The sequence below is a fragment of the Panthera pardus genome, unplaced genomic scaffold, assembly GCF_024362965.1.
Source record: "Panthera pardus isolate Hobbes unplaced genomic scaffold, ASM2436296v1 HiC_scaffold_13, whole genome shotgun sequence".
In the NCBI taxonomy this organism is placed as follows: Eukaryota; Metazoa; Chordata; class Mammalia; order Carnivora; family Felidae; genus Panthera; species Panthera pardus.
In genome coordinates this window covers 45,321,306-45,393,394 of record NW_026526688.1, presented here as the reverse complement: position 1 = coordinate 45,393,394, position 72,089 = coordinate 45,321,306, and the positions used below count along the sequence as shown (strand labels likewise).

Here is a 72,089-nt window from a genome sequence, read left to right as displayed (position 1 = left end):
CAAAGAAGCAAGTGTGACTGTCAGGTTTACAAAAGATTGTTTATGTTCACTGGCGTGAAATGGGGAGCGAGCGTTCGGAGCAGAGAGAGAGAAAGGCTGGCCAGGCTGGGATGACAGAAACGCATTCATCCTCCACGCTACAGCAGACAAAGCGCGCTCCCTGCCTGACAGGGACCATAAATCATGGGCAGGAGATGCTGTACCTACAGCTTATACCATTCCAGATGACAAACACACAATAATCCACACAGCACAGCACTTTCTCGCTCCCCCTGCTTCCCCCACCGGTGGCTGCTCCCCTCTTCTTCGCCTTCATCTCTTGCCTCTCCCCTCCCAACCAACCCCCTCTCCCTTTCTGTTCCTAGCACCTGCTTGATCCCTTCTTTTCCTTCTCCTGATTTCTGTGTCTTGCCTTCCCCAGTTGGGCCGGCAACCTTGTTCTCCACTCCTTTCTCTTTGAGGGTTTCTTCTCCACCTCCCGCCTGCAGGCTCACTTCCTCTTTGGGAATTTCTTCTCGGTTCCTCTTCTCTCTTCCTGCCTCTGTCCCTTGCTAATTTATTTCTTGTCATTTTCTCTCTTTCCTGTCTTGTTTTTTTGTTTTGTTTTTGTTTGTTTGTTTGTTTGTTTGTTTTGCTTGCTCCCTCTCCTCCTGCATCCCTCCACCTCATTCTTTCTGGCTCACACACACAATCTGCTACAAAAAATTTTACCTCCACCCTATGGATCCCCTTGGCATAGAAACAAAGAGAGTAGAGAGGTTCTCCAGCAGTGTGGCCACATGGATCCCCTTACAGAGGACAGTAGAGGGAACAAAGAGATTCTGGCCTGTGACCAGATGATCCAAGCAAGGATTCTCTCTTGGCAGCCAGGGACACATGTCACCTGAGAGCCAGGACAGAAAACACAGCAAATCCCCTCAGCTGGGTAAGAGGCGGTGGGTCTGGAATTCCAAACACACTCAAACACACTTCCATCTTTATGAGTTTATTCTTCTTCCTCAAACCAAGGAAACTCTGTTCTTCTTAAAAAAAAAAAAAAAAAAAAAAAAAAAAAACAAGGAAACTCTTTCCTCTCTCAACTGCTGAAGCAATTCCAGAAAGACATGTTCAGCATTAGTTTGGGAAGACATGCACATATTTGTGTATATGAGACTTTAGGGAATTAAGGGAGGGGGTACATGAGAGTTCCCTCACTGAGTGACACCAGGGTTTTTAGAGTCTTGATATGAAAGACCAAATGTAAGAGACTTCTCTTACAGACTCTGTTCCATTTATGAAACAACTCTGAATCACAAGGAAGCCCAATGAGAAGCCCCCCCCCCCACATGCACACACGATGTCTCCACGCCCCGAGGAACACACTTCCTTTGCCTGAGTAATGGGCCCCTTGGGAGTGAAGGGGTCAAGAGAAGATGAATCAGTTTGCCGATTTTATGTCCTGCTCCTCCAAAGTATTTTCGCTCATGAATCCAGTATTACAAAGTGCTGAACCATTCGTACTCGGGGAATACTCAATCTACACTCAGATTTTCCAGGTCCTTGTGAACAATATATCTTCATTTTGGAAACGGTATCCAGAACAGGCCCCTGGAACCTCAGACTCCTGGGACCAAAAGTGGTTTGCCCTAAGGTACAGCCAGTGGTTTACAGGCATGGCATCCAGCTGGCCAGCCGAGTAATGGCTCCAGAAGTCGAGGGGCTCTAAAGAGAGAGCTGCCCACAGAACAACCGAGGGGCCCTCACTCTGTTCTCAACAGACCACCTTGTGAAAAGGTACTGCAGAAGGTCGTGGGGTTCAAAGGTAGTCCTTTCTCCAGAAAGCTCCTGTGTAGCCCACTGCCAAGCTCCAGCTGAAAAGAGAATGGCACATGGAGAAAACTGCAGTGCCCATGTTCTGGGATAATAAATGAAGCCTGGGAGAGAAAGCAGCCATTAGGCAAGAACGAGAGAAAGCCACCCCTCTCTTGCTTCCTCCCTCTGCTATCACTTGCTGGGAAGGGGAAAAGGACTATCTGCCTGGACAACCCTTAAATCGATGCATCCTAATTAAGAGAGGATTTAATTCATCAAAGTGACAGCAACTCTATTTATATCATCCCCTTCAACAGGGCTTAGGGCTGGCCTATGAGGTTATTCTCTCTCCCTCTCCTTCCTTTTGCCTTCTCTCTCTTGCTCTGTCTGCTTTCTCTCCCTCCATCTCAATCTCTCTCTCTCTCTTTCTCTCCTTCTGTCCCTTTCTAATAGAGATCCCTGGCAAGATTGAAGATGGAGGATCATTTCAAGCTGAGAACTGTTCAGCCATCTCGCCGAAGTCTTTTTAAGAGCTCCCACCCCCCCACCCCCGGCCCTCTAATTTGGCCTGGAAAACCACACAGGCCTGTTGCAGCGGCAGGGATGACAGCGGGCCTGCCGGACGCCTGGCAGAGGACAGGAGAGCGCCCCCCACAGACCCGCCTCACGAGGCGGCCAGGGGTCCGATGCTGCCCCCCGCGGCCCTCAGAGGGCCCCTCATTTTACAATGAGGAAACTAACGAGTGGGACAGAGGGAGTGACATGGCCGGATTACACAGCTAATCAGAGGCAGGGCCCAAACCAGACCTCCCAAGAATCAGGGGCCTCTGCAGCTCACCAGCCCACGGCCACCTCCACACGGCGCTGAGGAGACGGCCTGTCAGGCAGCCCCTTCCTTGGGGTCGAGGCCCTCTCCTCTCTCCTCATTTTTTACTAGGATGAGCTCTGTTAAGCTTCCTCATTAAAGACAGTTAACACGTGCCAGATACTGTATGGGAAGCGCTGGGCCACAAGTTTTATCGAAGTTAATCTTCTCAGCGTTATAAGGTGAGCACGGCTTCTTATTCCTATTTTAGGATGAAGAAACAGACTCAAAGAGATTAAGTGACTCGCCCAAACGGTAGATGACTAACCGCTAAGCCATTCTTTCAGCCACCGGCTGTAATGCCACTTTTAAATTGAAATTACTCCCGACGGGCATTAAATTAAGCTCTTTACATTTTGGTGGGGATGAATTTGACTGGAACCGTGTGTTCAGAGAGACCTGTCCCTAGCCCGGCGCTCTGAGGCTGCAGGGGAAGGAGAGACCCATCCTCCTCGGGTTGGCGCCACGCCCTGGCTCTCGGACCTGATTCCCGAGGACGGAAGAGCTTCCCCAGCACGGCCCAGCCGCCATATTGAGCAGCGGCAGCTGTCCACCAGCAGCCTCGACAGTCCGCAGAACGTTCCAGAAAAGAGCCACTTCCATGGCTTAGCTTGTATAGAACTCCACCAGGGTCTGCCTCAGTCTTGGGAGTCCCCTGTTTTGTAACTGTTATTAAATGGGTCCCCAGAATTCAAAAAAAAAAAAAAAAAAAGGAGGGGGGAGAAGAAAAGAAAAGTGGATCCTGCCCGCTTCCACCCCCGGCCCAGGGTGGCCATTGGTCATGCGCAAGGCATGGAAGCCTGAAGAACAGCCCCTCTGCCAGGGCGAAGTAAGGGGGGGGAGTCGCGAGGGGGTGGGGAGCCCAGCGGCCGCGCAGAGGCTCATGGGTGAGCGAGCGCCCCGCTCCTCTTAAGTTGGGTTGCGCTCGGTCGCCATCAGTCAGCGCCGGGATGAAAGGGCTATAAAACCAACACAGCGCCCGAGACCGTATGAAAATATATATCCTGATGTGTCAGGAATACCTGGCGCGCCTTTAACCTCAACTTCAGATGAACCAACACGCCTCGGAGCACATTTATATGCAAAGGCATATAATATGTCCCCTGTATCTAATTATCTGTCAACCTGAGGCAGTTTGTTTTCCAAATCGGCCTCTCGGCTGTGACTTTACGAGGTCATAAAGAAAACGATGCCACTCTGCACTGAAACGCAAGGAGAGCCTGGATCAACAAATTATACTCCTTAATGGTGTCTCTCGGCCTGGAGATTCAGGCCCGGCGGAAAGAAAGAAGCCCGGCCCTTGTTGCCTGCCCGCTGCCTTCTGCTAAAGAAAAGAGAAAGGGGCACACGGGGCATGGCTTATTCGAGAGACTTCCTACTCTTGCTCAGCTGTCCTCGGCTCTGCATTTCCTCCCGTGCGGCGGCTGTCTGTCTGGAAGTTGTTAGCCTGGCACCCTGCAGCGGGTGCTCCTGAGGTCTGCAGCCGCCCCTGGATTTGGCCGGTCTTGGGCCCCCGAGCATCTTGAGCTCCTGAGAGGCCCCCCGATCTTTGGCTCCACCGGAGAAAGCTTTGATCCGCTCTGCACGAGACAGCTCCTGCCTGCACCGGCCCCGAGATTCTGGTCCCATAGGAAAGTGGGCTGGAAGATGTGTATTCCGCCATGCATCCGCCAGCAGAAGGAGTGGGGACTCCTGGAAACTTCTAAGCAAGAGAAGAAAATTCCTCCTCCCAAAGCAGGGAAGGTAGGTGGCAGCAGCAGGAATGCTATTGTGCTGAATCGCTGGCTGAGACTCTCTCCTGCCAAGCTCAGCACTGTGTGTGCACAGGCGCGCGGTACACACACACGCAGACACACACACAGACACACACACGGAAAGGGCGGGGGGATGGGCCCAACACAGTCTTCAGCCCCGATTAGTCCTCCTCTGATCTTCAGCAGATTAATTAGGAAGTTTGTCAGGAACCAGCCGTGAACTCCAGCCGCTCCTCTCTGGGAGTGGTAACGGTGCCAGCGAAATCCAAGCTTCAGGAATTCCTGTACCCACGCTGCGCCTATGATTAATGATAGAAAGGAATAAAAAAAGAGGGGTCAACAGCTGAGTGCAAAGCAAGTTGCTAGACAGGGAGTAATTAAGATACTTGGGTAAATATGATTAATAAGCTCAAACTGGCAGGGTGTGCAGTAAACAAGGACTAACCAGATGGTCCCCTCTCTTCTGACAAGGCTGGGCACTTGGAAACAAGGGGGGCTGTGGGGGGAGGGGGAGAGACCAAAGCGAGAGGGGAGGGGAGGGCAACTTGAAAGGCATGACTGAAACTTTACTTTCCTTCACTGACCCCATCTGGAGGGAAAGGTTGGCTCCCTGGGGAGGGATTAGGACAGGGAGGTGGCTTTGAGACTCCATGGATCTTCTTATCACAGGCAGCAGACAAATTGCTGGGTGTGGAAGGATTGCTGTTCAGACATCAAGGCCACACTTCTAAAGGCTGCACTCCTGCCCTGCATGCAAGCAGGAGCACTCCCTCTTGTTCTCTCTCTTTCATTTAGCTGCTCCCTACAAGGTGCAGGCAAGACACCTAGAGTACAAGTTGGTGGCACTGGGCTCGTTGACTCGGGCCGCCATAACAAAGCACTGCATGCTGAGCAGCTTCAACAACGGCAACGTGTTGTCTCGAAGTTCTGGAAGCCAGAAGTTCAAGATCAACGTATCTGCGGCATTGGTTCCTCCTGAGGCTGTGAGGGGGGACTCTGTCCCATGCCTCTCCCCTAGCTTCCAGGGGTTTGCTGGAGATCTGTGGTGTTCCTTGAATTGTAGGTGCATCACGCCATCTCTGCCTTCGTGACATTCTCCCCATGTCTGTGGGTCTTTGTCCAAATTTCCCCTTTATATAAGGGCACCAGTACTCTGGGTTAGGGCCTACTCTAATGACTTTATCTTAACTGATTACATCTGCAGTGGCGCTGTTTCCAAATAAGGTCACATTCTGAGGTATTTCACCATGTGGATTTGAGGGGGACATAATTCAACCCCTGACAGTCACTTCTCAGGTTGAAAAGCAAAACAGGAAACGAATTCTTACTCAGAAGGGACCTGAACCAAGAAAAGGTATGCTTTCACTGCACTGTTCGTAGAAAGGGTTCGTGGCACAGACTCCCGTTTCTCATCCCACTGTCTGCTAAAAAATATGCCTCTTTCAAGTCCGAACCACTGCCTTGCAAAGAACATCTCTTTCTGTGTAACGTCAAGGAGACAGTCTAATGTTTCTAGAAATGAAGTTGAGAAAGAGCCATGGTTACATGTCCTCAACAATCCAGGAAATGTCTACAGGCCCTAAAAGAGAAGACTCAGAAGATTTGCCCTTAAATAGCAGATCGCTGCTGAGCCGTCTCATCTACAGGTGTGGGCAGCTAGGTATGTCCATGCTAAGGATAAGGCATTGTTTGAGAGATTAAAGGAACACAGGATTAATCCCTAGTCTAAAGGAGCTTAGAGTCTGGAATCCTCTGTTAGTCTCCTGTGACTGTTGTGACAAATTACCACAACGTCGGAGGCGTAAAACAACAGAAACTTACTCTCTCACAGTTCTGGAGGTCAAAAGTCCAAAGTCAGTATCACTGGGCTGAAATCAAGATGTCAGTAAGGCCAGGGCCATGCTCTCCAGAGGTGCTTGGGGAGAATCCATTCCCTGCCTCTCACAGCTTCTAGTAGTTTCTGGCATTCCTTGGCTTGTGACTACATCACTCTAATCTGCAAGGACATTATCTTCAAATCTCTTTCTGCTCTGCTTTATGCTTTCACATCTCCTTCTCCTGTGTCTGCAGTCTCCTTCGCCTCCCTTTTATAAGGATGTGTGTGATTTTGTTTAGAGCCACCTGGATAATCCAGGACAGTTTCCCCTTCTCAAGATCCTTAACTGAGTCCCATCTGCAAATACCCACCCACCCCCTCCATTTTTTTTTTTCCACATAAGATAACTATCACAGGTTCCAGGGCTTAGGAAGTGGATATCTCTTGAAGGCCATTTCTCAGCCTACCTCATTCCTCATGGATTTTTCTTACCCTAATCACCTTCTCAGTTGATCTATATAAAGCTAGGTGGCCTGGTCTCCGCCCCCATCTTGCAGATAAGGAAAGCTAGGCATCGATGGCAAAGTATACTCTTCTACAGAAAGTAAAAAAAAATCAGGCTTAGATGAGGACTCATGGAGTATTTAATCTGTCCTCTATATCTGTCCACTGTCTTCTGTGTATCACCAATCTATGAAAAATATATTTTTGAAGGGAATGTTAGAAATGATAAGGTTGTTGCCAACTTTTTATTTGGCCAAGTAAGGATAGTCAATAGAAATCCTACCATATATTTTCACTCATAAAGGAATATATCTTAATTCTAATAAACTAACTAAGCAAGACATATGTCAGAGCAAAGCACAGTTCTCAAGAAAAGACTCTGGGCCGTCTTATACCCTTGATGCCCCATGCCATTCTATTTTGCAGTGTTCCCAAGGTCATAACAATGCATTAAAGACCTGCTGTTAAAAAAAGAAAAATAAAAACGACCCTCTGGATCAAGGATCTACTTTCAGCGAGAATGACCCAGTTGGGCTTCTTCCAAGGGAAAAGCCCACAGGTGTTAACTTCCCAGGAACCAAGGGGACAGAAGCAAGAGGGGCTAATCAGTGGTGCTAAGAGGCCTTATTATCACCTTCCTGCCCCATCAGAAACATTCTCAAGACCTGGAGGCAAATGGAGCACCAACCAAACCAAGCTCAACCAGATGAAACTAGCCGATGGGGCACCCAGCCTGCTTGCCAACCTGGGACCATTCATTGTCTGTCAGTTGTGGAGCTCTGCCAATAGGTACAGAATGCTCCCTGCACTGTGGTTGGGGTTTTGTCCTCTGTAAAGAAGTACTTGACACAAAAGAGAGTGATACCCCACCTGGTGAGCACTTCCTGGTCCCTTTTCCTCTCTCACCCTGAAAAAAAGTGCAATAATTATAGACAAAACTGAATAAGGTCATCACATAATAATAATAATAATAATAATAATAATAATAATAATAATATTGTAGTAAAGACTTTCTTCTGAGAATCTTACTCAACCTTCCAATGTGTCATTCCCCAGCCCTCCAACTCTTCACTCAGGTGGGGTGAGAAATTCTGCCCCAAGTCCCAAACTTGGCCAGGGAGCGTATGTGAGTATACCTCAGCAGGCATCTAAGGTGATCCCAGGATAGCACAGCAGATATTTCTTCCTTTCCCTGGGACTTCAGCACTTTGCAGCATGGGATTTTATTCCCAATATCTCATTTACACTTGTCCCGATTTCTCATTTGCAACAACAGAGTCCGGGTAAAAGAAATGAGAACAGATGCTGTCTGTACCAAATTAAGACCAGTGCAACCACACAAAATGCAAAATGCAATCTCGCAGTCTGTCAAAGAGTGGCCAGCATAGGGCTGCTCTGTCACCTGGCTACATAACCCTCTGGGCAAACTTCTTGACACAAAGGGCCACAAGAGAGGCTGGGCCCACAGTGATGCTGAGATGGTCTGGCTGACCACTTCATCCTCTGGCTCAAAAACAGGATCTAAACTCCATCAGCTATGAAAACAGAAAAATTAAATAAAAAAACAAAACAAAACAGGAAAATGAGCAAAGAGAATCAATCAACTCTGCAAAAGTCTGAGCACTGCTTGTGGGCCCGACACTGCACTCAGTGTGGGGGATGCGGAGAGGGACAAGGCAGAGATCTTGTCCTCAAGGAGGTCACGGTGGACACAGGACACCATGGCAACACACAATACATTGTAATATGGGCTGTAACAAATGTGTAGACAGAGCCCAAACACAAATGAAGGGCTCTGTATTAGTTGGGATTCCCAGAAGCAGACCCTGAAGCAAACATTCAAGTACAAAGACGTTATTGGCCGTTGGGGTGGGGGCGGGGGGTGAACAGTGATAGGGAAGGGGGGGAATGAGAAAGGAAGGGGAAGGAACCGAGAAGGGATGAAGGGATGTGTTATCAACCAGTTGCTTCTGTGGGCAAGTGGAGCTTCGCTCCATGGGAGACCCCAGGGGCTGCTGTAGAGAAATGCCTCGGGAATGCCCTGCCCAAAGGGTGAGGGAGCCGGGGTGTTTGTCTACCGAGTCCCATCAGTTATTGGGGGTGGGCTGCTCTGGGGACATAACTCCCAACATTTCCAACCCACCCTGCACCTGGGCAGGGTGGGCAGACAAAGGAAGCCCCCAGAAAAAGAGTTGCGGGTGCTGGCAGTGGGAAGTCAGGCTGGTGTGTCAAAACGTGGTAAATGCCAAGGGGAAATGGGTGGGGTGCTGATGGCAGCTGCTATCGACCCGCGAGTTCTAACCCAAAGGAAAGCAGGAGGTCCGAAAAGTTACAAAGCAGAGCTAGTGTTTGAGCAGGGCCTTGGAAGATGAGGAGGAGATTGCCACGCAGAGATGGGCAGAGGGGGTCAGAGAGGGAGGGCCTTCATCCCACAGTGAGGGAAATGCATGAATAAAGAAACAGCGTGAAAGCAGGCTAGGATTCTAGCTGTTGTGTGGACAGGAGATCCAGACAAGCAGCTGGACAGGCCTGTGGGGAGGCAGACTCGGGCCAGGCTGTGAAGGGCCTGTATTCACGCCAACAAGCTTGGCATTTCCTGCAAACAGGGAGCCGTCAGTGGCTTTTACATAAGAAAGTTACACCAACTCAGATGAAGACTTAATGAACTTCCTGGCCCCATGCCAGGCAATCCATGCCAGGCCTCAACTTCAAGAGGGCAACGCTAGGGTCATATATGTTCTCTGCAAGACCCAGTTGGGGAAAAACTCAACGTCCACGCAACGTTTGAGCGCACGGAGCTAGCACGTGGGCTTAGTAGACTAATGAAACTAACTCCTCATAAAACAAACAGCTGAGAGAGGCAATTAAATGAATGAAAATAAAACGAACTTGCCAAAGCAATGGCATGGTTCTGCGCACATGGGACCTGACATTCCTGGGAAACAACAGGCTTCTGTTTCAAGGCAGCCTGGAGCTGCCTTGACAGACGTACCGGCCGAGCCAGGGCATACCTCCTCTGTTCGCAGACACCGCCGCCTGGGGACTGGGAGCTGGCAGCGGCATCCGTGCTCCCGGATTCTGACCCCACCCTACCTTTGCAGGAGGCAGTACTGCCAAAACAAGAGATTCTCTATCCCTGTTTTGGGAAAGTTTGTCCTCTAGGTTCACATATCATCATAACCACTTGAGTGAGGGAAAGAACAAAGAATCAAAAGACTTGCCCAACCTTGAAGCGTGCTCGTTCTCATTCATTACAGCCCAGCTTCGGGTACTGGTTATGAGTTGCTTAGGTTGAATTCAGTTTGCTTCACTATCAAGTCAGTTGCCTAGGGGCTTGGTTCAAGAGGACACCCTCACAACTGCTCCCACAAAGGTTGAGGAGATACTACTGATTTCAAAGTAGAAATAAGAGAAGGAAGCTGTTAGAGCCTGTTTCTGGTCCTGAGGGCTGGCTCCAGTCCCTACAAAGGCATTGTGGTTCGGCAGACTTCTAGAATGACCCGACGAGCTCTACCTCCTGGTATGTGGGCCTTTGTAAACTCTCTTGAGTATGGACTGGACCTAATGACTCACTTCCAGTGAATAGAGTACGGCAAAAGTGATGGCATGTCACCTCAGAGATTAACCTCACAAAGGCTGTGAGTTCCATCTTGTTCATTCTCTTTCTCTCTCACTTGGATGAGCTGCCCTGTGGGGAAACTCATATAAGAAGGAACTGAGGGCAACCCCAGCCAACAGCCACTGAGAAACTGAGTTCTGCCAACAACCATTGATGAGTTTGGAAGTAAATCCACCCCCACTTTGAGCTTCAAGATGACCACAGTCCCAGCCAACACCTTGATCGCAGCCTTCTGAGAGACCAAGAAGCAGAGGGTCAGCTAAGTGGTGCCTGGATTCCTGACCCACAGAAACTATTAGATAATAAATATGTTTTTTTTTAAGTTGCTACATTGGGGGGTAACTTGTTACACAGCAGTAGATAACTAACACAGGCATGTTAGTGGAGAAGATAGTGAAGGAATATACAGACACATTAAGAAAGCTTAAGGCCAAGAGAAAGTCAAAACTTTTGCTATTATATACCTTGGGCAGAGTTGGGCCTTCCCATAGACTGCCAGGCTTCTGTACAATGTTACAGCAAAGACATTGGAAAAGACTCCTAGCCCACAAAGTACTCCCACTCCCTGATTTTTGATGTATGCTGAAACTCCACAACTAGTCTTTTCTTTGCTTTAATGTTCTTTCTTTTAAAATATACTAAAATTCAGTCAGAAAAACAAAACCAAGTCATAAATCCTTACTTTATTAATTGTGCAATTTTAGTCAGTCATTTATGTATACCTAAAACTATATATAGGAACAAAAACATGAATTTTGAAAAGTTACTCTTCTCTGCCTATATTTCATTTTACGATAGGATAAATACCACCTGTCTTATACGGATCTTCTTTGACTGACAATTGAGTTATGTCCCCATAAACCCATAATAGGTTGAAAATATCAGAAGTGGGAAATACATTTAATACACCTAACCTACTGAACATCAGGGCTTAGCCTAGCCAACTTTAAATATACTCCATACACTGACATTAGCCGACAGTTGAGCAAAACCCCCTAACACAAAGCCTAGTTTACAATAAAGTGTTGAACATCTCCTGTAATTGATTGAACACTGTACCGAAAGCGAGAAACAGAATAGTTGTCAGTCCACCCTTGTGATCACATGGCTGACTGGGGGCTGCGCCTCCCTGCCTCACCCAGCATCACCAGAAAGAATCATCCTGCCTGATGGCTAGCCGGGGAAAAGACCAAAACTCAAAATTTGAAGTCTGGTTTCTAATAAATGTGATGGCTTTCACACCCTCCTCAAGCTGAAAAATCAAATCATAGTATGTCAGGGGCCACCTGTATATCTCATAGAATTGCTGAGATGATTAAATGAGGTCATGTGCATGAAAGTGGTTTTTGGTGGTTTTTTTTAGTTTGTTTATTTATGAGAGAGAGCAAGTGGGTGAGGGGCAAAGAGAAAAGGAGAGAGAGAGAATCCCAAGCACGCTCCATACTGTCAGCACGAAGCTCGAAACTCACAAACCATGAGATCATGACCTGAGCCAAAATCAAGAGTCAGATGCTTAACCGACTGAGCCACCCCAGGGGCCATCATGAGAGTGTTTCTCAAACCATAAAGGGCTCCGGTGTTCTCCTATATGTGACACACTCTAAATGGTCATTAAACTGAATGGTCCATTCAGTACAATGGGCTCTTATAAAGCCCTTTCCTGGAAGTAGCTTTTAGAGAGGCAGAGGAAGTGGAGGAGAACAAAGCCACTGGGGTTGGGAGGCATGGGGAAGAGGCAGAAAGCCTGTTCACAACTATTGAAGATTCAGTCCCAGAGGAGTGAGTGCGACTTTAACCACTGACTTCTGAAAGACTTCCTGAAAGCCTTGACTTGGTGAGTATACAGCAACCCAGGCCCCCAAGTGCTTTTTCTTTTTGCTATCATTTATTGCAAGCACTACCCTTCTCCCTTTAGCCGCACCAGCTGATTTCACCTTCCCCACAGCCTATGGGGTAGGAACTATTGTTATTCCCCTTTCACGGATGTTGAAACCAGGGCTTTGAGACCTTAAGCGACTTGCCAGGGTCACACAGAAAGTAGGTGATGGAGCAGGAATCCATGCCTGTCACCGGGAGGGCCAAACAGTGTTCTGTAAGATGTGCTTCCTTGCACTCTGTCCTGCATCTTCTAGGAGAGCGATTTCTCTCCCTTCTCCTTCTTTGTTTCCCTCTTCCTATAAAACATGCTGTGACACTTCACACAAAGAGCCACGTATACAAATCAATTGCAATCAGCTGTATTTCTCTCCTGATGTTAAAAGACTCGTAAAGGAAAACGCACTTGTTTCAAACACCCTTTTCTGACACTAAATCAACTCTCCACCGTTGGTGGAATTTCTGCACAAATTGAGCTAGGCCCTCCCGAGACCCAGGTTACCAGCATAAATCCCAGGTTTGTAGAGGCTGTCTAGATATATTAATAGAAAGAGGTTGATCTGGTGGCTGAGTTTTCCTGGGGGCAGGGGGCGGGGGTTGGTTGAAACTTCTTAACTTCTAGTGCAGGTCAGAAGGACATTTGGCAACTCACTTTCTGATGCAGAGATTGACATGGGCATTATGGCATGGGTGCGGTCAGAAGCAAGGGCTATTCTCACCCCCACCACACTTCATCCTGGTACCCCAGGTAGATCTCAATCAGAATTACTATCATCTGAGGAAACATCCAGGCTTCTTAATAATAAATTGTGTAGGAATAATTGTTCTTCTAGAATACTCACCAAATCTGTTGGGCCCCAAACAACTTTGCTTCTTTGATAGCTGTTAGGCATGCCACAGCCTACGAGAACTCCAGGTACTACAGGGAACCTCATCAGCTCCGGGGCTTCTGGCTAACTCTGTTACTAACTCTTACTCTGAACATACCACCTAATTTCTCTTTGCCTCCATTTCTCTGATTGGTACCGGCCCTCTGAATAAGTTTCCTCATTTTTATGGTGGGAATACTAATGCCTTCTCTATTTTATAGAACAGAAGTGGGCTTGAAGGGATCTCCAGAAACATCTACTCTTTCCTTTTCACTATGTGATGATTCTCATCGCCAGTACAACGTACAGGGTTCTTCACCACCAAGCAATTCTGTGACACCAGTTGAGTGTCCTACAATCCAACTCAATTCTGACACTATCTACCTAGACATGGTGTCAGATCCCATAGGAAAGGGTTTAGTCCTAGAAGACTGCCCATCTCCCCACTTCAGATGCCACTCACAAGTCCAGGTTGTCACCTGTGCTTTTGATCCAATGGCTATAGATTGGAGGTTCCAATGATAGCCTCCTTGCATTTGATTAATTTGTTAGAGTGGCTCACAGAACTCAGAGAAATATTTTAGTTACTAGATTACCAGTGTATTATAAAAGGATATAACTCAGGAACTGCCAGATGGAAGAGGGGCATAGGGCGAGGTATGAGGGAAGGGAGCAGATCTTCATGCCTTCTCTAGGTGTGCACTCTCCCAGCACCTCTACGTGTTCACCAACCTGGAAGTTCTCTGAACCCTGTCCTTTGGGTTCTTACGAAGGCTTCATTACATAGCCACAATCAGTTAAGTCATTGGTGATGGAACTGATGATGGAACTCAATCTCCAGCCCCTTACTCCTCCCAGAAATTCAAGGGTAGTACTGAAAGTTGCAGCCCTCTAATCACCAAGTTGACTATCCTGGCAACCAGACCCCATCCTTAGGTGCAGTCTAGATGTCCCCTCATCAGCATAACAAAAGACAAATTCTAAGGGCTTTAGGAGCTCTGTGCCAGAAACAGAATGAACATCAAATATGTATTTCTTTTTATAAATCACAGCATAGGGGCGCCTGGGTGGCTCAGTCGGATGAGCATCCAACTCTTCATTTTGGCTCAGGTCATGATTCAGGGTTGTGGGATCAAGCCCCACATTGGGCTCCATGCTGAACATGAAGCCTGCTTAAGATTTTCTCTACCTCTGTCCCTCTCCCCTCCTGTCACTCTCACTGTCTCTAAAATAAAAATGATAATAAAAACTAAATAAAACAAAAGACACTAGCAAATAAAAGATATAAAATATCTATAAATATCTATATCTATAATATAGATATTATAAAATATATTATATTATAAAATATAATAAAATATTTATGTTTATATATATTACAAAATATGATAAAATATTTACATATTTATATATTATAAAATATAATCAAATATTTACAAAGCTATATATTATAAAATATAATAAAATAAGATATTATAACATAAAATATAGATATTATAAAATATCTATAAATTCCCTTTTGACCTTTCTGCTCATCCCAACCACCCTTTGTATCAGCAAGCCAGAAGACAGAGGAGCAAGTGCCGTGATCAGATTTGCATTTAGAACACATGCTGCCAACTAATTTTATTTCCACACGAACATAAACAAGGTGGTGGTAGACATAATGCAATCAAAAGGAAGACACTTGATGTGGTTTACATTTTGTTGTATACAGCCGTTTTATGTTTTATTTTAAAAGGAAGATGGATAATGTCAGCAAAAGAAGACACTGTCGAGGAATTCAAAAATTGGCCTATAGTCAAGTTTATTTATTTTAGCCCCTCAACTTTGCAAAGAGAAGCAGCCACCACCCAAGAGGTTTACTGTCAAGCTGCGCCAGGCATTTATTTGGGTGTTAATCTAGAGGTAGGTGTGTATAAAGTCAGTAATAATTCAGTGTGGTGAGCACAGCATGCCTGGACATAGCCACCAAAGCACTTGGTTTGGTCTTCAGGAGCTTTGGGAAAGCTTTTCCCCCAAGGAGAATTCTAAGAGAAACTTTAAAGGGTAAGTGGGATTACCAGGCAGAGAACTTGGGAGCAGACCTTCAAAGAAGAATTGGTTGGAAGCAGAGGGAAAGGGCCTGGAGTATTGGGAGCTACATCAGGGACACTTGACTACATGTGTGGCTACATCGCGGACCCCTGACTCTGTCTCACCAAGGCCCCCGAGGGTTCTCACCAGGGCAGCCAGTGACACGGTCAGAGCTGCATTTACAATGTGAGCTCAGGCAGTGAGGTGGAGCCCAGCGAGGTGCTGGGCTGTTCTGGAGCCCTTAGCAGTGGCCTACGAGAGACCATGGAGGAGGAGGCCAGGGGCAGAGGTGGGGATTGGCCAGATGCCAGAGAATCTTCAAGATGGACCCTTTGCTAATCTCAAGCCAGACGTTACACCTTAATCACCAGTGTCCCTAAGAACTAAATATTGACTGAGCTTGCATCTCTGTTGCCCGAAAAATGCAAGATTGGTAAATTTCAGTGACACACGTGATTATTCAACATATATTATCTGCTGACTGCTCCCATGGAGAACGAGGAATTTACTTGAGGCAAACAGGAGTTAGAATCAACAATGAACATGTAAATAGATCCCTTTTTAATGCATTTACTGATCGCCCCTTGCTGCTTCTAACTTTATCTATTTCATCCAGATCAGCCCTTACCTCTGAAAGTTCTGCAACACACCACAGAAACGGCTCAGAAAGTTTTAAAACACACTCAGTCAACCAGTCATTGTGCCCACATAAAGCAAAACAAAAGACTGGATTGATGGGGATTAAATGATTTTCTTTTTAAATCTTTTTTGCTGTTTGTCATGGCTTTGGGTAGATAGATAATAAAATTATTACCTTCATCATCCAAGGAATTATAGCAAAGGGCTGATCCTGTCTTGAAAAATGCTCCAGTAATGGTGGTACAGGAGGACCGTGGGCTCCCCTAGGAAGCACCAAGGCATTCTGCACTAGGTGGGAGGGAGGCAGGCCAAGATTGAGAGCCAAATTGCAACCCATTGGCACAGCACATATTTTTCCAATATAAAAGCAAATGGAGAATCCGTAAATAAATTGACTATATAAAAGTGTCCCTTTCTATTACCGCCTCACCTTTCCAAGGGGAAAACAAAACAACAACAAAAAAAGGTTTCTTTTCACGGCCCTCACATAAAAATATCATTTCTTCTGGGTAATTTTATAGTACCAACAGCAGTCCGTATCTATTTAAAATACATCCGCGGCCCGGCACCCAGACCCCCTTGCACAAATGATCCAGTAACCAGCATCAGCCCCACTGCAGAAGCAGCTGCCACATAATTACAACTTCTCATCACACATGTGGGGAAACAAGTTGTGGCGTTTGGGAAAGGTCTGCAAAAATAGGTGTCAGCCCTTAACTAATAGTGATTGTCCTTCCATTCTACTGTAATTTACATTTAATTCACACATTTCATTTCCATTTAAAATATGATTACAGTGTTTTGAAGCACATCTCACCTGTCCCCTCGAATTACAGGGAAATGAAAATAACAGGGAGCAGCAGGCTCCAGGAAGGCTGCGGGAGCCCTTGGCTGCAGGGTCGCCAGCTCGCGAGGCTCTGCGGGGTCAGAGGGGGGAACGGAAGAGAAATGGGGGCTGTGGAGGGCACGGGGAGGGAAGCCAAATGGGGAGAAAGAGTAAGAGGTTGGGACAAGTGGGCGACAGGGCGCAGGAGGTGGAGAGGGAAGGGACCCGTGGTGGGGAGGAGGGTGGGCGGAGAGTCCATCTTCTGAGGGCTTGAACACAAGCACGCTCGCTTTGTAAATTCAGTATTTTCTGGCACAGCGCCCACCTTTCATTTCATTCATTTCAGGTTCATGACCTAATCCTAAATACATGCAGCAGGAAACAGGTGCCTGTTAACTCTGAGGTCTGGTTTTCTCTACTCTGGAGGCAACAGAAAAGGATAGGAGAGGGGAAGGCGAGGGCTTCTATGGGTGGCTCGGGGAGGCCAGACAGCCTACTGGATACTCGACACCCTTCAAAACCCACTGCCTCCCACCTCCATCCTGAAACCAGGGGCTTTGCAGCTGTTGGCAGCAGGTGAAAATATTTCCATGCGCTCCAGGTCAGAGGAGTAATTTATGTAACAAGATTCTTTAGGAATTCAGTGACCAAGTTCCTCCAGGTGTGGTCAAAAAAAAAGATGGGCTTGCCTTATAATTCATTCCAGCCAATGGCACCTAGATTCACAGCAAGAGTTTGTTGCCTGCTCAGAGGCAGAAGGAAGGAGCCCTTGTTTATTCATAACAATCCCTAGATGGTGCCCTAAAAATCTTGGGAAAGGCAATGCATACATCAATACTCAAAAAACATTTATAGAGCATCTACTGTACAATAAGACTGAGCAAGGCAGCAATAATTCTAAATCTTTACTCACCTCAAACTTCCCATGTCCCACACGTCCTCCTTAATTTACCTCCTATTTCCTAGAAAAAAAATAGGCACCAGCAGAGAGGAACTCCCTGTGTTGACATTAACTAATCATAAAATCTGCCTATGCCTTCCCCTAGTCTCCTCCCCTTTCGATACAACAGAACCGCTGTTCACCCTCCCTGAGACCAGTCCTGGTATTTGAGCTTTACATATCCTACTCTTCTACCTTGCCTTTTTTTCATATTCATTCTGTTTCTCCCTTTCTTGTATGTTTAACCTCTCTCTTGACTTGGAGCACTCCCAGTGGCTTGAAAACATGCCCCAATCTTTCAGATTAACCTCTCACGTCTATCCAGCTTTGAGCCAAACGCTCTCCTGCCACTCAAAGCAAACTTCTCAAAAGCATTATCTCTACTGTGGCAGAGATGGCTTGTTGCCCTACAAATGTCATACCCCTCTTCTAATTATAGAGCATGGTGGCGGCCCAGGCTCTATTTCCAGGCTTCCTTGCATCTAGGTATGGCCACGTCATTAGTTCTACCAATGAAAAAGGAGCAAAAGTTGGGTGTAACTTCGAGGCAAAGGTTTTAGGAAGTAGCTTTCCCGGTGCTGCTTCCCCTAATAACCAGTTAGATGCAGACAACTGCAATGATGAGGTCCCACTAGGGGATGACGCTGTCAAAAAAAAAAAAAAAAAAGAAAAAGAAAAAGAAATGAGACTGAATCCTTGAATCCTATCATGAGAGAAAGTTGCCCAATGGCCAGGGACATCCAGAAACACCACTGTTCCAGGTGCTGAAATTTTGGATTTTATTTGTTGCAAGAACTAGTGTTACTCTAACCAGTAAACTCAACTACCACTCATTCCCTTCCTCCAGAACCATCTAGTTTCCAATCTGTTCCTTGGAAACAGATCTCTATAAAACCACCAGTGGTTTCCAAGTTACTGGATTCAAGGCTACTTTTTAGTCTAAATTTTATTTGACCCCCTCAAAATATTCCACAGAGTTGTACAACTCTTCTTTTCTTAAAAGGGTTTCCTTTCCTTCCTTGGTTTCTATGACACAAAACTCTTTCACATTTCTGCCTTTGTGTCTGGCTGCTCCTCGCTTCATAGGCTCAGGTTCTACTATCTAGTCTCAGAATTCTAAACACTTGACTTCTGCTTCTAACTGCATTGAATTACTGGAGTTGGATTTGCCCACCTACAATAAACAACTAGACAATTGGAAATATTGCATTTAAAACTGATTTCAAACATCTGAAAGTAGGCAGCATAGGATTACAATCCCTGAGATTGTAAAACAGAAAAACAAGGTGAGCCTACAATCACCCCAACTTTTGACAGAGGGTACCTTCTGGATTACATTAAAGAGAAGAAAAATAATAGCAGAAAACCGTAGACTCACTGAGTTGATGAGACAAAAATCAAAGTTGAGGAAGCAAAGGTAACTTGAATTTACAGGGCAAACCGTCAAGAGAAGAGCGAGCTACACAGAAAAAGATTCCCTTGAGTCTTTGGCTGGATACTAAGGTGAGGCCACAAGCTTAACAATCCCCAGAGCCCAAAAAAGGCTGAGATATGCTCAAGTTCTAATCAACCAGACTGCCAAGACTTTGTTGAACACGCAGGGTACTCAGCAGAGATTCCAAAAAGGTCACACCAAATAAACATAAATAGGCTAACCCTGGAGTTAAGGCTACTCTAAACCTAACCTAACAAAGCTTAAAAATAAGCTTTAGTGGAACTAGCTGATTTATAAGAATTTTTTAAATATAATTTGTTGTCAAATTGGCTTCCATACAACACCCAGTGCTCATCCCAACACCCAGTGCCCATCACCCACTTTCCCCTCTCCCCCATCCTCCATCAACTCTCAGTTTGTTCTCTGTACTTAAGAGTCTCTTATGGTTTGCCTCCCTCCCTCTCTGTTTGTAACTATTGTTTTCCCCTTCCCTTCCCCCATGGTCTTCTGTTCAGTTTCTCAAGATCCACATACGAGTGAAAACATGATATCTGTCCTTCTCTAACTGAAAGTGGACATCCCTGTTGTGTTCCTGATCTCCAGGGGAAAGCTCCCAGTTTTTCCCCATTGAGGATGATATTAGCTGTGGGCTTTTCATAAATGGCTTTTATGATGTTTAAGTATGTTCCTTCTATCCCAATTTTCTCAAGAGTTTTTATTAAGAAAGGATGCTGTATTTTATCACATTATCTTTCTGCATCTATTGACAGGATCATGTGGTTCTTATCCTTTCTTTTATTTATGTGATGTATCACATTGATTGATTTGTGAATATTGAACCAGCCCTGCAGCCCAGGAATGAATCCCACTTGATCATGGTGAATAATTCTTTTTATATGCTGTTGAATTCGATTTGCTAGTATCTTGCTGAGAATTTTTGCATCCATAATCATCAGGGATATTGGCCTGTAGTTCTCTTTTTTTGCTGGGTCTGTGTCTGGTTTGGGAATCAAAGTAATGCTGGCTTCATAGAATGAGTCCGGAAGTTTTCCTTCCATTTCTATTTTTTGGAACAGCTTGAGAAGGATAGGTATTAACTGTGCTTTAAATGTCTGGTAGAATTCCCCAGGGAAGCCATCTGGTCCAGGACTCTTATTTGTTGGGAGATTTTTGATAACCGATTCCATTTATTCACTAGTTATGGGTCTGTTCAAATTTTCTATTTCTTCCCGTTTGAGTTTTGGTAGTGTGTGGGTGTTTAGGAATTTGTCCATTTCTTCCAAGTTGTCTAGTTTGTCAGCATATAATTTTTCATAGTATTCCCTGCTAATTGCTTGTATTTCTGAGGGATTGGTTGTAAAAAATCCATTTTCATTTGTGATTTTATCTATTTGGGTCCTCACTCTTCTTTTTGAGAAGACTGGCTAGAGGTTTATCACTTTATTTTTTGAAAAAACCAACTCTTATTTTCATTGATCTGTTCTGTCTTGTGGGGTTTTTTTTTTTTTTGGACTATATATTGTTTATTTCTGCCCTGATCTTTATTATTTTTCTTCTGCTGCTGGGTTTTGAGTGTCTTTGCTGTTCTGCCTCTAGTTTCTTTAGGTGTGCTGTTACATTTTGTATTGGGGATTTTTCTTGTTTCTTGAGATAGGCCTGGATTGCAATATAATTTCCTCTTAGGACTGCCTTTGCTGCATCCCAAAGGGTTTGGATTGTTGTGTTTTCATTTTCATTTGTTTCCCTATATTTTTAAATTTCTTCTCTAATTGCCTGGTTGTCCCACTCATTCTTTAGTAAGATGTTCTTTAACATCCATGCTTTTGGAGATTTTTCAGACTTTTTCCTGTGGTTGATTTCAAGTTTCATAGCATTGTGACCTGAAAGTCTGTATGATATGATCTCAGTTCTTTTGTATTTATTTAGGGCTGTTTTGTGACCCAGTATGTGCTCTATCTTGGAGAATGTTCCATGTGTACTGGAGAAAAAGTATATTCTGCTGCTTTAGGATGTAGAGTTCTAAATATATCTGTTAGGTCCATTTGGTCCAGTGTATCATTCAGAGCCATTGTTACTTTACTGATTTTCTATCTAGATGATCTGTCCATTGTTGTAAGTGGAGTATTCAAGTCCCCTGCAATTACCACATTCTTGCCAATAAGATTGCTTATGTTTGTGGTTAATTATTTTATATATTTGGGTGCTTCGAAATTGGTGCATAGACATTTATAATTGTTAGCTCTTCCTGATGAATAGACCCTGTAATTATTATATAATGCCCTTCTTCATCTCTTGTTACAGCCTTTAATTTGAAGTCTAGTTTGTCTGATATAAGTATGGCTACTCCAGCTTTCTTTTGACTTCCAGTAGCATGATAGTTAGCTCTCCATCCCCTCACTTTCAATCTGAAGGTGTCCTCAGGTCTAAAATTGGTCTCTTGTAGGCAGCAAATAGATGGGTCTTATTTTTTTATCCATTCTGATACCCTTTGTCTTTTGGTTGGAGCATTTAGTCCATTTACATTCAGTGTTATTATTGAAAGATATGAGTTTAGAGTTATTGTGATGTCTGTGGGTTTCATGCTTGTAGTGATGTCTCTGGTACTTTGTGGTCCTTGCAACATTTCACTCACAGAATCCCCCTTAGGATCTTTTGTAGGGCTGGTTAAGTGGTGATGAATTCCTTCAGTTTTTGTTTGTTTGGGAAAACCTTTATCTCTCCTTCTATTCTGAATGACAGACTTGCTGGATAAAGGATTCTCAGCTGCATATTTTTCCTGTTCATCACATTGAAGATTTCCTGCCATTCCTTTCTAGCCTGGCAAGTTTCAGTAGATAGGTATGCTACTACCCCTTATGTGTCTGCCTGTGTATGTTGAGGCCCATTTATCCCTAGCTGCTTTCAGAATTCTCTCTGTATTCTTGTATTTTGCCAGTTTCACTATGATATGTCTTGCAGAAGATCGATTCAAGTTATGTCTGAAGGGAGTTCTCTGTGCCTCTTGGATTTCAAAGTCTGTTTCCTTCCCCAGATTGGGGAAGTTCTCAGCTATGATTTGTTCAAGTACACTTTCAGCCCCTTTCTCTCTCTTCTTCTTCTTCTGAAATTCCTGTGATACGGATATTGTTCCATTTGATTGAATCACTTAGTTCTCTAATTCTTCCCTCGTGATCCTGGATTTTTTTATCTCTCGTTTTCTCAGCTTCCTCTTTTTTCATAATTTTATCTTCTAATTCACCTATTCTCCCCTCTGCTTCTTCAGTCTGTGCTGTGGCCACTGCCATTTTATTTTGAACCTCATTTATAGCATTTTTTAATTCATCATGACTATTTTTTAATTCGTTGATCTCTGCAACAATAGATTCTCTGCTGTCTTCTATGCTTTTCTCAAGCCCAGCGATTAATCTTATGGCTATTATTCTAAATTCTTGTTCAGTTATATTGCTTATATCTGTTTTGATCAATTCTTTAGCTGTCACTTCTTCCTGGAATTTCTTTTGAGGAAAATTCTTCTGTTTCGTCATTTTGGCTAGCTTTCTGTCCCTTATGAGTCTTTAAAGTTTGTTATGTGCTCTGCACCTGTGAGCACTGCTGTATTAAAAGGAGGTCATACACTGTCCAGGGCCTGCCCTTCAGGAGGTGTTTTTTTGGAGAGCGTTACTTGCTCTCTGTTGTTGTGGCTTTAGTTATTTTACTTCCCTCCTCATAGTGATGTTTTGGACCCTCCACCAGGTACACTTTGATTTATTCCTCCAAGTAGCCCTGGAAAGGAAAACAAGCAGACAAACAAACAGGAAACAAAAACACACAAACAAATAAAACTAACAAACAAACGAATGAACAAACAAACCAACAAAAAATCCAAAAGCCAAAAAACCAGAAACACCAGCACAAGTAAAGAACAGGGTGGAGGTAGTGCTGATGGAAGAGCACATACAAAGAGAGATATGACAGGGGCAAGGAAGAAGAAAAAATAAACATTGACCCGGCAGAGGAACTAAATGGCTTAATCCAAAGAGAGAAAAGAAAGTAAAGAAGGAGGTGTAGAACATTTATCAAGAGAATGGATTAAATATGTCTGCTTAAAAAAACCAACAACCAAAGTAACCAGCCTAGAGGAGGGAAGAGATAGGAAGGAGAAAAGGAAGGAAGAATATACCTAAAAAAACAAGAATTGTCCTAGAATTAATCCAGGCAGTGCAACAGTGCTGGCCTGGAGGAGGGGGCTGTCTGGTTCCTCAGCATCTATCCCGCTCCAGTAGATACACAGCTACCCAGTGCGGAGTCACGTGGTCTGATGTAGGCAGGTCCCACCTCCACTGTGGGCCCCCTTGTCCGATTCCTGAGGCCCCGCCTTGGTGGTGGTGGTGGGGAGAATAATGGTGACCTCCCAGTCTCTTCTCCACGGACCCGGTGTCCTAAATCACTCCTTTCGAGCTGTCCTCACTGTGCCGTGGGCACAGACAAAGCGGTCTGTTTTGCTCCGCTGACTCCTGTGCCCTGGCGCTTGGCTGAGATTTAAACTCTGGCTCCACGCACCCTGGCACTGGGGAAGCGCCTCTCTCTGCCACCGGATATGTGGTCCCTGGCTGGTTTTGTCCTGTGCCGCAGAACTCTAGGGGAGGGGACTGCTTTCTCCTACTGTGGACTGCACCCCTGACCTAGCTACTGAGCCCAGGGTTGACTCCCCTCCTCCCCAGGTGCGCAAACAGAACAGATGGCCCCAGTCCGGAGAAAGCCCAGCAGTTAGAGATGGGATCCCTTTCAGTCCCAGTCAGAGGTTTTTCTCTTGTCCAGATACAGTCCTACACTTCCCCAGGCGCTCTTTCTCTTCCCTTTGTCTCTCCGCAGAAGGGGATCCCTCCCCTCCGTGCCTATGCAGCCCATTTTTTCTCCCCCAGTTTGCCATCACCCACATATGGCCCATTAGGTTGTCCCAGTGTCTCCCTGGTAGACTCAGTCTCTTTTCCTCTTTTCCTTTTGGGGTTCAAAGTCCTTTGGCTTCAACCCTTCTTTGTTTGAGAGACATGGGAAGTATGGATCCCCCTCCTTCTCTGCCATGTTGGCCCCTCCAATCTTGATTTATAAGAAATTGAAAACTGCAAGTCAAAACAAATTTCACAATCTATATATGATAACAACAAAATCCAGAAACTTGACATTCTATCCTAAATATCCAACATCTAGTCAAGAACTATTAAAAATGAGGGGTGTCTGGGTGGCTCAGTCGGTTAGCATCCAACTTCAGCTCAGATCTTGATCTCATGGTTCGTGAGATCGAGCCCCACATCGGGCTCTGTGCTGAGAGCTCGGAGCCTGGAGCCTGCATTGGATTCTGTGTGTCTCTCTCTCTGTCTCCTGCTCAAGCTCTGTCTCTCAAAAATAAATAAACATTGGGCGGCGGGGGGGAAGTGGGGGAAAAAACTATTATATATGAGAAAACTATTTGGGAGAAAAGTCAAACCAAAGAAAGAGGTCTAGAAATAACAGAGATGGCAAAACAAGCTGACAAAAAAAAAAATTTTTTAAGTTTTTATTTATTTATTCTAAGATAGAGAAAGCAAAAGTGGGAGAGGGCAGAGAGAGAGGAGAGAGAGAGAGCCCCAAGCAGGTTCCTCACTGTCAGCTGATGAGGGGCTCAAACCCAGGAACCGTGACATCATGACCTGAGCCCAAACCAAGAGTCAAACACTAACCAACTGAGCTACCCAGGCACCCCTAAGCTGACAAAGATTTTTAAATACCTATATAACTATGCACAAGATTTTAAAAAAATACATAAACTCAAGGAAAACTAAAGGAAATATTTTATAATGGTTTTTTTTTTTATTATTTATTTTTGAGACAGAAAAAGACAGAGCATGAGCAGGGGAGGGGCAGAGAGAGAGGGAGACACAGAATCCGAAGCAGGTTCCAGGCTCCGAGCTGTCAGCACGGAGCCTGACACAGGGCTCAAACTCACAAACCACGAGATCATGACCTGAGCCGAAGTCGGATGTTTAACCGACTGAGCCACCCAGACGCCCCTAAAGGAAATATTTTAAAAGAATGAAATATAAGTTGCATAATTGAAAAATATGTTACCCTAAATAAAAACATCACACTGGCATTTAAACAGTAGATTAGATACCACAAAAGAAAAAAAGCAGTGAACTTTACAATAGCAATAGAAACTACCCAAACTGAAGGGTAGAGAAAATAAAAATAAAAGCTGAAAAAAATGAACAGAGCCTCAATGACCTGGTGAATAATATCAAGCAGTTACTAGATAATTAGAGTCCTGCAATAATATGGAGAGCAGAAAAATATTTGAAGAAATAATGATCAATTTTTTCCAAGTTTAATGAAAACTATGAATGCACAAAGCCAAAAGACTTAGTTAATCCAAAGCAGGATAAATACAAAAAAACAATATAAAAGTGCAATATAATCCAATTAATGAAAACCAGTGATAAAGAAATGGGGGTAAATATGAAAGATACGAATAACCAATATGATTTGTGAAAAAAAGGACATCACTACAAATCCTACAGACAAAGCCATCTCATTAAAAGGATGAGAAAATATTGTGCACAACTTTATGTCAATGATTTGGCAGCCCAGATGAAAAGTTCAAATTCAAACAAATTCTTGAAAATGTTTCAAATGTTTAACTAATAATATATTAATTTAGCAAAGTCACAGGATACAAGGTCAACATACAAAAATCAATTGTACATTTTCTGGTAACAAGGATAATATGAAATTGAAATTTTTAAAACACCATTCACAACAGCATAAAAATACAAAATATTTAGGAATAAATTTAACAACATTTGGGCAAGTCTTAAATGCTAAAAAGTATACGACATGGCTGAAATAAATTAAAGAAGGCCTCTAAATGTAGAAATATATGATGTTCATTCAGTGGAAGAGCCAGTGTTAAGATAGGACTTTTCCCCCCAATTTATCTATGGATGCAAAGCAATCCCAAACAAAATCCAAGCTGGATTTTTTACAACCTGATTTTAAAATGTATTTGTATAATGGAATATTAGCCATAAAAGAATGAAATCTTGCCATTTGCAACAACATGGATGGAACTAGAGAGTATAACGCTAAGTGAAATAAGTCAGTCAGAGAAAGACAAATATCATATAATTTCACTCATATGTGGAATTTAAGAAACAGAACAAGTGAGCAAATAAAGAAAAAAAAAGGACATACAAAAAAACAGACTCTTAAATACAGAGAACAAATTGGTGGTTGCCAGAGGGGAGGTGGCTAGGGGGACTGGTGGAAATAGGTGAAGGGGATTAAGTATACACTTACCATGATAAGCACTGAGTGATGTATATAACACTGCATGTTAATTATACTTGAATAAAAAAAAAAAGAAATGAAAGGCAAAAATAATTAAGGTGGTAAATTTTATGTAATGTGAAATTTACCATAATTTCTTTTAGAAATTTAAAAATTAGAAAATTAAGAGGCACCTGGGTGACTCAGTTAGTTAAGTGTCCGACTTTGGCTCAGGTCCGACTTTGGATCTGGTGGTCCGTGCATCGGGCTCAGGGCTGACAGCTCAGAGCCTGGAGCCCGCTTTGGATTCTGTGTGTCCCTCTCTCTCTGCCCCTCCCCCACTATGCTCTGTCTCTCTCTCTCTCTCCTTCAAAAATAAACATTAAAACAATTTTTTAATCAGAAAATTTTAAAATAATAAAAATTTTTAGATGTCAAAAAAAATGTATGAAAATTCAAAGGACCTGGAATAACAAAACAATTTTTTCAAAAACTATAATATTTAGAAGACTTACACTAACTGATTTCAAGACTTATAAAGCCACAGTAATCTAAACAGTGTGATCTATCATATTTCTATATATATGGATCACTGGTACAGAATAAAGAATGCAGAAATAGATCCATCCATATATAGCCAATTAATTTTTGACACAGATAGAAATATAATTGAGTGGGAAAGGATAGTTTTCTCAACAGTGGTGCTAGAACAACTAAATATCCTTTTTTTTTTTTAATGAACCTCAACCCTGACCTCACACCATTCACAAATATTAACTCAACATGTGTCATAAAGCTAAGTGTAAAAGCTGAAACTACAACACTTCTAAGAAAATACCTTAATCGAATTTCATCAAATTTACAAATTTCTGTTCTTAAGTGAACCCTGTTAAAAAGTTTGAAAATGGAAAAGATACAATCCACAGATTGGCAGAAAACTAAAGATATACATGACAGAAGACTCTTGTGCAGAATACATATGGAATTTCTATGACTCAGTAAAAGACAGAGACGTCAATGAAATAAATAATGGACGGAATAGTTGAGCAGACACTTCCCAGAAGACACTTAACAGTATTAGTCATCAGAGCTATACAAAGTAAAACCACTGACCTATGCCATATCACACCAAGTAGAAAGGCTAAAATTCAGAAGATGGACAATATCAAGTATTGGCAAAGACATGTGGCAACTGAAAATCTCATAGGTTGCTGATGGAAGCGGAAAACGATGTAACTACTTTGGCAAACTCTTGGCAGTTCCTTGTAAAGTTTACATTTACCTTAGCACCCAGAAATGTCAGTCATAGATATGTATCCAAGATACATACATGTGTTCACGTGAAGACATACATGAATATTAATAGCAGCTTTCTACATAATAGCAAAGCCTGGAAAAAAAATGCAAATGCCCAACAATCAGTGAGTGGGTTACTTAATCTATGGCATAGCCACCCAGTGGGATACTTGCAATAAAAAGAATGAACCTCTGATACTTGCAATAGTGTGGATGAATCTAAAAAACATTTTGGTAAGTGGGAACAAAGCCATACACAAAAGAGCACGCTGCATGATTCCATTTACATGAATTCCAGAATAAGCAAAGCTAGTGCTTAATAACAGAAAAGACATCAGTGGTTACCTGGGGTTAGCATGGGGGAAGGGCATCCGTGATTCCAAATGGTGCACAAGAGAAATCGGCAGGGTGGACAGTGATGGAAATGTTCTATATCTTGATTGCAGTAGTGGTTACATGGGAATATATACCTGTGAAATCTCACCAAAGTGTACATGTAAAATGGGTGCAAATAAATAGATAAATAATAAAATACAAAATGTTATGGTATGTAAGTTATAATATACCTTAATAAGGTTGATTTAAAAGCAAACATAAATAATTAAAAACGTTAAGTTGAAACAAAAATTGTAAAGCTTTAAATCTTTCTTAATATTTCCAGAATAAAGACCAAATCCTGAACATGCTCTATGACATGCTGGATGATCTATCCCCTATCTCCTTCCGCAGCCCACCTCACCTCCCACCACCCACACCCCTCTGTACCCTAGGCCGACTGGCTTTCTTTCCCTCCTGGAAAAGTCAAGATCTCTCCAAATGCTAGACCTTGATTTTCTTTTTCAATTTTTTATTTAAATTCTAGTTAGTTAACATACAATGCAATATTGGTTTCAGGAATAGAATTCAGTGATTCATCCTTTACCTACAATACCCAGTGCTCATCATGACAAGTACCCTCCTTCATACCTGTCATTCATCACCCATCTCGCCCAACCCCCACCCACTCCCTCTCAACCCTCAGTTTGTTCTCTATGGTAAAAAGTATCTTGGGCGCCTGGGTGGCTCAGTCGGTTAAGCGTCCGACTTCAGCTCAGGTCACGATCTCATAGTCTGTGCGTTCAAGCCCCGCGTCGGGCTCTGGGCTGATGATGGCCCAGAGCCTGGAACCTGTTTCAGATTCTGTGTCTCCCTCTCTCTCTGACCCTCCCCCGTTCATGCTCTGCCTCTCTCTGTCTCAAAAATAAATAAACGTTAAAAAAATATTAAAAAAAAAAGTATCTTATGGTTTGTTTCACTCTCTCTTTTTTCTCCCCTCCCATATATTCATATGTTTTGTTTCTTAGACCCTGATTTTTTTAAACTAGATTAATCATAATCTTAGATTCATGGTACACTTTCATCATAGGATATGTGTGGCCTGCTTTAATTTAATTGTCTACTTAAATTTTGTTTTTACAACAGCTTTCTTCTCACTACACTGTTTCTTTCTAGGTAATCTTATCAACTTCCACAACTTTAATCCCCACCCACATATCCATGACTCCCTTGTACATCCTCAGCTAACTCAGATCCCATGGAAGTTATGGAGCCCAATATCCAGCTTCCCACTGGCATATCTCAAAAGCATCCAAATCCAACATAGTCAAAACTAAACTCACTTTCTTCTCAGTAAATAGCCCACCATCCACCTCCTTCACAAATAAAATGGAGGCATCATCATTGACTCTCATGCCCCATATTCTATCGAAAATTATCAGTTTTTACTTACTGTTATTTAAATTCACCTGCTTCTCTCATTATCTCATCTTAATCCATGCTACCATCACCCCTTACCTACAGTCGATACAGCCTCCCAACCAGCCTTCCCCATATTCTCTCTGACCACCACTAATAAAATACCCACGATGCAGCCAGAATGAGACCTTTGAAATATAAAGACCGTGTCATCATACCACCCCATTAAATCCAAGTCATTAACAGGCCCTATGAGATCCTACATAGCTCTCTCCCCTACCTCTCACCTGAGCCCCATCCCTTACCTCACACACTCCTCTCTCAGGCATGTGGCTTTTTCTCATCCCCTCCCCCAAGTACATGACTTTTTTTTTTTCTAATCTCAGAGAAGCAGAATTGTATCAATCATAATCTTCACTTAATGACTCACTGTCATCATTGCTCAGATATAGGATGGCTTATTTACTTATTTATTTCTTTAGGTTGATAAGTAATTTTTTGCAATGTCATGAGCACTCATAATCCCACTGACCAAAACAAAAGCAAACAATCTACAGCAAACCATCTGGTGACCTCACATCTCATCATCCTGGTTACCAACCATCATCCTGAGTCTTGTGTTTACCATTCCCTTGTCTTACTGTTTCTAGAGAGAGAGAGTGTGTGTGTGTGTGTGTGTGTGTGTGTGTGTGTGTGTGTAAAATACAGCACATATTTCTAGAAGTAATTCTAGCTGTTTTGACTTTATAATAATAGTTCATACTATATTATTTGGAGACTTGTTTTCTATTTAATATTACATTACTAGAGTTTATCCATATTGTTGCATGTTATGGTTGTCCATCTGTTTAATGTTCAATATGCCATTGTGTGGACATACTGTAGTTTACTTATGCACTCTTCTGTTGATCACCAATCACATTGTTTCCTGGTTTGCTTGGTTTTTGATTAAATAGTACTGCCATGAACATTCTTACACATGCCCCTTGGTACATATCTTGGTGTGCATTGATGGATCTATGGGTTGGTTTTATGTTTGGCTTTAGGAAGCACTTGGAAGCTGACTGCCAAAGTGGTTGCCCTGGTTCACACCCCCACCAGACATGTGTAAAAGACCCCATGGTTCCATATTCTCTGCAACACTTGGTATGGTCAGCTGTTTATTTTTTTTATTGAGGTATACTTGACTTATAGCATTAGAGTAGTTTCGAGTGTACAACATAATGATTCAATATTTGTATATATGGTGAAATGACCACCACAGTAAGTGTAGTTGACATTTGTCCCCACACACAGTTACAGAATTTTCTTTCTTGTGATGAGATCTTTTAGGGTCTACTCTCTTAGCAACTTTCAAGTATGCAATACAGTATTATTAACTGTAGTCACCTGTACATCCTATCCCCTGGACTTACTGATTTTATAACTGGAAGTCTGTAACCTGTGACTCCTTTTCACTCCCAAGCAACCACCAATCTGTTCTCTGTAGCTATGAGCTTGGTTTTTTGGGTCATTTTTTTTTTTAATTCTACATGTAAGTTGTCAGCCTTTTAATCATTGCCAGTCAATGCTGTAAAATGACATCTGAAGTTCCCTGATCACTAATTAGACTGAACATCTCTATATGTGTTTATCAGCCACATATGTTTCCTTCCATTATTTTTGTGTGTCTTTTGCCTATTTTCAGGAGATTGCTTTGTGCTCTTCTAGTCGATCTGTAACAGTCCTTTACATATTCTTCATTGTAACCCTTTGCTGTTTCTGTCTATTATAGATATGTTCTCGGGCCCCAGGCTGCCCTGCCCAACTGAGATGCTCCTCCTCTTCCAATTCAACAGGTGAACTCCTAGTCAACCTTCAGATCTCAAGTATCGCTTCCTCAGGGAAGCCTTCTCTGATTTCCCTAATTTGATCAAATGCTACTATTTGATGCTCTCATAGGATGAGGTAACACTCTTTGGCATTTCTACAGCTCTCATCTTTACATGACTTCTGTGATTCTTTCATAAATGCTCCACGAGGGTGAAGGCGCAACTTTTCGTTTGCTTATATTTATTTACTGTGACTGACACAAAATGGCCCTCAAATACCTTTAGATGAATGAGTGTTACATTTGTATGTGTGTTATCTCACATCTGCCCAACATGCGGTCCCAGTCATGCTGCGCAGACCTCCAATCTCTCCCTGTCCACTTAGTTTTCACTGTCTTTACCCACACCTCTTCTTGCTTTGTGCTTCCACTAAGCCTTACCGGGCACAAGGAAGGAATGTCTGTTTGAAGAGCTTATCATTCCACGGGAGGAAAAAGCCAGATGAAATGGGACCAGACCTGAAAGACACTGAAGATAACCCAGAGGGGCGGGACGACCACCCTCCCACCCCCTCACGACTATATAGGGAAACCAGGAGCGCAGAGGCCGTGCTCATTCATTCTGTATCTTATTAGCTCATGACGAGAAGGCCATCACACAAAAGGTGTTTGGTTTTATGCGCCAAATGCCTTTGGTTTTATGGAGCCAGAAACCATTCTGGAGAACGATGGTGAACGGGAAGTGGGCTCCGGGAAGGGGGAGGGGCAGGTGCCCCACACACCTGTTGCACAGCTTCGCGAGACCGAACCGCGCTTGGAGAGGCCAGACCGATCCAGCAGACACGGATCCGGCAGCCCTGCACTCCAGTCCCTCAGCCGCCCGGTCCTTCAAACAGGCCTGGCAGAGACCCCACGAGGCCGTCTTCTGACCGCCATCCGCCTTTGCTGCAAACACAGGTTCTTCCAAGCTGGCCTCTCCGCAGACGGTACTCCTTAGGCTCTTTTTCATTTCTGTCAGGAAATAAAATGGCCGAGGAGATACCCTTAGACTCCTTTGCCGCCAGCCTACCCCTCTGAAGGACAAGCACCGGCCTGGGAGCTGCCGCCCAGCCGGCAGAGGCTCACTCTCCAGCCCAAGACGGGGAGAGCGAGGCTCAGCGCAGCATTGCTGTTTTCCCTTCACTGGGTCGGTAAACATTCTGGCCATTTTGAAGTATTATTTCCCCCTTTAGGACAATGTACTTGGGTTTGGGTTCTTTTCGCTTTGTTTATGCAGTAATGTTTCCAGCAAGAGGGATGCACCTGTTCCGCAGGCCCATTAGACTCCGAATTGCTTCTCCCCGAGCAGAGGCATGGAGGAAAGCCGGCCTTGGCACTCACAGCACACTGCGGAGGAAGACAGGGCGCCCGTGTCGCAAAGACCAAGCTGTAACCTTGAGCCACAAGCCAAGTGGCTGGGAGCTGGGAGAGGGAGGCGGGTGGTGCCCGGAAGAAGCTGAGGCTTAGCGAGCGAGGGAGAGGGACATGCCCAAGGTCACCCTGCCAATTAGTCGGGAAGTTGGAGTCACGGCCACAGAAAGCCGGTCTGTCTGACTCCAAGCCCACACTCTCTCCCGCGCTGTTATGTCTCCAAGCCCACACTCTCCCCCGCGCTGTTATGTCTTGAAGCTTCCTGAGGAAAGGGAGAGGTTGGGAGACAGGAGGGCAGCCTTTCCAGCAGCCACAGGCCTGTGCCCCTACAGCTAAGGGCTGTCTTTGTATCTTATCTCCAAGCGAAGGAGGCCCCCACAGGGCTGCTTACCGAGCACTTGGGAGGGGTGAGAGAGGGAGGGAAGTGAACGGGGTGGTCCCTCTAACTCATTCTGGAAGCTTCCTCCAGCTCTGAGGCCCATCAGTTGCTCCAGTTCCTCCTCCCACGTCTCCCTCCTGCAGAAAAGACCAAGGGCATCCTGAATGGGGGTGGGAAGGATGGAATCACATGCCCCCCACTCGGGCCTCCGGCATCCAAGGCGCCCCATGTTGGAGGTGGTGGTGGGGAGACTGCTCCATAGGCTTGCAGGGTCTTTTGTTTGGAGTGTCAGAGCCACAGCCCGACACAGAAGCTGCTCCTGGGCCCCGGTGACTTACTTTGTCATCTGCCGCCTCTTGTGCAGGTGTGCGTATTTTAGCTGGAGGAGCCCAGGCATGGAAATCGCTCTCCCTGTGCCCATATATTATCAGTATTTTTTAACATGTCGCTTTCCAAGCAGGTAATGCATTTGCAGAGACAGTGATCTTTCATCGGGAGATTACGATGATTTGTGTTCTCTGTCTAAATTCCAGCATAAATTTCAGAGCCAGCGAGGCATTGGCTTGTGGCAAGAGCTGCGTTCTGAGATGTGGCAGGCTATCTGCGCACACCTCAGGCTCGCAGCCATTCGTCCTGATTAGGGAAAGGCTTTGAAATTCTTCCTTGTGCCTCACCTTCTTTATTTTTTCCAAATTGCTCTTCCAGCAGGTCACCTTGGCAGCTGGTGGCAAGCCTCAAGTTACGTTGGCCGGGCTGGTCCCAAGCAGAGCATTTACGCAACTCAACCTCTAGAACTCCTGGTTCTGCTGAAATTAGCAGGGTGGCTTGGGTCAAGTCACATAAGCCTCCGGGCTTCGGTTTCCTCATCAATAAGTTGGAATTTGTAATCCCAAATTCACAGGGTTAATGGGACGATTAAATACAAGAGCACAAAGGAGAAGTCCTCCCGAGGAGGAGGGACTCAGAGGACTCAGAAGACGGTCCCCTCGATCAGCTCCAGTTCTCTGAGTGGGTGATCTGAAATTTCCCGAGGTGTCTCTAATAAGGTGGCTATTAAATCATCTCTGTGTCTATTGCTTTGCTCCAGCTGCCATAACAACATACCACAGACTGGGGGCTTAACCAACAGAAATTTATTCCCTTGCAGCTCTGGAGGCCGGAAGTCTAAGATCAACATGTTGGTAGGCTTGATCCCTTCTGACGTATCTCTCCTGGGCTTGTAGAAGGCCACCTTCTCCCTCTGTGTATGTGTCCCAATCTCTCTCTTACAAGGACACCTATCATGCTGTTGGGGCCCACCCCAGTGACCTCATTTTAATGACCTCATTAAAGACCCTATCTCTGAATACAGTCACATGCTGAGGTGCCAAGGGTTAGGATTTCCACATATGAATTTGGGAACAATACAGTTGAGCCCGAGCCACTTTGTTCAAAGCACAAATACACGATGCACAACTCTGAGGATGTCTCAAAGTCAGACCAAGAGTATGGGGATCCCCCCGCCGCCCCGCAAAAGTTACAATGCCTTCCTTCTGTATCATGATGATGCTTTGTTTGCAAAGTCCCGTCTCGGTGTCTCCATGCAGCCCCTCAACTGACAAATGGAAAAAGCGAAAGGGGAGAAATGAGCCGGGGACTTAGGGTCCCACAGGTGGTGGGTCTGGAACTGAGATGTGTGTCTCCTACCTCTCTCTGCATGTGACTGCACCTCGCCCCGGAGAGGTTTTCACCTCCAAACACACACCAAAGAGGGCAGATGGCCCCCAGAGCAGATGTGTAAGTGCCTCGGGGCAAGCCTGCCGTGTGGCTGGCCTGCTTGCCTGTCCCTGTCCCTCCGTTAGCACCACACCCCTTACAGTCCGAGCAGTGACTGCTCCCCACCAGCTCAGCCATGGAGGGTGATTGTGTGGGCCCGGAAGCTCGCCCTGATGCTAAGCCGAAACAAACCACTTCCCTGGATCTTGGGGCTGGCGGGGGGAGTGTTTTGTTTTATTCTGTTTTGTTCGTAAAACACCCTTTGTACCCAGCCGTGGCCAAGACGGCCATGGCCAAGAGGGACGCAAGGACGATTGTGCTACCTGGGCAAACACAGGGTGAGGACAACTCGGCTGTAATGTCAGAGGGCATAAGAAGTGGGGCTGTGGAAATCCCTGACAAAGCTGTAGGGAAGAAAGGTACAGGCGAGGCACCGAAGCAGCTCCAGCTACCATACCGCTGTACCCAGAAATAGTTCTGGACTTAGGCCACCTGATTCCCAGGACTACAGTCGGCTTTGTCTCAAGTCCAGTCATATAGGTACACATCTCCAAGGTGGCAATATCTACTCTTCTCCAGAGTCCCAAATTCCCCAAAGCTTTTCACTCACCAGCAAGTAGATGTGCTGGGGAGGACAAGCATTTACTTTTGATGGACTTCCTGTGGGTCAGGTGGCCAGCAGCAGAAAGAAGCGGGAGAGGACTCAGGTTCAAGACCAGTTCCGCCAACTGGCTGGCCCTGAAACTGGCCAGACCTCTTACCATCAGGGCCAGCTTCACCAGAGAGGCCAAGAAGCCCCCTGATGTAGTTTTGAAGAGCATGACCTTTAGGGTTAGCTAGACCTTGGTTCAAAGGACTTACCAGACATGTGACCTTGACCCCATTGCTTACCTTCCCTAAGTGGATCTCCCCACTGGTTTTAAGGAAAAAAAAAAGAACTAAAAATGCCCACCTGTCAGGAATGCTACAGCCAGAAAGAAGGTAGCATTTGTGCAAAAGTGCCTATTGTACCATCAGGGAATCTGTCCTCTTCCCTCCCGGGCGGAGCTTTATTGAGCAGGACGGAAGGTTGGTAATGACTGGAAAGCCGAATGATGGGACTCGTGTGCCCTGGAGCCACCACAGCCACCATCCGGCTCACTGTCCATATGACAAAGCCCTGATCTCCCCACTTTCTCTCCTTCCTCTCTCCTCTGGGGCCTGGCAGTGTCCAAAGACAACTATTCAAAGTCCTGTAACCCCCAAGCGGCCAGATCACGCGAATCAAAGCAGCAGGCTCTCTGGCCACAGAGAGGCGGGATCACTCTCTTTCCAGGCCAATAACAACAGCACCCCTTGCACAGCTGCATGGACCCCCCATCCCAGCCCTCCTCAGCCTTCAATTCATGGAAGCGGGCCCAGGTTCTCCAAGAGCGATTTTGTCCTCTGAATGCTCTCTCGGGGCACATCCTCAGGGCTGGAGGAGGGCTGGTGTTGGGGGAGAGACTGGAGACAGGGAGCAGAGGAAGGTCACTTGAATGGAGATACCACTTGCACTTGTAATCTGCTCCATGGCAGCAGCAGACATGAGTTTTCAGATGGCAGGGAGCCAGCGCCTGGTTAGAAGCGGGACCTCGGGGCGCCTGGGTGGCTCAGTGGGTTAGGCCTCCGACTTCAGCTCAGGTCACGATCTCAAAGTTCATGGGTTCAAGCCCTGCGTCGGGCTCTGTGCTGACAGCCCAGAGCCTGGAGCCTGCTTCAGATTCTGTGTCTCCCTCTCTCTCTCTGCACCCCAGACCCACTCACTCTCTCTCCCTCTCTCTCTCTCTCTCTCAAAAATAAATAAACATTTAAAAAAATTAAAAATTAAAAAATAAGCAGGACGTCGGAAGGGTTTGTTGACTGAATAAGCAGATGCCCAGCCTCGAAACCACATCCAGACTTTGCCCCAGTCAGAACGACCTCTCTTCCCTGTTTCACTATAGTTCTTTGTAGCTCTATCACCAAAATCAGCGGGAGAGTCAGGAGACGCTAAGTACCTTGAGGGCAGAGACTAATTCTTGAGGTTTGAAACTCACAAAGAAATTGCTCAGTGATTGCTAATTTATTTCAAGATAACATGTCCCATCAATAGCCCTGCCACCAAGTCCTCACCAGCTTCCAAGTTCCTGGGACATTCACTTCTGATTAAAGTCATCTCCAGTTTCTATGTTTAACTATTGTTACCTAATGGACAATACTTGATCTTGAGCACACATCACCAAGAAGGTCTCTCTAGGAGTTTAACCTCAGAAATGTTGCCTTGTCGAGGTAGCAGGACCCTCAAGGCTGACTCCCTTTTCCAGCCTACTTGTTGTACGTAGGGAAATATTTTGAGAGCAGTTGATCTCATTTTTACTTTCTTTTCTTTTTTTTTTTTTTCTTTGTTTCTGGATCGTTCAAGCCATAGCCAGCAAACCCAGAATGTAAATCGTAAAAAGTGGGGTCAGAGAATCTTGGGCTGGGAAGGGCTTTTAAAATCCATGTGAGGATTTTCCATATTGTTGCCACCTTCACCCTCTGGTCATTGGAAAAGAAAGCACAGACACGTGATCTCTACCTTCTTTTCCATATCGACACTAAGTTTGATAACATTTCTGAGCAGACACTCACCATTGACAAGCACATTGAGTATGCCACAACTCGGCTAAAGGGGAAACAGAAAAGTACCCTCTTACCTAGTGTCACAGGTACACATAGGATAGTGGGAGAGCACCCACCTCTCCCCAAACCACCTTTTCTCGGGTAAAACCCCAAACGGGGCCCGAGACGGGAATGGCTGCAGGTAACTTCTCAGAAAAGAAAAAAAAAGAAGTGTTGCTTTCTGGCAGCACAGAATGCAACTCCCCACCCACATGTCCACCCCCCTCCTCCATTCCATCCACCACACCCTTCCAGAGGGACTCTTTGATTAGTATCTGCTCCAAGAAGGGGAGGGCAAGTGGAGAAACAAGCCGGGAACACTCAGTAAACAGTATTATTAACCCATAGGCTGGCAATAAATCAGGGCAGGAAGGTGACCTCAGCGGGCTGGAGTAATCCTACATGTCAGGATGAATTTATGAGGCCAATTTTATTGGCCTGCATGACCCAGGCTCCTTGGAGACGTCTCAGTAACAAATCCAATGCACTTCATTTATGAGCTGTGTACAGTGTCAGCCGTGGGGCCCGGCCAGAGCGCCCTGACCACCCTCTCCAAGGGGGCGCCCAGGAGTGTGGCCCTCAGGGAAGCAGTGGCCCCGCTCCATCCTGTCACTCGCTGCGAGCCAGCCAGATCTGCCCTAGGAGTCGTCACCTGCAGACCGCTCGTCCCAGATTCTCCTTCTGCTCCACCCCGAGAGCCAGTTCAGTTCAGCTGGCAGCGAGGTCCTGTTCCTCTTCTTACAGAAGGAGAAGGTTGGACTCCGTGTGGCTCAATGGGGGGCACTAGAAGCATCCGGGGGAGTCCAGATCTTGCTCCTTGCAGGACTTAGCATCTCTGATACCGACGAGTACCTGCCAGTAGCTCCCCCACCGGGTCACTGGATCAACCCAAAGTGCCCCACACCCACACCTCCAAATGCCCTCACTTGACAATTATTGGAAGGTAATATCTAAGGTCCTCCCCAGGCACAGAGATCCCAAGTGGGTCCGCGAAGGATCCAGTTTTCCCTCCACTCGCCACCCTGGGAGCAGAGAGGGAGATACTCTTGCCAGTGGCAGCTAGAGGGACCTCACTACCAGCCAGGGGCCATCCCAGCAAGAAGAGGCAGCAGGAGCCCGGCAAGCCCTTTGAGCAGAGGGCCTGGTGTGTACCTGGCCTTCACCTGCTCTCTGTTGGCTCCAAGACCTGGGCAGAAGACGTTTAAGTCTATTTGACTGTCCCTGTCATCGTAAGGTTTACGGATGGTTAATTTATTCTTTATAGCACAGTCATTGATGGCTGTTAAATCACAAATGAGAGCCAATAAAGGGTGAATTGCAGCTGAAATTACACTGTTTATATGACAGCAGAGTGCCGGCTAAAAGATTCATATGCTGCTGATGAAGTATGTTATAAATTTTAATTACCATAGTTTGTACAAATGACATGTTTGAAATGCTATTGAGTAATGTGACCCTGATAATGAAACTATAAAATAAATCATTAACTTTCCGAATGAGCTTTTTTATTTCAGTGCTGCACAGAGTAAACTTTTCAGTGGATTCCAAATCCGTGTCTTTACACCCCCTCCCTCCGCCCCTGGCCTATCCGGGCTTCTGTCCACAAAGGCTGGGGACAGGGCGGGAGGAGGCTGGTGACCCTGGGGCATGACTAGAGAAGCAGCCTGGCGGGACTGAGCCCATCTGACATGGCCCTGGAGCTGGGGAGGGGGGCCCGGCCCAGGGTGGAGTTTCTAGATGTGCACCTTGAATAAACCCCATAATGCTTCCCACCTGCAAGAAGCAAGGACACTTTTTTGACCCCGCGGGCCCTCTAGAGACCCCCCCCCCAACTCGTTGGTAGCTGGGCGCTGAGGCCAAATCACCTAGCAGAGCATCCACAACGCCCAGATGGATCAGACTCTGGGTGGGGGTCGGGCTGCATAGCAGGTGAGAGAATCGCAAGGAAACTGGGCAATTGTCCTGGCCCATGGTCCAACTAAGGGTCCAGAAAAAGGTGAGCAGGTATTTGGTGGGTTTTTCCATTGTTGAAGCATCTTTACTCCCGTGCCGTGGGCTGCCCTGTTAATGAATTAGCCCCTCACAACCCCTCCACCACGGAGCACCAGCCACTGCAGAGAAACACATCATACAGAACAGAACGTGAGACTCCAGGAAAAACCTAGAAGAACGAGTCCCACCAGAGGCCATTCAGGTGACCTCTTGCCCTGGAGTCACTGGCCCAAGCTGTCTCCAGCAGACAGGGCCTTTTTAGTCCTTCAGGACAGGAAACACATTGGTAAGTTTGGCAAAACCCTGGCTTTGTAGGATGTTAGCACATCAAGCAACCTCAGCCAATCTTTAGTCTAAAACTCAGTGTGGGTTGGAGAGGGAGGGTGGCAGGGAGACAAAACACAGGGAAGAGGTTTCACTCCTGGCCATATATAAATTCCAGGAGAAAATATGATTTCAAAAAACCCCCGGATGTTTCTCCACACCCTTCTAGGGCATATCCAGCCCCTTTGGTCATGCGGAAATGGACTCCCAGTGGGGCCATGGCAGAGGAAAGAGGACAATGAAGGTGGTTTCATTCAATGTGGCCAGATTACCCCAAAGCCCGCTTGAGGTGGGTGGCATCATCTCACGGATGGTATAACTGCAGCCAACAGCCTCTCTGTTCCTCTTCCGGAGAAAGGTCACCAAGATGCACCTCTGTCCTCCGCAGACACGCTGCCTGGCAGGGAAGCCGTGCTGGCATGAAGGGTTGCTCTCTCCTTCCTTCCATTTCCCAGAACAAATCTGCGCTCTGGAGTGTGCCAGAGGAAAAGAAGGTCAAACTCAAAAGGGCACGCTATGGGACAGCTTCTCGAAGATTCCTCCCGGGGATGGGGGGGGGGGGTCTGCAGAGGAGAACTGGGCAGGACAGTGTGGCTTATGAAGAGACACAGCCTTCTAGCACTTCAGAGGCCTCACTTCCACCAGCCAGTGACCAGTGACGGAAGAGAAGGGGCATTGACTGTACCTCTTATTCTGCAGATGAGCAAATGGAAACAGATCTGGAAAGGAATTTGTCTTAGGTCACGCAGCATGTGGGTAGCGGAGCAAGCAGGAAATCCAAATACATTTATGAGACAATCTGGGAAATTTGAACGCTGACTCAATGTTTGGTGATATTAAGAAATTATCATTAATGTGTAGGGTTGAATAGCAGTATTATTCTTTTAGAGGATCCTTAACTGTTACAGATGCATACTGAAGCATTAACAGATGCAGTGGTATGGTGTGTAATTTACTCCAAAATAATCTAGGGTGAGAAGGGATGGGAGGAAGGGCTGGTTGGATGAAACAAGATGGGCCATGAGTTGATAACCACTAAAGTTGGTGACAGTTACACGGGAGTTCATTATACTATCCTTCTGTATACCTGTTCAATTTTCCATCATAAGAAAAACTTTTTAAATACCCAAATGCCCTTTGTGCCCCAAAGTCAACTGCAATGTCCATTTGCCTATGCATTCTGAACAATGCTAGGAAGGAAAAAAGATCAGACCGCCTGCCCCTGGGACATGCGTCAGTGATGCGGGAGGATATAAACATTTTACCTTCCTCTTGTTGGAGGAGGTCCCAGTGACAAGGAGCCTGGCATGGGGATGTGTGCAGCCCACTTCATTGGAGAGAGAAGATCCTCGTCTGGAAGCTCCTGACACAGGTCCCTGGCACATACACAACCACAAGCAGAAGGTCTGCCTGAGTGGGACTCAGACCTGCTGTGTCAACCTGAGCGGATCCCCTCATTTCTCAGAATTTTGGCTGCCTCATTCGTAAAACCCGTACGGTAGCCCAATCGGCCTGTGTTCAAATCCCAGCTCCGTCTTGAGTGAGCTCTGTGGCTCAGACAAGTTTCTTAGCCTTTTCTGCCTCCGGGTCCTCTGTAGTAGAAGCAGGCATTGTTGTAAGGATTCATTGAGTTAATAGATGCCAACAACTAAGAACAGTACCAAACATTATGTAGTTTTATTATTATTATTATTACTCTATAATGGTATTCTGTTATAAGATGTCAAGATTACGAAAAGAAGCATAGAACGTTACGTCAGAAAGGGACTTGAGAACCCATTGATTTCAAGCTCCATCTTTCAGAGGATGGGGAAAGGGACGCAATTTTTTCTGGAGCCACATCACAAGTCAGTGACAGAACCGAACATATAGCAGACCCCATCCCACTAAGCAGATGGTAACTTCCTCTTCCTTATTACTACCCACTCCTGAGGAAGCCCACAAGGAATTTCATCCTCAGGCCTGAGTCTCATGTTGGCCCGACACGCCCAGGAGTCCCCATGCCCAGCACCTCACTGGGTTTGTAATGGGGAAGGACCATGGAGATTGGAAAAGAACCCCCCCACACACACACTGCTCCTTGTTCTACACCTGATCCCAGAAGAACAGAGCGTGGGCAATCGAGAGCCCCTGACGTGTCGTTCGCTTTCCTGGGAGTGCTCCCAAAGAGTGGGCGGCGCTTGGAAGGCCTCCCCTCTGACTTATCAGGCACCACGAAAACATTTTCAAGGCGATGGCGCAAGCTGCCCTACTTACCATTAAGAGAAAGGACCACATTATTGCTGTTATAAACCATTGATTAAGGTTTATAATAGCAATAATCCCCTCGAAATTCATTGTTACTGCAGTTAATGACCAGTTTATTAGAGCGTTAACCATCCTTGGCAATGGGCTGAGTCGTTTAATGCGGGTAACGACCAATTTCTCAAGGATTATTGCTTAAATAACAATTCTTTGCGAGATGTATGCGCCACCACAAGTGCGGATCCGGCTGGAAGCTTCTCCTCAGAAATAAGTGTTAATTATTTCCTCAGAGTTGCACCATACCTAACAGTCCCCAAACAATGAGCTTCTCGTGGCAATTCTTCAGTGATACCAAAGAATCCAAAAATTGGACGAGAACCTGAAGATATCACCACACCTTTCCATGAGGGAGCCAGAGCTAGAGCTACCTCTGGGATGTCTTCGGGCCTCCCACATGAAAACGCTACTGGGAAACAGGATCTGGCTCTTAGACTACTCTTTCCTCTTCACTTGGTTTCATTTCCAGAATTTTCTACCTGCCCGAATCCCCCATCCACCCTCTTAACAAGTGGGGAAAAGCAGGGTCAGCTAAGGGGCTGGGGAAGGAGCTGAAGGATGGGAAACCAGGTGTCCTGAAGGTTTAATACACTCTGAGGCAAATATTTGCCCACACCCGACCACCCAGAATGCTAGAAGGCCTAGCAGAATAAGGCTATGAAGTGATAACTGGTCTCAACAGTTTGCACAGTGCTGAAGTACTGGGCCTTTGTGGCCACTGTGTGGCTTTTGCGTTGCTTCAGGCAGGAAAAAAAAGAAAAAGGAAAATCAGGTCAGCTTACATGCCTCCAAGCTCAGCTTGGGCTCTCAGAAGTCACAATGTCCTTAAATCATACTGTCATTAAACAGAGTCAGGAGACATTATTATTATCCGGGCCACCCTCCTTGTCTTACAGGTAAGGTCTAAGGACCTGGAGAAAGTAGGAGGCTGATCTAAGTCTCACAGACACTTAAGGGAAGCTGGAATTAAAGCCCCATCTTCTAAACATTCTGAACCTCAAGACCACCTTTGTAGGGGCACCTGATGGCTCAGTCAGTTATGTGTCCAACTCTTGATTTCAGCTCAGGTCATGATCTCACAGTTACGAGATTGAGCCCTGAGTCGGGCTCCACGTTGAGCGCACGGAACCTGCTGGGTTTTCTCACTCTACCTCTTTCTCTCTGCCACCACCTCCCCCAAAACAAACAAACATTAAAAAAAAAAAAAGACCACCTTTTTGGACACATCCAGACAGAGAACTTTGTCTCAAGAAATGGCAAAAGGGTCATGGCCCCATTAGGAAGAGAATGCAGAGACAAGCTTCCTTCAGTCCATAAGCACTTAAACAAGAATCTCAGAAGAAACCAAAGATCTGATTCTCTCACTCTACCCACCCCCACCCCATTCCCCAACTTTCTGTTCATGCTCACTCAATCCAAGCATTTCAACCATTCACTCTGTTCCATCATTTTACATTAGCACTGGGATTTCAAGAACTTTTATTTTTTTGACATGATCTGAAAGCTACTGATATGATTACACCCTAATTGCATTATATTAACTAAAATAAATACTAATAGGGTGTGAACCTAACATAATAAGCTAGCAAATTGCTATCACAGTGCCACTGAAGGCTAGAGAGAAATCTGCGGGTTCACTCAGCAAACACATACCAAGGCCTTGTTTTGCATCAAACACACTGGCAACCTCCTTTTTACTCAACATTGCCAAAAATTAATTTGGCACAAGAAGAGAAAGTGAGGCGCCATGCTTCCTTGATCTAGGAATCCTTCAAAGTCTACGTTTTGGCTTCATGTGAGAATTATCACTGATTGATAATGGCAAGAGGCTGAATAAACACCTGTCTCTGGAGTTCGATGAAGGAAATTCCAATGAGTCGTCTGTTCTCTTGCCCTGCAGACACACAGACCCACCAGCATGGCGGGGCCAGATGACTCAAAGGGGTCTATCATGGCTCCTTCCCATCAGTCAAGTAGAATGTGCTGAAGGCACAGGCTGGGGCCTTCATCTCTTTCCTGCTCTCTCGGAGACTCTGGCCAACACTCTGACACCACGATGATGACATTAGGCCCCATTTTCCCCCAAGTTATAATGTGCATCAGTCCAAATGTCAACATTTGTTTCTTAAGCCATCAAACTGAATTCACGATTATGTGGATTAGATAAACACTCTGGCTAAACCACAAGAGTTCAGTGTCTTCTATCCATATTCCCAACTGTATTGCTCTCCATATGCTTATAGGATATTATGAAATTTTTATTTGCTGCCACGCAAGATAATAGCATCAATTATAGATCATGTTTGAGCTGCATATAGGTTTGTTGTATCAAGTAAATAAGCTAATATATGTGAGGCGCTTAAAAGCATGTCTGGCACATAGTAAGGGCTCAATAAATGTTAGCAGTTATTTCTGCTGGCTATATAATGCAATGCTTGATACGAAATATGATAAAAACCAGTCACAATTTCCTGTCCATAATCATAAAAGAAAGGCAATAAGTCTAGTAACTGAAATGAAACCAATACAATTGAATGTGTTCAGTAACTTTCTGAATTGTGAACAATTTACCAAGGGAGTAAGCGATATGTATGTATCAATGGTAAGATGTATATACATAATTCATATGAGGGGTAGATAGTCGATCAGTCACTACTGTCCCTGCCTTCGACAGGGGCAGAACATTTTCAAAGTGCCAGGAGCTGTGCTAAGACGCGGGGAATGGTCACATCCCCCCCACCTCCCCCCCCCCCCCAAAGCAGCTGGCCAGTCAGGGAAGGCAGACACATAAAGAGCCAAATGAGATACGACGTGGTAAGAGAGTGCCCTCTGCACGGTATATGCAGGATACGGGACAAGAGAAGGGAGGAGAGGGAGGCCGCGCAGCCCAAGCACGATAGAGGAGTGACTATTTCTGCCTAGCAAGAGGAGAACCTTTCCCAAGGAGGTGACATTTGCACTGCCCCCAGAGCAATACCAATATGTGCGTTAAACACCTGTGTCAGGAACCAACAAAGCAGAAACACGGAAGGAGAGAGAGCGGGAGCAGGAGAGGGAGCAAGGGAGGAAAGAGAGCAATTCAGTTTGGATGAACTTATCCAAAATTTAATCAGAAAACCGGGAGTCGAGGTCATTTCAGCATGTATACGTTTAATGGCATATCAAGAATTTTTTGACCTTTATTAACCTCTAAAGGGGTGGGAGTTAATATTTAGGGCCTGGAAAGGAAGTAATGCAGGACTCCCTGCATCTTCAAGGGTTCAAACAGCATTTTCAGAGGTAGAAAAGGAAGGAAGGGGAGTCAACCAAAAGGAATCCACAGAAATGCATAGAACGTTAGGGTCTGAAAAAGCATGAAGACACGACTTGGGCCAGTCTCCTGCTTTGAGGCATGACTCAAACTATCCAAAAGGATTGTTAACCCTTCACTTAATTCCCAGAAGGCTCTTTCTGATATTTATGGAAAGAGGCGCACCCCACACAGAACCATCTTATAGCTGACAGGCATTTGAAAAGAAAAAAAGGGGGGGGGGGGGTAGGGGGGCAGATTACTCCAAGAACTAAGCTTAGGTGACCATTTAGCTTACCACCAGTAGAAAACAGCGGTTTTTTACTGTAGCTCCTTCCCTTTGTTGGCTTCTGAAATTTCTTGAGGATACTATCAAGCCTCACTGCCTCCTAGTGTCCCCAGCAGAGAGCTATCACCTCAACAGAGTGATTTCCCTTCCCCTTACAGAGATTTCTTTCCGTGGAGGGGTTTTTTTGGGGGGAGGGGGAAGGGAGGGAGGGTAAGACGCTCGTCTCAAATAAAAATATTTATTGCAACAGAGCATGACCTTTGTAGTTTTGCTTCACTTTAAAAATGTCGGATTTCCAGATTTTTATTGTCATTATTTTTCCTTTTGTTTTTTTGGCTTTTCTGTGTCCCTAAGCCTTCCTGGCTCATGGTCTGAGTCCACAGCCAACAACGACATGGGTCCACCCTTCCTTCCCGAGCCAGGCGGTTGGAATCCCAGGCTGAGGCCAGTTGAAGGCTCTCTGCATTGGGGTGCTTTCCGTATGATGAGCATGACCCCAGAAGCAGCCATTCAGATGTTCTCAGGTGCTCACCGTTTCTCTGAGCCCTCCCAGGGCTCCTCTGGTTAAAGCAGGTGGGGGTGAGAGGTCAGAACTCGATTCCCATCCAGCAGGTTTGACAGGTACATAGCATGTAGCAAGACTAAAAGCCCCAATTCCTTCCACTCCTTAATTAAAAACATTTTTCATTCCAAACCTATAAAAGGCAGATGTGCCGTCTTCCTCCGACCACAGATCGCTGCTCTGTATTGAGTGCTACAGCTCAAATCCTTCCTTCTCAGGGCTTAGAAATACAAGGCCATCAAAGCACAGCATAATCTTGCTTCGTCCCCCACCTTCTCACCCCCTCGTTTCCTCTTTGGCTGAGAAATATTCCTTTCCATCTTTGCAGCGGCCACGTGTTTGAAGCTTCTGGTGACACCTCCATGCTGTAGGGGAATGGGAAGGTAGCCTATCTTCCAAGATAGACAGGAGGCAGCTTTACATTTTATTATTCTAGAACAGATTTTCACCTGGATTTAAGGGGGGAAAAAGTTCAGGGGCGCCTCAGTCGGTTAAGCGTTCGACTTCAGCTGAAGGTCATGATCTCGCAGTTCACGAGTTTGAGCCCACCTAGGGCCCTGTGCTGATAGCTCAGAGCCTGGAGCCTGCTTCGGATCCTGCGTCTCCCTCTCTCTCTGCCTCTCCCCCACTTGCACTCTGTCTCTGTCTCTCAAAACTAAATAAACATTAAAAAAATGTTCAGGCGACAATCCTGGCTGAATCAGGTGCGCTGAGGCCGTTGAATTCATTCACGTCTTCCTGAGCTCAGGCATCTTGAAGCCAACTCTTGGGAAGAAGAATGAGTGAACTCCTTACCGTGATGAGGTCAGGAAACCAAGTAGGCGGTCAGAAAAAATGGAAATAAATACTCATTTCTGGTGGTTTCCTGCCTTCAGGAACTAACTCCTTTACTCCCGAATCACCTGGAGTTAAGACACTGGGTTTGATTCCCTGGTGCAGAAAGTTGCAAATCCGATTCAGGCTGTGTCACTGACGTTTACTGGTAAATTGGCCATCAATAGCTCTGCTTGAGTGAAGGTAGGGACAGGATCCTTCTATCCATTTATTTGTGTTTATCTGTCTTCTTAGAGGGTCCTTAAGCTTTTTTTTTTTTTTTTTTTTTTTTTTTTTTTTTTTTTGCCTGCAGTACTCTGTACTTTCTTACCAGTGACCATCTATACTACTCAAAGATACCAAGCCTTCATTCCTATTTCCTCACTGGGCCCAGCAAAGGCCCTGAATTCAAAGGCAACCCCAGGACGGTCGTTGACAGGATGATGTGAGATCTCCCGCTTGCTGAACCCCCTGCCAGAGCTTGGATGCTCTCTTACTTTGCCGACGTTCTCTTTCTGGGTTCCAACCAAGCGGCCTTATTAAATGTTAAAAAAAAAAAAAAAAAAAAAAATCTGGCTCTGGTGAGTGATATCAAATACAATCAATAAACCTGAAGGAGAAGGGAGCCCAAGGCATTCACAAGACACTTTTAAGATTTAATTGTTCCACAGAATTTTAAGCAAGTAGTAGAAAGAAACTAAATTGCACGAAACCAAATATTTTGCTCTAGGCCTCTAATTCATCTCACTTGCTGGCTCCCAGGGGCTGGCGCACAGAGGAGCTGGGGGCCTCCCGGCACAGACAAGGGCTGTGCTTCATACCAGCTAAAGAATTTCCTTGTCTCTTTGAAACGAGGTGGTTCATCAAAGCTCTCTTTGCCATGAAAATGCCTGGATTCAAGGACATACCAAGCGGAGGGGCGCCTGGGTGGCTCAGTTGCTTAAGGTTAAGCATTCGACTCTCGATTTCGGCTCAGGTCATAATCTCACAGTTGGTGAGTTCCAGCCCTGCGTCAGGCTCTGCACAGTCCGTGCAGGGCCTGCTTGGGATTCTCTCTCTCTCTCTCTCTCTGCCCCTCCCCAGTTCACGATCTCTCTCTCTCTCTGTCTCAAAATAAATAAACAAACAAAATAAACATTTTTTTAAATAAATAAATTTAAAGGACATCCCAGGCTGAGAAGGGCCAAAAGATACATTTGCAAAACACAGGGCTCACCTTGTTGTTTCCTTCTCCAAAAGGGAAAGCCCTGGGAGAGAGGAAGCTGGTACCCCAGACTGCGTGGTACATGCATGATCAGCAAGCATCCGGAATCAGTATCAAGGGCTCCTGGGAGATGCAGACCAGAGTCCCCGGGGCTGCAGGGTCTGGAAGCCTCAGAATGCTTCACTGTTTCTTAGAGGTTAAGGCAACCAGTTAAGGAGGCATATCTGCTTCCTCTCAGCTTGACCACTTGGAATAGAAGACATCCTTCAGTTCCCTGGGGAACGCCTGCCACTGACACTCCAAAGACACACAGGCCACCCACGGGCCAAGAGCCCCTTCTGTCCTGTCATAGTGCAAGGATTCTTTTGTCGGTCCAGACGCTAGGTCAGAAAACAAAGACACCATGGCGAAAATGGCACGGGGGATGAGTTCTCTACGCATTGCTGCTTTGGGAAGTTTATCGTCTCAGGGGAAGTTTAGACCAGAGGACCCTGAATGGGAGAGGATACCGGAAGCTGGTGACCTGAGAATAGGAGGCGTTGAGTTTGGTAGAAAAAGCAGAGGCTCTAGGGTTGGGCAGAGCCTTACCTCCAACTTTGGGAAAGTTATTTACACTTGCTAAGCCTCAGTTTCTTTATCTGTAAACAGAGACAACAAGGGTTTCTAGCTTTCTACAGGGTAGCGTCATTGCCATGATGACTGAAAGAACATATGTAAAGTAGCTTGGGCTATCCCTGGCACTGAGTAGATGCTCAATAAATAATAGATATTACTTTAATCATTATAATTAATAATTATAGGCTGGAACGCGATAGCATATGGAGGGAGGCCATCTGGGCCTGGGCTCAATGGCCTTGACTGCATTAAAGGAAAGCAAGGGTCCGCGGGCCTGCCAAGTGGCGGCTCCGAGACAGATGAGCCTCCAGCCTCCCACGCAACTTTTTCCAATGGGGCCTTTGCTTGTGTCCAAACTTGGTCCTGGCGCCTCTCCAGAGGCTCAATTCAAGAGCACATTATAGCAATGATAGAGCTCCTATTATCCACCAGCACTTAGATAAGGAAGAAAAATGGGCCTGTGGGTCCGATCCTAAACATATTTCAAAAAGTCCCTGCCGTTGGGTGCTCAGAGATCCTGCCACAAAAACAGACACGCTGATTTCTGACCGGCACAACAAACATGTGGCAATTTCATAACACTCACATGGCCGTGGACTGTTGCAAAAGTAACGCAACACAGCGGTGGACCGGCCTAGGGCCCAGAGTCTGCCGAACGGCCAGGCTCTGCCCTCAATTCCCTGCTGGACCCGGGGGTTTGCCGTGGAGTAAGGGGTGCTGGCAGAGCCGGGGGTGGAGAGCTCAGCACGAGGTAGGTGCTCAAAAAAGTGACAGCTCCATCAGTCTTATTATCACCATTATTGTCGCCGTCTGGTGACAACGGGGGATGCGGGCATGCAAGCAAACACACAAATCAACGAAATTTGCTGCTCCTGAGAAAGAAAAAGTAGGAGGACATCAAAGGGAAGCCAGTGACCAGAGTCACCGGGTGTTCCTCCCGATTCATCGCCCAACAAATTTGGTGTCGCAGCAGAGATTGGCGTGGACTTCGGCACGCTCTGCTCTGTGCGGCACATTTCCAACCAATGATGATATGGTTTGGTGTGAAAAGCCAGGAGGGCCTAGAGAGGGTCTGTAGATTCTAGGAACCTGGCCGAGCACCCCTACAGACACACACACACACAAACACACACACGCTGTTGGGACAGGACTTTTAGAGTTTCCGTGGAGAGATATTCTGCCCCAAGTCCATCCCCCACCCTCACTGTCCTTGCACCAAGGATCCCAGTGATGAAGCTCTCGGTGTCCCCAGAACAAGGGCCGTTAGTTCTGACAGGGTCCCTGGCACTGCCCGGCCCCCCCCACAAGCAGGGGGCAGCCGTTCCCGCACTCAGGCCCTCCGTCAGCTGTTGCGGGCCATGCAAAGTTGTGAAAGACTGAGGCCCCCACTCTGGGGTGGTCCCCAGCCACGCTAGAGAGGGAAGTGCACGATACAAGACCAAGTCTATTTTAACACTGACAAGGTCGGACAGTGCTGGTTAAAGCAGACCGGCGGGCCAAGTCCTGGAAAGCCTGCCCGCTCTGCTCAGTGCTTCGTGATAATAACACTAATGGATTCTGGTAGATTTTGAACTGTATTTTCAATTATCCAAAATGCTCGCTTGTACCGGGCCTGCATTTCTTACACATCTGGGGAGTGTAACTGTGCTTGGCTAGTTTAACATGGACCATTACATGGAGCCTGTTAGAAATGGGCTCCCCACAGGACCACCCATTAGGCTGCCGCCCGCAGCTGCCCTCCACCGGCCCACCGCCTGTTCCGAACGGGCCGCTCCCCCCTGTGCCCACCTCCCCTCCAACCTGTCCCCCAAGTGCCACGGGCAATTTTCCAGATCGCTGAGGAGCTGATGGCTTGTTTGTGTCACACTACTGGGGCTTTCAGCTTCTATTTGCATTTAGTCTTGATTGTCCAAGACAACCAGGAAGGAAAAGGAGACCTGTTTTCCAAGAGCACAGCCTGGTAGAGCCTTCCCAACGCCCAACACCAGGCTGTCCCCCCCGGATTTCAAGGTGAAGCAATGACTGACGCCAAGGACAGTCCTGGCGGAGGCGGGCGCGGTGCTGGCAGCGTGGGATTGCCATTTCTTCACTCCTCTGAGGATGAGAGAGTGCGAACCCAAGGCTGTGGTTGTTATCTCAGCTGTAGGGAGGAGAGAGGAGAGCCCGGGCCAGCACCTGGACGCACTGGCCTTGCCATTTCCACGGCAGCCGGCATGGGTCACTGGGGACCTGCCCCTCTTTTCCACCTACATGTTATTCCAGCCATAAATCCAAGTGACAAGCTTGAACTTTCCTCAATTGACATGTTTACAGGGGAAGTCCACATTTGACAGGAAAATTAAGCCTATCAATCACTTAACGAGCTCGTTAATGAATGGTTCTCTGATCTCCTCTGGTAGCTGGGTTTATTGATTATGGAGGGGGCGGCCCAGGCCCACACCCCTTCCCCCCTGTTCTTCCACCCGGCTCCCCACCGATCCCGCCTTCTGCCAGATGTTGCTGCCCTCCGACCTCGTGGGGCACCCCCAGCCCCCTCTTCTCCCCGAAGCCCGGCAGAGGGTTCTGGTTCAGGGTTTATCAGGAGGTCAGACCCCCTCCTGGCTCTGTTCTCTGACAGAACAAAGGGAACAGATGCAGGCTTGGCCTCCAAGCATCCACCCGGCATATGGAAGCTATCTCCTTCGTCCCAATAATTACCCAGGAGCTTGCTTGTTCAATGGCTTTGGTTTTTATTGCACAGAAACCAACCTACTCCCCAACATAAAACACTTTAACGGTGTCTCCCTCCGGGGTTTCTGGGAGAGGTCCTGTCAGGTATAAAATGTGCAGAACCCCTCTGACAGCCCACAGGAGCGAGGCCTTCACAATTAAAAGGGGGGGACAGGGCAGGGAGGAGAAAGGAACGCACGGTGGAAGAGGCTGGCTTGCTGGTGGCAAAAAGAGTCCGGGTCCCATCGCTTCTGGAGGAGCGCGAAGAACTTTCTGGAGCATCTGGCACCGGTGTTGAGAAGACTGGGGGAAAAGCTAGGATTGGCGGGCAACACAACCAGTCTACTCCCATTCCCAACACCCAGGAAGGTGGGGCCTGAAGTTAGAGTCAGGCAGCAAAATTTGTTGAGTGTCTAAGGTAAGAGTAAGTGATGATACAGACCATGAGTCTGGAACGTAGTATATGTTCGATTCACAGGGACAATATAGTTCTGCTCCTGATGATACCTCCAGGATATCATTATCTACAACCCAGCTGCCGGGAACGACCTCAGGCCCGTGAACTGAACACCAGGATCAAGGAGGAAAGGATCCATTGGCTGATACGGATGCATCGGAAACCGAACAAACCCCTAACCTCCTGCCTCAGGGACGCGGCATAACGGAGACCTTCCTGGGTTTCCCCTGTGAGTTTGGCCTGGGTCCGCCTGCAGAGGCAACAGGGCCCCGAGTGATCTGAGAGGGTGTATTTGCTTCTTCCTGGGACGGCAGGAACAAATGACCACAATCTGCGTGGCTTAAAACAACAGGAACTTATTCCCTCACAGCTCCAGAGGCTCAAAGTCTGAAAGTTGTCCACACATCCCTGCTCCCTCAGAGGGCTCTAGGGAAACATTTTTCCTTGCCTGTTCCAGCTCCAGGGCCCCCTGCAGTGGGCTTTAGCATGCCTGGGCTTGTAACCATATCACTCCAACCCTGCCTTCGTCTTCACGTGACCACCTTCCCCGTGTGCCTGTGCCCTCTCGTCTTCTTGTAAGAGTACCGCTCATGGGGTTTAAGGGCCACCCTGATCCAGGATGACCTCATCTTAACCAATTATACCTCCAAAGACCCTATTTCTAAATAAGGTCATATTCTGAGGCTCCAAGTTTTCAGGGGAATACTGTTCTGCCTAGAATAAAGAAAGAAAGAGGGGTACCTGGGTGGCTCAGTTGGTTAAGCGTTGGACTCTCCATTTCGGCTCAGGTCATGATCTCACAGTTTCACGAGTTCGAGCCCCACGTCGGGCTCTGGCTGACTCTGCGGAGCCTGCTTGGGATTCTCTCTCTCTCTCTTTCTCTCCCTTTCTTTCTCTCTCTCTCTCTCTCTCTGCCCCTCCCCAGCTGGCACTCTGTCTCTTTCAAAATAAATAAATAAACTTAAAAATATATATATTAAAAAAGAAAGAAATAAAAGAAAGAATAAAGAGAGTGGTTGAACACTATTCAAACCAAAATAAAGAGGGTGAAACAGCAGAGGAGAGGCAGTGGCTCCGGGCGTCAGGACGAACCGATTCCTGATCTCATGTGGGCTGGAGAAATGGTGAAGCCTGGAGCCTTTCCAGAGGGCAAGAGGAAAGACCGAGGTGTGAGGGATGTGCTGAGGGAGACAGGAGAAGAATTGTATTAAGGTAAATTGCAAATACTAAAAAATATGAAGATGGCAATTTAAGTGTTTAAAATGTGCTCTGGGTAATTCCAAACAAATTTTAGAGCCATTTTCAGACCATAAAATCCTCTGGTCTAAATCACCAGCTCCCAGGCAGGCCCCGGTGCTCAGGCCGCAGAACCTCCCCCAGATGGAGGCTGGCAGGTTTGGGAGTCTCCAGCTAATCCGGCAAATGAGTGATGATTCTTCCCAGTGATTGGAGAGGGGCCCTTCTCGATTTCTCTAGACACCTGCTCTACTTACAGCCTGATTTGCTGGTACTTTCTCTGGGGCTCATTCCCAGAAGGGTGGCTCAGTCACAAGAAACACAAAAACAACAAGCCTCACTGATGATGTGTCTGACCTTGTTAGCCGAGGTCTACTTCGTTGGGTCTGTACTTTCCAATCTCCTTCCAACTGAGACAGCAAAGACCTCAGCACAAACTCTTTCTAAATGTTGTGTGGCTGGCGTGATGGATCCCCTTCAACAGGCCAGCATTAAGCTCCTCGATCACAGCACACTGCAAAACTCACAGACCTCATGCTTTTAAGCGCTGCTCATGCAGCCTCTTTCCGTCGTACCAGAAGGTATGAGGAGGTGGGCAGGGGCAGGCCAGGCGCATTCCAGAGCTTGAGGACAAACGTACCCTCTACCTGACTATAAGCTAGTCCTGGTCAAGAAATTCACTGTTTGACAAGTTCCCATAAAATGCAAAGAATTCTTTGGGGTGAAAAGAAAGAGCACTGCTTTTGTTTCAGACAGATCCAGTGTTTTTACACCTGTCTCTGCCTGCCACTTATCCGCTACGTAAACTTGGGCTTCTATTTCACACCTCTGAGCCTTCGGGTCCTCAGCAGTGAGGTAAAAACTGTAATAAATAGTGTATGTAAGGCACTGGCCATAGTAGGACCTTCGTGAACAGAATTGCCTTCTTCCCCTGTACCTACCTGTGCTGGATAATGTATTTCATGTATGCGGATTGCTTGTAATTTTTGGTGCGATGGGGGGGGGGGGGCCCAAGGGGGGGGTGGTAGGACAGTTGATGACCGTCCAAAGAATAGCTCACCAATGTCTAGATACTCTCCCGTGGTTAAACAATAGATTTCCCAGAACCGTCATTCGTAAACTGGATGTGTGCGAATTGAACTGTACTCAACAAGCCCTCCAAGGGAGACTTCGGCTGTGTTGTTTCTCAAACAGAAGCAGGTAGCAGTTCCTGTATCTTTGATGTAAATCCTTCTTCTCATGCATCTGACGATGGTCACCACCCGAGGAAAGATCGACGGTGATAAATGAGTTGACTCTGCTCAGAAATTTCCTCCAGGAATCCTCCTGCCCCAGCTCCGAGCTAAAGAGAAGCCTGAAAGGGCAGCTGCCCGAGGAACGTGGCCTCGCCACACTGAGAATGACCCACCCCCGTTCATGCTCGCCACCCGTGCTGCTGTCCAGGTCCCACCTACCTTCCCTGGGTGCCCAGGGTGACGTCCTCCCCGATCTCTGGCTTCCAGTTATTCCCATGCCTCTCCACCCTATACCTTACACCACACCCCTGCCTCCAACACACTCTCCCTAAGCTCAGCTCTGATTATGATGCTCTGTTCTCAAAATATAAGATCCAGTTACGCCCCGCACCTGCGGAATACCTCTGAACTCCTTCGGGAACACTGAAGATTCTCCACCATGTGTCCACAGATGGCTGTCCAGCCCTGTCTCCTCTTTCTCCCCCAAACACATCCGCATCACCCTGTCTCCGTCATTTGCCTCTCGCTGTTTTCTCTGCCTGCTACGCCCTTTCCTGCACCGCCGCACATTCAGAGCCTCCTTTTCTGCAGGCGTCCTGTGTGCGGGACAGAGGTGATCTCCCTTCTTCTGGATCGCCTCTGGCTTTTTTGTCCCTCTCTCGAGTCACTGCCAGTGACAGATACATGTGGCTTTCTCTCATCTTTAATCTCCTGAAAGCCAGGGCCCAAGTTAGATTCATTTCTGTCTTCTCCTCACACCCAGCACAGTGCTTTATAGCTAATAGGTGCTCAATAAATATAGGTTGGTTGGGCGGCGGGGCGGGGTGAATGCGGACTGAAATGAAGGCTTGGCCGGCCGGGTCCGAGCAGAGAGATCTGGGGACCGCAAGCAGGCTAGGGGGAGATGTACCACGGCAGAACTCCAGGAGGTGAGCAGGAATCTCAGTCCCTTGATACCTAAGAGGCTTCGAAACAAAGAAAGGGACAACAGAGTCACGTGGGAGACGGCAGAATCCCAGGGCGAGCAGCAGAGCTGAAAAGGAGCCCTGCCCAGTGTAAAGAAGGGAGTTGGGTTTGGCCAAGAAATTGGGCAGGAATTCATTTTAGGAGAGAAAGTGAGTTGACGGGCTAATAATCACCCATTTGATTCACCCTGGACCTGTATAGACCAGCTTCTCAGGAGAGAGGAGACAGCCACGTCACCTCCCCAGGACGCACGCTCCCTCCGTGCGCCTGCCAGAGGTGAGAAGTCCCCGAGTAGGTGTCTTCTCCTGCCTGACTTTACCTTCCCCTCCTTCCCCAAATCTCTCCTGTTTCTAGGCAACTGAGCTACCCGCTGGTCCTTTTGCAGAAAGTCTGTAACACAAGTGCTGGGCTGGGTGCGCCATGTTCTGCCAGCACCTTTACGCTCGAGTACCATTGAAGGCACCCACTAAAGAAGAGGAGACTTCTCCCCCGCTCCGGGAATGCTGGGACTCGGGCCCTGTGCTGGGGAGACCAACTCTTACTTGTTCTTTTCTCTTCTGCTTGAGCCCCTCTTTTTTTCTCCCCACCCTGTTCCCCCTTTCACCAAACAGATGTAACTATTTATTCCTTATGTCCTAGCTTTCCTGTAATTTCATAAAGTGCAAATTTGCTGTCCTGCTCCCAAATGCCGAGTCGGTGGTTTGTCATAACAGTCATCAGTAACTGTCGCTTTCTGCCGCGGGCTTAATTAACCCACTCTCTCATTAGCATGTCCGTGCACTTGTAAGGAATGAAAGCCTGATTATTTTCTACAACAGTCGCAGCCAATTACTGCATCCAAATGGAACCACATTAATCAAATCTTTAGTACGGTGGCAAATTCAGAGATATCAGATTGCAAAAGACTGCAAAACTAATATGTCACTGTCAGCGGGCCTGCGCAGGCATTTAGCGAATTGCATTAAATAGATGGCTTCGCTGAAGCCGCATGAATTTAATATGTGATGGGATCTGGAAGCTATTAGTGTGACATGGCAAAGTAGTGGGAGCTTTGGCAGCTCTGGACTTTATCCATGAACTCAGGAAACTAATATAAAAACTTCTGTGTGCGCGCACTGGCGCTCCAGTGCGCGCATGCGCTTCCTGGAGTGTGTTCAACGACCGAGAAGTCTCCTGGGCCGTGGGGTAGCAGCCGTTGTGTGAGTCGCACACGTTCATACCGAAACGCGTACTAGGGAACAATGAGGGTAGCAGACACGGAGGTGCTTTCCCCCGCAGGGGTGCAGACCACAGGCTGCTGAGTCCAGGAGGCAGAGCACCGGCTGGAAGCCAGAGCTCCTAGTTCTGGACCCTGTGCAGCTAGTCACCCAGACTTTCCGGCCACAGAACTAATTGAAGTGTTTGTTCACCAGCACAATTGCACAAAGTGCTGTGGAACCTTGTCATGCCATGATGTCTTCCTGCAGAGATTGGGACATGCCAAGAGATGAAGCATACCTCCCCCCCAATAAAACTGGAAATAGCAGACTAAGGTCAGCCTTTAAAGGCCCTACCCTAAACACACAGCACAACACAGGGACGTGTTTGTTCAGCTATTGAACTTAGAGGAGTTCATCCGGACAGTGACTCTCCTGTAAAAAATAAATTCGCTTATTTAAGCAAATAGCCCTGATCGTTGGAAAGGTTACGTCCACCTCAAAAGGTTGAGTCCCTCCTAAGAACCGTGAGCCACAGACTAAACCTGTGTCTGTGAAGTGCCCATGGACTTCCGAGGTGTCGGGGCCCCCATTGCGCAAGTCAGAGGAGAAAGGCAAACTCTATACCAGACTCAGCACGGGCACAACTTTGTCGTGTATTTGTGTATCTTACTAGTGTTTGTAATTACATACGACATGGTGGAAGAGTTGGACTTGGGTTATAATGGAGAGGGTTTGGACAGATCAGTTGTTATTGCTTTCAATGGGAGGGAGATAAGGTGGGGGGATGTGGAATGAGACTTGGTTTTGTGCATATGTGTGTGTGTGTGTATGAGTGTGTGTGTGTGTGTGTGTAGACAAGGAAGAGATAAACCAAGGAACTGAGTAGCACTCTGGAGAGGAGGATTCAGGAGTAACAAAGAATTACTTCTTATGTCTGTATATTTACAAGTAACACGACTACCTTTAGGCTGTATCTAGATCAGAGAACTGAAATCTTAAAAGGCCTAAAATGTAAGTGGGTCTTAACATCCCCGCCTCCTGAGTTCGCCGGCTCCCAAAGACTTGGGGAAGACCACGATTTCCTGGCAGGGGTTTTGGATGCAATGTTGGCTAAAGATGAATAGTGACCAGGAAGGACACAGCCCACGCTTGTGACAGCCTGCCCAGAGGAAGGCTCTGGATCTCTGAGGACCAAAAAAGCACATTGGCAATGCGATTGCCCCGGCTGCTGAAAAACAGAAAACCCCCAGCCTTATCAACTCCTTTCTAACTCCCCTCCACTGGGAAGCTCGTGCCTCTGGGGCCCAGTGAGGCAGGATTCATGTGAAGGGGGGGAGGAAGAGGAAGGAAGAAGACACAGGGAGCCCAGGGCCGCCTGCCTGCTGCACAGGCAGCCAGGGAGAGAATGACAGCAGAGACAGATGGGCCCCGGCAGCTAGGGCCTGCTCTTACACAAACTGCCTTCATCAGCAACTCGCTGCTACCATCAGTTAATCTTCTTGCGAAGGTACATTTGTACATTTCCTTTCCCAGTAACCTAATCTACCATCTCCTTTATGCATACACGCTCTGAGGTTTTTCAGGGGGTGGCGCTGGTATGCTCACCAGGAACCAATCTACCCAGCCATGAACTACAACTGAATTTAAATACAGGAGGATTCATTGCATTAGAGTGAGCCAAAGAACATCAGCCAATCCTTCTTCCCCATCCTCCACCTGTTAAAAAAATAAAGCTAGGCAATGCAAGGTACTAAGTAGAGTGAACATGATACATCGATGGATATGTACGTGGACAGAGAGAGCCCACTATCAGAAATAATATGTCATTAATTCAGATGCAATGTTTCTACAATTGCATAATTTTATAAGATAATGTACCAAATTCATGTTAGTAGTAGCAGAAATAGAATCTGAGAGGTTGTGGGGTGAATGAACTATGTCTAGGTACACCCTACCCCGAGCACACACACACACACACACATACACACACACACACACAATCCTCTTATTAAGTGGATCTGGAAGGAGTCCGATCCTCTTAACTCATGTTTAAAAAAATTTTTTTTAAAAACCTATTTGGTGATAATATTGTCTAATAATGAAAACCCTTTTCTGTGCCCAGCCTAGGAAGACAGATTTTTGAGCGTGACTGAGACAGGCATATTGGCAAAAACATGAACACAGCGCGCATGCATACAAACACAGACCTCAGCCCTCCCCCTCGCCGCCCACCCACCCTCACGTGTCCCATTTGCCCAAACAGAAACAAAAAGAGACAAACATTCTGACATCACTGAGAAGCCGAGGATGTGTTTCCTACAGAGTTAACTGCTGTTCTCTGAATGTTTCCAACCTAGGAATTTTCTAGCCACCTAAAATGATCTCATGTTTCTTTGGGCAGATCAAGAATTTCTGTAGCTCTCTCCTAACAGAGAAAACAAGGGTGGGTAGGGACAAAGGACTGGAAAGGGAAGGGCTGGGTGACCCCAGCTCACCTAGTCCCTTGTGGCCCAACTTCCCCTGCAAAATGGCTCCGTCTGGATCCCACGCGTTCACAACCCCTTTGTCTGCCTACTGCCAATGCTGCTGGAGAGTTAAGGAGTTATGCATAAATGTCCTATGTCTCACAAGGGTCTGATACAGACAATATTATAATCCAAAAGAGTAATCTTCATAGTGGGATTTTAAGCCATGTCAAAGATCTTGAAGGGGAGATGGGGAATGGGGAGGGAGGAAATGGTAGATTGTGTTTTGGGCCCTGATTCTGTGTCCCTTTACTATCAGCAGTCCTTGTCGTGTAACTCTATAGGGCCCTCCCCATTTGGGGGAGGTCCTTTCCCCCAGCCTCTTGTATTTAGGTTCGGCCATGTGATTTGCTTTCCCCAATAAATTTCGAGTAGTTTCCCTTGTGCTCTGAAGTTGGGCATTGCCGTGAACGGAACATGTCCAGGCTGGTCCGCTGGTCCCATGAGGAAGAGGAGAGACATGTGGAACTGAGCCAAGTAGGCCCACAAAAGCCCAACTTGGATCCTCGGATCTAGTGAACTCTAGCTGACCTGTAGAGTCATGAGAAAAAAATGACTGTTACTTTAAGCCACTGAATTTTGGGTAATTGTTATGCAATGTTTTTGTGGCATTGACTGATATAAGAGCCTTCTGGTATCTCTCAAAACATACCCCCAAAGTGGAGTCCACTTTCTTACAAATAGGATCAGCCTGAAAGAGCCCACCTCCTGGGCAGAATCCTGCAGCAGGAAGAGACAAAGCCAGCATACAGGCCCCAGGCATCCAGAAAAGGGCATCTGGGGCAAGAAGGGACGTAACAAAAGGCAATCTTTCCATCCCTATTTTCTGCTACAACCATCTGCCCCATGACCTAATGTAGCCACAGGATCTGGGAACTTTACGTGTCCCCACCTGCACCCCCATCGGTGTGCGTGGCTCCTGAATACAGTGCAAAACTGAAGTTGGGGGGGGCGGGGAAGTCATCCTTTCCGCCCCCCACGTTAGCTGCACCCCTGAGTTTATACCAAGGATTGAGTCTTTCATCACTGGGTCCTGTCACACCAGACCACACCTGCCTGTTCCTGGGCAGGCAAAGACAGGAATGTGGCCCAGAAGAAAGAAAATCTCTAGTGACAAAGTCAAATTCCAACCTGAGATAAATCCCCCAGCCAGCTGTCCCTTGGTTGGTGGGGGGTGTAGGGGGTTGCAGAAAGAAATTCAAGCTGCCATCCTTATTAAAGGCATAGATTGGGTTTCCTATAGAAGTGACAGAATGCCAGGAGAGGCCCTGTGGTACCCCTTGCACCTGTGGCCGGTGAATTCCAGGTCTTCCCTTTGGGGAAGAGTCGCACAGGTAATTTTATGGCCTGATTGCCTGAGCAGCACAGCACCGCCCTCCTTGTCCCAGCAAGCCAGCCCAGTCCTCCAGGATCAGCACGTAGAGGGGTGCGTCTGGGCTCCAGGGATCTTCCCTCTACACTTTGGACCCAGTGCACACACAGCAGTGAGTCAGAAACAAGTCTTTACCAGGAGCACCAGAGACACAAAAGGCTCAACTTCTCCACTCTTTTAATTTAATAAGGTAATAGTGGCAAAGAGCAATGAGCAGGGCTGGGGGTCGATGCTGAGACAGCAACACCACCACTGTGGAAACCGGACTCCAGTTCACACTGAATATTCTAGAGCAAGTGCTAACCGGTCACACTAAGCCACCGGTGAATGGAAGAAGAAAGTAGCACTGGAGAGCACTTCAGAGGGACAGTTCTCCCCCTCACACTCTTAAATTCTAATTTTTACTTGTTCATTGAGCTATCTCAAGACCTGGATCCTTTAGCTATTCAATTTTGATGGCGCCCAAAGAGCCTCTGCTCCTCCCTGATGAACCACTTAATGACTTTCAGAGATGGCTTCTTTCCAGTCTTGATTTAAAAAGGTAGAGGAAAACCTTGAAAATGAGTAGAAGGCCCTTAATGAGAAACCAAAGTGTTTGATACGAAGGGGGGTATTGTAAATCAATCTAAAGATTGTCCAGATAACACTTTTATCTGGAGTCATGAACACACCAGACAGAATGCTTCCCTGAGAACAAAGACTTGGAGGCAAAAATCCAACATTCCCAAACATCATCGAAAATCCGTCTTCGAAACTAATGTTAGTTTAACTACCTAGAATTTAAATAAAACCAAGAAAGAAAGAAAGAAAGAAAGAAAGAAAGAAAGAAAGAAAAGGAAGGAAGGAAAAGAAAAGAAGAAAGAAAGAAAGACAGAAAGAGAGAAAGGGAAGGAATGAAAAGAAAGAAAGAAAGAAAGAAAAAGAAAGAGAAAAGGAAGGAAGGAAGGAAAAGAGAGAAAGGGAAGGAAGGAAAAGAAAGAAAGAAAGAAAGAAAGAAAGAAAGAAAGAAAGAAAGAAAGAAAAGAAAGAAAAGGAAGGGAAAGAAAGAAAGGGAAAGAAGGAAAAGAAAGAAAAAGAAGGAGAAAAGGAAGGAAGAAAGATGGAAAAGAAAGAAAGAAAGAAAGAAAGAAAGAGAAGGAATGAAGAGAAAGAAAGAAAGAAAGAAAGAAAGAAAAAAAAGGAAGGAAGAGAAAGAAAGAAAGGGAAAGAGAGAAAGAAAGAAAGAAAGAAAGAAAAAGAAGGAATGAAGAGAAAGAAAGAAAGAAAGAAAGAAAGAAAGAAAGAAAAGGAAGGAAGAGAAAGAAAGAAAGGGAAAGAAAGAGAGAAAGAAAGAAAAGGAAAGGAAAGAAAGAAAAAGAAAGAAAGAAAGAAAGAGAAAAAAGAAAAGAAAAGAAGAGAAAAGAAAAGAAAGAAAAGAAAAGAAAAGAAAAGAAAAGAAAAGAAAAAAGAAAAGAAAAAGAAAGGAAGGAAGGAAGGAAGGAAGGAAGGAAGGAAGGAAGGAAGAAAATCTGTTTCCAGTCTACCTTTGTGGAAAATGTCAACTCATCTTCAACAGAGTAGGATTCTTGTCTTTTGGTGTGTTCCAGTTTACAAGTATATGCAGAGGACTCACCTGAATGGAACATTGTTTTTTCCCAAAAAGTAGGTATTTAAACCGTTCATAAGAGATATATCATGTGTTTTGATTTACACATTAGATTTCCTAACAAATACATAATAAAATTTTATAATTTTATTTACCTTGAGAGAGAGAGCACGCAGGAAAAGGGGCAGAGAGAGAGAGAGGGAAAGAGGGAATCCCAAGCAGGATCTGGGCTGTCAGCACAGAGCTCAGTGCAGGTCTCCAGCTCATGAACCATGGAATCGTGACCTGAGCTGAAACCAAGGGTTGGACGCTTAACCCACTGAGCCACCCAGGCACCCCTATAATAAAATTTTATAAACCAAAATAAGCAAACTATGACCCACGCAAACCCAGCCCCCTGCGAGATGTTTTGTAACCTGTGAGCTACAAATATTTTTTACGCTTTTTCACGGTTGGAAAAATCCAAAGAAGAATAATGTCTTTGTGACATGAGAAAATTATGTGAAATCCACATACCGGTGTCCATAAATAGGGTCGATTGGAACGCAGCCATGCCACTTCACTTAGGTACTGTCTGTGGCTACTTTTGCACAACATACAAAACTTGTGCCAGAGACCAGATGTCCTGTAAAGTCCAAAATACTCGCCACCTGGCTGCTGACGAAAATCTTTTGCTGACTCATCCCCTAAACACACTACAGGAGTTGCCTACTTCACGTAAGTCTATGACTACCCCTTCTCTTAAGTTGAACAGAGCTAATTCTCTTTGGCTCTTCAGTTATTCTAAAATAAGGTGCCCCTGTGTAAGGGCATACCTTGTTTTGTTGTGCTTTGTTTATCACGCTTTGCAGATAATGACTTTTTTACAAATGGAAGGTTTGAGGCAACCCTGGGACAAGCAAGCCTATTGGCAGCATTTCTCCAACGGCATTTACTCACATTGTGTCATTGGCAACTCTGGCGATGTTGCACACTTGCTCATTATTTCCGTATTCGTGGTGGTCTGTGATCAGTGATCATGACTTGCTGAATGTTCAGAGGAAGGCTAGTGTTTTTTAGCAATAACATAATTTTTTCAATTTTTTAAAAATGTTTTTATTATTTAGTTTTGAAAGAGACAGAGTGTGAGCAGAGCAGGGGGAGAGAGAGAGGGACAGAGATTCTGAAGCAGGCTCCACACTGACAGCAGAGAGCTGGATGCGGGACTTGAACTCGCGAACTGTGAGATCATGACCTGAGCCGAAGTCAGGCGCTTCACCGACTGAGCCACCCAGGTGCCCCTAAATTATTTTTTTGATGTTTATTTATTTATTTTTGAGAGAGAGAAAGCACAAGCTGGGAAGGGGGGAGAGAGAGAGAGAAAGAGACAGAATCCGAGGCAGGCTCCAGGCTCTGAGCTATCAGCACAGAGCCCAATGTGGGGCTCAAACTCACAAACCGTGGAATCATGCATGACCTGAGCTGAAGTTAAGGACACTCTGACTAAGCCACCCAGGCGCCCCAGCAATAAAGTATTTTTTAATTAATTAATTTAATTTAATTTAATTTAATTTATGTATGTTGCTTTCCTAGGCATAATGCTATTGCACACTTAATAGATTACAGTGTAGTGTGAACATAACTTTTATATGCAGCAGGAAACCAAAAAGTTCATTTGACTTGCTCTATTGCAGTATTCACTTTATTGCAGTGGTCTAGAACCAAACACATAATCTCCCTAAGGCGGGCCTGTATACGACTCACTTCTCATCCACAGTAACTGCATGGACTTTGCCTCCACTCTATTGGGAAAGAAGCTAGAGAGGGAGGGGGACACCAAAACCGCCTAGAATATAGGTGGTCTAGAATGTACTATCTCAGCAATAAACATGGGCCTTGAATTCCAAGCACGGAGTGGAGAGGGGTTTCCTGGGGGCTCACAAGGGAAGCAGTTGTTGGGTGAAATGTGCTATTAGTGCTTACGTCCTTGAGTGGCAGGAAAAGGAGAAACGCCTGCTGAGATTCTTTCCTGAAAGTAGCATGGAAAGGACATAAGCTTTGGGGTCAGGCACATCCAGCCTAAATGCCACCTTCATTGGTAATCATCTATTAAGTCATGATAAGTTATTTAATCTTTCTGAGCCTTAGTCTCCTCATCTGTAAAATGAAGGTCATTCCTTCATAGAGTTCATTGCTGATGACATCGTGAGATGTGTACATGTAGGAAGCACCTTGCTTAGTAAACTTGTCATGGTGGTCTCACTCTCTTGGATGGATGTAGGAAGTTGATTAAGAGAACAAAGATACTGTCCCATTTTTTAGTTGTGTGACCCTGGATAAGTCACCCCCACCTGTATGTGCCACAGTCTTTTTCCTTGGTAAAATGATAAAGCGATAATAGACCTACTCTCTAGGTTTATTTTAGTGTTGGGCTCAGGGAGAATGCTCAGTAAATGTCAGTTGTGATCATGACCTTTCCCTGGGGGGTACCTGGATGATGCTTCAGCAAAGTGCTTTGCTCTAGTTACCAGGAACACACTGGCCATGAGGGGAGACTTTCAGTCCCTCCCCAGGTGTGTCAAAACAATCTCTTTCTTGTCCACAGGGGCACTGCCAAGCTTGGCCTCCAACCCTTAGGGGGTCCTTCAGGAGGTCAGATGGCATTCATAGGACCTTCTGGAGCCAGTGCTCGTGCCGGAGGGAAGAACCCAACAGAACTTCCCATTTTCTCTGCACATTGAACCCTGGGATTTGAGGAACAAGATCTAGACAACTGAACAGCTAGAGATTTACTGGCTCTTTGACTCACCTCCTGCCTACCTGGGACCTTGCCCAGCAGCAAATCACAGACCATTTATTGTGACCCATAGGCTATCATGAGCCGTTTGACTCTCACGTACCCCAGTCCCTCTCCTGAGCTTGGCTTATGCTGTGCCCTCTACCAGAAATATCATTCCGTCCACGTATTTGTCCGGAGACAAATACAACTCATCATTCTATCCCCAGCTTAGATGAAGCTTGGGAACCTTCCCCCTTTCCTCCATATGGGGTCTCCCAGTCTCGTGCAGAACTTTGCTCAGGCTTTGGTCATGTTGTGGTTTTTACTGTTCAATGTACCTTGAAGGCAGGGTCAATCTGTCCCTTTTTATCATTCCTAGCACCTGCCATAATGCTAGGCACACAATAATAATGCACCCAATGTCTGATGCCTAAATGAATACATGAATGAACAAAACCTACATTAGCAAACAACTGGGAAGAATATGGAGATAATTCCTGAAAATTCAGCGTGGCTCAGCATCTCTTGGGGGCCACCACGGAGACCAGTGTGGTTCTAAGACGTTTCCGTGAAACCCCACTCCTTCTACATGATGCTGGCAGCTGTTCGGGCTTCTCCTCAGGTCCTTGCTCTTGGTGGCCCAAGTCACCTGGTGCTAATGCACTTCCAGCTTAGACCTGGCGTGTTCCCGCATAATCTGTTAATGTAAATGATCTGTCATCCTGACCAGCAAGGTTAAAGCAAGGTACCTCTTAAAAGAAGAATATGAAGAGCCCCAGAGCAGCATGGAGAGTTCAAGTACAACTATTTTATAGGAAAGGTCAAGTTCACCTTGTGTCGGGCACTTGGGCTAACAGTTACCGATTAAAGGAGACAATACCATAAATTTCGCAGGCTTTTTAACTCCTGGTGTGCTCCCCGCTCTCCAGGCCCCTTGATTGGAAAGACTTTTTTTTCCTAGGCTTCTGAGAAGCTGAACTCGCCTGTGATGTTTTCTTTTGCCTCAGAGCACACCCTGAGCACAGTGGGGTTTTTTGTTTTGTTTTTTCCCCACTGTTTCCTTAGTAAGGTTCATTTCCAGAAAACAGCCTGGGTCCACTTGATACATTTTTTTTTTTTTTTTTCGCATTTCCTATTTCAAAGGTAACTTAAAAAAAAAAAAACAAAAAAAAAAGTGACAGGACTGCAGTCTGCAGCTGGACCAGAAGGGGGAGGCTGAAGGAAGTGCATTCCTGCAAGTAGTTTAAAAAAAATAAAAATAAAAAAGTACTTTGTGGGGGGGAGGGGGAGGAGAGAGGGGGGTGGTTGGAAATGCAGAGGGGAAGAGAAGGAGGGGTAGCGAAATCAAAATAATAATAATAAAACAATAATTGCGGCCATCATTTTAGTGTGCTCGATGCTTTACATATGTGGGCACATTTAATCCCTCTCACAACAACCCCAGGAGGTAGGTATTAATATCGCCATTTTTCAGATGAGGAAATCAAAATGCCAAAAAAGAAACCCTTCAAACTTTCAATTTGTACACTAATTTTAAGGCAGTTGGATTGCCGGGCTATAACCAAGTCATTTCATAAGTAAATACCGGCTGTTTGATTTTTTTTCTCTTTTTCTTTTTTTTCAATTTTTAATGTTCACTATTTCAGGCCCCAGGTCAGTAACCGAATATGTGGGAAGTCTTTTAAAATACCAATGAGAGCGTTTGAAATAGCACAGCTGAAAACCACTACTTTTCACACTGGGCTTCATTCAGAGTTCAAGGTTGTACATTTTTCTCCCACACAAATTCAACAGAACCAGAAACCACAAGAATTGAGTGTTTTCCAAGTCTAAATAGGGGAATATGAACTTCAGGAAAAAGCATGAGAAGAAATTTATTTGAAAGCACTTCTCTGAAAAACTTTGCCCCTGAGTTTCCTGGCTTCAAGGCCCCGAATCTGTCTAGATGGTTAACATATACCAACTCACCAGTAGCATTCAATAAATATTCAACAGTATGAATATTGTGGTCAATTTCCTGATGGGTCTAATACTTGTTGGAACTTTCCAGATGAATCACTTGTGTTTTACCCAGAGTCCATACCGTGACCAGCACTATACCTGCCCTCTCCATGAACCCCACCAAGATTGCCCACCGGGTTAAACTTTCTCAGAATGTACTAAACTGTAGTCAATTTTCTGTCCAATGTATGTCTGCTCCAGACTGCGTATGCCCCAAAGTGTGTCCTACGGAGATTTCCACGTAGTAAGGATTTAGTGAGTGTTGCTCAAGCAATAAGTAAATGAACTTCAGCCGACTGTATATCTGTACATTTAGGTTTTCTTTTAGCATGAGGGCTTGGGGTTTGGGAACAGGAAAAGGGGAAAGAGGGAGAAGAGGGTTTTGTTTTGTTTTGATCTTCTTATCCCCCGTTGTATTTCAATCGAATTTGTCAAGATGCTTGGAGTCTTATTTTCCCAACATGAATCACTGATGATCTAACAAATTAATTACCCATCCATCCTGCCCTACTGAGTGAGGTCATGGGAGAATGGATGGGTTCAGCCGACCTCTTCTGGACGGTAGTGTCACAGGCCCCATTTAAGAACTTGAGTTCAATGCCAAAATTGCCAGTTTAGGTTAGAATCAGACTTAAATGTATCTTATTATACACAGAGGCACACAAATGCAATACGTCATCTTTAATGGTTCAGAACAAAGCCTAAAAAAATAGTGTCCTAGCACAGATGAATTTTATAACCTTTGATATATGGCTTTCATTATTAACAATAATTTCTGTAACTGCATCCAAATTCGGGAAGACACCCGATGAATATTAATTTTATTTTTGATTTATTTTCTGCGCCCGGTGGCTCCCTCTAGGGCAGCCCTGCATTCCCGGCGTCCTTTTTGCCCTGAGATCTTACATCCTCCAGAGTGAAATTCTCATGGTCCTGGGGACAGCCTGGTGCCAGGAATACCGCACTTGGGGTTTTGCTTTTCTGCTGGAAAATGAGGGGTTTTTTCTTCCCCCATCGCATTATTTTACTTCTTTATATTTTACAAAGATTTCCCCCTTATACACCCTTTGTCATTATATTAAAATCTAATTGCAAGACAACTCTCCTCACCTAAGTCATCAACAAAGCCCAATTATTTCTAATGCATGCAGAAGGGGGAAAAAGTGCCAAACAATAAAAAGGCATGCAGTAACCTAAGCCTTTTTCACAGTCAGGCTTCAAGTTCACATGTGAATTTATGCCAGTTTTGACATTAGCCGAAAAAATTAACAGTTCTCAAAAATGAAACTCTCACAAAAGGGGTTTTGTGTTTCAAGCAGAATAAATTATAGTGTGATGTTATTAAAACACTTAGTTGTTAAGTTGCCAAGAAAATCCAGTATATTCACACAGACTCGAGGACCTGTCTCCATGCAAAGTAATTAAATTAGATTTATGGGCTGCATTACATCAGTGTTTGATAGTTCATTTTTCCTTTCTTCATATTTTGCCCTGCTTTATTAGAGCATGTGACAGATGGTAAAAATAGTGTGAAGTTTCTTGGCCCTGTGCTAAATCCCCTTTCGGTAGTATATCTCTCTTCTGTCAGTTCTCCCCAGCGATGATAAATTAACCTCTCTCTTTGTATCCCAAGTGTAGCAGTAAAGCTCTCTTTGACACAGCACTATCACTTTATCTTAATCTGTGCTGTTTCGGGGAGAGAGGGGAGATGATGCAATCGCCACCATGAGTTTAAAGAGAAGATTTATTGTGTCAGAAAAAGGGACGATGATTAATATAATATGCATCATTATATTTTTCATTTTGTCTCATTTGTCGCCTTCTCCTCAGCCGAGGCAGGGAGTTCGCCAGGGTGGGCCGTCCTCTGGACGGCCTTTCCCCTCGGGCTGCTTTGCAGGGCTGAGCCTGGGGACTAGCAGGTAGAGGGTGGCCGGTCCCCCTCCACCAGGCCTCCTTAAAGGGGGCCTTAGCCCACTTCCTGCTTCTCCCGGAGGGAGGCGGCGGAACCTGGGTCTGCTTGGCACACGGCTTTCCCCGCGGAAAGGCAATAATAACTAAGGTCTCTGGGCATTATTTGAGGTGGATCAAATCATCAAAGTGCGTCCTGAGACCAAACAGGAGTTGGGTCACCCAGCCCCTAGGAGGAGAAGCAGCGCCGTATATGATGTTTCTGCGCAAGGGACACATGATGATTATTTCCCTTCCTTCCAACAAAGCTATAGTCTCTTTAAGCTACTCCTTGGCTACAAATTGCTTATATCTGGAAACTGGCTTTGTTCATTCGGCTCAATAAGCATTTATTGGCATGGCTACGAGACAGGCACATTGTCATCCATGGGATGGATGCCAAGGTGAACAGAGGGCCTATCCCCGCCCCCAGGAAGCGGAGTTCTAACCAGTGAGCAGCCATTGGCCAAATGCAGGGAGTGTCACACCCACCCAGACCCTCCCACTACTGAGGGGGCGGGGGCGGGGGTATCCTGGAGCCCAATGAGGGACGGTCCCCAAGTCAAGGGAAGCAGATTCATTGCAGATCAGATGAGCGTAATTAGACTCTAATGGGAAAGTATCATCTGGAGTTGAAAGGAATCCCAGTACGTCTCCTTTTTACCGAGTGAGTGATCACAACTCAGTTTCTCTGCTTTAAAAATCTGGATTTCTCAATATTTGCTGGAAGTAAGGTAACCCTCTAGAATTCCAGACAACTGAAATATTTTCACCTGGTTTTCCTCAAAGATTCTGAAAGAACCACACGGCTGGAGGCCTGTCTTCCTTAATCTTACCTGGTGAATCACGGGTTTCCTTCTCTGGCACTGCCCTCCCCACCCCCACCCCCACCCCAGGAGTGGCCCCGTGTTTTCACTCACACTGTGTGATATGCCCCACCCCACCTCCCTCATAATTGGTTGGACCAGGCCTAGACCAGTTGGTGCTCTCTCTTCCAGGAGTTTGGAAAGGGGCAGAATAACAGCCAGAGGGCCGGAAAGGGAGGGAGAGAACCTAAGTTGGTGAGGCGGCTATCATCCGCCATGAGCAAGGAAAACCCAAATGCCCAACCAGATACATTCGCAGAGAGGCGCAGACAAGAGAGTCAGTAACAGCTTTCTGCATCCTGATATGCTTTTCCAAACACCCCTTGGGTCCTTGAGTCCCGGGAGACTCCCTTGTATCCTTAAAAGAATGTCTCCTTTTCTTTTCTTTTTTCTTTATTTACAAGGTGGTTGAGCACCCTGTGGGGAGTTTGAACAAAAGAATGACAGACCCAAAGCTCTCTGTTGATGTGAAGTATATACACAGGTGTGGACTCCCACAATTACATCATTATAATTTTAGAATGAAGCCCCCAACAAGTTAAGCTAACAATGAAATGGGATGTCTTACAAAGCCATGAGCTCTCCATTACTCAAACGAAAGCTGAATTTCAATTCCAGGTAAAGGAAGTCTTGTGTTCACTAAAAGATAAGACACATTGGGGCATTTTCCTAATGTATTAAAAGAGGGGAAAACACGAAAGGAAGTCCACAGAAGGAGACAGAAAGAAAATATAAAGGAAGAAATGTGTTACCCAATTCAGTCTCTTTCTTTCTTTTTTTTTTTTTTTTAACATATTTAAACATTTTATTTTCTCCTAGAACACATAACTGGTCATTAAAATTCACCACTCAATTAGTATGGGGCGCAAGACTTCTCCAGGAGTAAGGATCCACTGACTGAAGTTCAGCATGAGCCTTTTTTTTTTAAGTTTCTTTATTTTCAGAGAGAGAGAAAGCACTAGTCAGGGAGGGGCAGAAAGAGAGCCAGAGAGAGAGAACTCCAAGGAGACTCCCTACTGTCAGCTCAGAGCCCAACGTAGGGCTCGAACTCACGAACCCTGAGATCATGACCTGAGCCAAAGTCAGACACTTAACCGACTGAGCCACCCGGGCACCCCTGGGACTCTTTCTTAAGGAGAAAAAGATGTAAAGACATATAAAAAATAAGTTAGGAATTGTGGAATAGAAAACTACAAGAAATTCATCAAAAAACATTTTAATATGTCCAAGTTCCAACTGTGGTGAGCTGGACTCTATCTCAAGTCCCATGAGACTCCCTTGTATCCTTAAAATAAATTCCCCCTTTTTGTCTTAAATTAGATCAGATTATTTTCTATTTCTTGCATCCAAAGGGATCTTGGCAACTCCCTGCCCTGGTGCTCTGGTCCAGTCTTTGTTGTCCCACACCTGCCTCGCTCCTGTATGCATTTTCAAATGGGCTCAGGTTGATTCTTTCACCAGAAATGCCAACCCTTGGGGAACCTGGGTGGCTCAGTCAGTTCAGCATCTGACTTCAGCTCAGGTCATGATCTCACAGTTTGTGGGGTCAGACCCCGCGTCGGGCTCTGTGCTGACAGCTCAGAGCCTGGAGCCTGTTTCAGATTCTGTGACTCCCTCTTTCTCTGCCCCTCCCCTGCTTGTGCTCTGTCTCTCTCTCTCTCTCAAAAATAAATAGATGTTAAAAAAAAATTTTTTTTTTTAATTCCATCCCTTTCCCCCTGGCCAACCCTACTCGCAACTCAGGCTCCTCCTCCATCATGAAAACGTCTCCAGCCTCATTGGTGATCTATCCCTTGAGTCTTTATGGTCTATGCCACACAACTCAGCAGTTAATTTCATTCTGTAATGTGTGCTATGCTGCTATGCTAATTTTGTCTCCCAAAGAGACTGTGAGCTCCTTGAAGGCAGCAACATGGGCTCAGTGTCTCAGTTGTATCTCTTGTAGTACCTACCAGTGCCCAGCTGGACTCCTGGCTTTTGGGCCAGGCAGGGTGGAGGTGCCTGAAGAATGGGAAGGTCTTTGTTTAGACCGAGATGCTGCCTAATGTCTCTTCTCTTGTCCTTCTCCCGGCTCCCACGACACTCTTCTCTGCCATCTTGAACAGGGCTTGTGACCTCACTTTCAGCAGGACAGGAGAGTAAAAACATCACCATGGAACATGGAAAAGGTAAACCATTTACAGGAGAACCAACAACGTTGCTGGAAAAAGTAGGGTCAGCTAGCAGAGATATGGGGTGATGTGCATAAACCCAAACTTCGGATGAACTAAGCATCATTTCAACTTAATTTTGGAAATCTAAATATATGGAATGCATTAGCTGATTTTATTTTTGGCAGCCGACTTAACCATTCTAATCATGTTTTGCTCCAGCGAATTTTAAAATTAGTTTGCATTTCCTAAGCACACATCAGCTGGGTGAGGGCTGAGGGAGGTGGAGGAGGGAGAGGGGAGAGGGGGATGCTAGGAGAAAGCCAGGCTGGGATTAAAACTTTCCTGGCAGATGCTGT

At 45.9% G+C, this 72,089-nt stretch overlaps 1 long non-coding RNA gene across 1 annotated transcript; it reads right to left on the bottom strand.

Moving 5' to 3' along the window:
* Window positions 1-28,861: 28,861 nt before the first annotated feature.
* Window positions 28,862-32,137, bottom strand: LOC109262330 (uncharacterized). Its single transcript, XR_002077714.2, has 3 exons — window positions 31,913-32,137; window positions 31,572-31,649; window positions 28,862-29,960 (listed from the first exon to the last, which is right to left on the bottom strand). It is a non-coding gene; the product is annotated as an uncharacterized LOC109262330 (long non-coding RNA).
* Between the last annotated feature and the right edge of the window lie 39,952 nt (window positions 32,138-72,089).